The sequence below is a fragment of the Thamnophis sirtalis genome, unplaced genomic scaffold (genome assembly GCF_051295495.1).
Source record: "Thamnophis sirtalis isolate CommonGarterSnake01/CBP01778 unplaced genomic scaffold, rThaSir2_p1.2 scaffold_1, whole genome shotgun sequence".
In the NCBI taxonomy this organism is placed as follows: Eukaryota; Metazoa; Chordata; class Lepidosauria; order Squamata; family Natricidae; genus Thamnophis; species Thamnophis sirtalis.
Window position 1 is genome coordinate 123710984 of NW_028261381.1, and position 72089 is coordinate 123783072.

Here is a 72089-nt window from a genome sequence, read left to right on the forward strand (position 1 = left end):
TCCTCTGGGGTCTCATCACTGTTCTCTTTGGCACTTCTCATTAAATGTTTCTTCATTCTTCAGAAAGGGATTACAAGAGAGTAAGCAGGCACAGTGGGAAATATATATTGACAGGAATGCAGTGGTGCTAGCAGTTCCAAGCCCACTGGCAAACAATTGATTGTTCTCCATTGTGTGCCTACTTAGTCTCTGTAATTCCTTACTCTCTAAACTGTCTAGTCTTTTAAGAGGGTGAGAAATGGGCCAGTCACAGAATAACATGTAGTTCAAATCTCACCAGGCTCAAGGTTGACTCAGCCTTCCATTCTTCTGAGGTGGGTAAAAGGAGGACCCAAATTGTTGGGTGCAATATGCTGACTCTTTAAACCACTTAGGGAGGGCCGTAAAGCACTGTGAAGTGGTATATAAATCTAAGTGCTATTGCTATTTAGAAATAATAAATTGCCCATCACAGTAGTTCAAATCCACCTTTCCTGAAATCTTAGAAGTCTTGACACTGTAATGTTCCATATAGAAGAAAAATAGACCACAATAAAATCCACAACTTAAGTTTATTGAGTCCTGCAAGATTTTATTTCATTCTACATTCTTTTTAAATAACACAAACACAAATGTGGATAGGATGGCAACATTCCACAATATAGATCAGTATCCAGCTCACCTGCCAGCAACAATGACCAGCATGTAGCCTGGCAAAAGGTTTGCCCTCCTGAGAGACAGTTAGGGAGCCAGTCACAAAATAAGATTAAAAATGGGCGGCAAATTAATGCACTTTCCAAAAGCAAGCAGTAGTAGAAACAGTTACACCAAAAAGCAATCATGCAGGAATAGAACACAGTATTATTATTACTTTTTCAAAAATGACATTTCTGAATTTGTTGTTTTTCCACAAGTTCTAACCTTATCGAAAATACAGGCAACACAGAAGAAATAAAATATTTTTCATTGTGTTATTTCTAAAATGTGTGTTAGGTTTAAAAATACAAATGGACTCTTCATATTAAGGTGAAATTGATCATTTTGGACTGTTTCCCCCAAATTTTTTCTATAGTAAATAGTTTTTTTTTAAATGACTTTGTACAGGACTCAGTCTGGTGTGATAATTGTTGGATTGCATTTAAATTGACTATTAAACTAATCCTAGAAAGCTGTAATCCTGACAACTTAACAATGGGTGCAATGTGACGGCTTTTTGTTGTCACAAAAAGGATTCTCTTGCCACTCCATGAAATGTAGAATTGAACAGTAGCCCTCGATGTGACTCCAAACTGTATAGTCATCGTAGTTTATTTATTTATAAATGAAATGAAATGATTTCACTCTTCACTTTTGCCCAAACACACTTTTCAAGCCCAATGGCTAAGAGGTGCTTTGAGTCATGACAAGAAAAAGGCAATAAAAGTACCTTTGGCCCTTAAACTATAAATAGCCAAATCAACATTTTTTCCTGATGATCCAATAACTTCATTGGAACTGCGCTATGACAATTCCTTAACAGTCTACTTATTGAAAATGCACTCAGAACCATTAAAATAAATGTTTTTGCAATAATCTGGAAGTTAATCATTCTGCATAAATACAACAATGAAACATTGTAATAAAACAGGTAATAACATTTCACTACCACACTATAATCACAGCCAATTGATGATCACACTAGCTTTTCAAGTTCTAAACTGCTTAGGCAGTTGAAGGGTTCAGCTATCATTGATAGACTTTCCCCCCCAACTATTAAAAAAAACCTGATACCTTTTATAAAGGATGTTACACAGAAACTGTCACCCAATTTCTTCTCTTTCAAGAGATAAGCAGTCACTATGAAGGAATCCTCCATTATACATGTCTACAGCAAATTGAGAACAATACTAAAAATATTTTTTTTAAAAAAATTAGGTGAATGAGAAAATAGTCCTGATTGCAATAATCTTGTGGGGAAATCAGAAATGGGTTTATTTTGTCACATGCAAACACCTATTTCTTGAAAGAGAATGTGGAGTTATGAGGTGTGTGGGTTTCTTTCCTTTGAAGAAGCTACTGTGGATCAAAGAGTTTTTTTCCAAATGAAAGGAAACTGAAGAATGCTATGCAAGTTTCCTGACCTAGGCAAACAGATCTTTGTTTTTTCAGACATAGTAGTCTGCATTCCTACTTATTTCTAGTAACAAAGTACTAAATTCCCAGAATTCCTATATATTTTACTATATCTCTTCAAGGATGCATCATTGAGACAATGATGGATTCCTTTAAGGCAGTGGTTCCCAAACTTGGCAATCATGAACTGGCTGGAAAATTCTGGGAGTTGAAGTCCACAAGTCTTAAAGTTGCCAAGTTTGGGAACCACTGCTTTAAGGTTATGGTTGAATAGACTTAGCAACTGGCAAGGCAGGCATCACCCATTTCCTGACCAGGAATTTTCTCTGATTGCCTTCCACTTCATGATTCAACTGTTCCCTTCCCAATAAGATGTACTGAGTAGCTGTGGAGCAAACATCTTTTTCTGTTCTTGAGACTTGAGACTTGAATGCTGTGACATAGAGTAGAAATAAGCACGCTTGGGCTGCTACTCTTTCAGGTGATTTCTAGAAGGTTGGGTATCGTAGTCTGCGGTAGCCAAAAAGGAACAAAAATATATTATAGTCAACTGTCGTCAAGCTATAATCCCTATCAATTTTTAAGATGCTACCAGACGCTTTCCATGTTTTTTTTAAATAAATACTATCGTCTTTTGATTTGTAAAATCTCACTTGGATGCCTATAAAATTGTGTATATAGCCACAATTTTCCTTCCAATGATGAGCTCTTTACACAAAAAAGGGGAGGGGGAAAATCACTCCCTAGCACAAATGAAAGCAATTAGTTTTTAAGTCTATTTTGCACAAGTCAAATTTAAGCTGACCGTTTTTTTCCTGAAATATTTTATACAAGAAAAACACATCATAAAGTCTCCATGTATAAAACTATGTGATCAAAGACGAACATTCAAGGGAATATTTAAGAAGAAAAGGAATCATCATAGAGTGCCTTAAAATTCAGACATCAAATGCAGACAGGAGAGCTTTGTTTCCTGAAGTAAACAATTGCTATTTTGTTAGATATTGTATTGCTTTATACATACTGTGTTGTTGAAAAAATACTCTCAGTTGGATTTGGGCTTAGTCTGCAATATTCGTGAATATATTAGCCTTATTCTGTAGCTCTTATTTTGGGGAAATGACTTCCATGTCTCCAGAAAATACAAGGAAATATTGTGTCAGACATCCTTTTTAAAGCCATAATAGCCAAAACCGAACCAAAAAGTTTTATTTGGAATGAAAAGGAAGTATCAAAATGGAATCCGGAGGAAAGTATGGACACATGGAAGAACAAATGCAGTCTCCATATTCAAAACATTGCTAGAGACTACAGAGAAATGAGCAATTAACTTCAAAGGACTGAATTGCATTCATTCATTGCATATTTTGATGAAAACAATGTTTTTTGTCTAAGTGCATTTTCTACTAAGTTTATTCATTAGAGGTTCTTTTCTTTGAAAAAGTGACATTCGAAGAAAGTGTGTGCTTCATAATCTCTCTCTGTAAAACCCATAGCTTCAATGCAGGAATTTATCTCTAGCAAAGTGACATTTGGGACCACATTTTATATCTGTATTTGTAATCTCAATACAGTACATCATGATAGCAACCTATGTCCTGACCTCGTGCTGACAATACAGATCTATGAATCTTATCTTAAATATTTTCATAGTGCATCCAAGATTCATGCTATATGACACTGCATATGTATAGCAACTGGAGTATCCCATCTAACACATTATTTATTTTGCTGGCATTTCAAATCTCAAGACTGAGTTGTAAGTTTACAGTTCAAAGCACACTTTCTTATGAGTTCCAAAACAACAGTGATTAGGTCTAAAATTCAGTTGTACAATCTTAGCCCCCATTTATATAACAGATGTGAAATTTTCACCACAACCAAATGCCCGTTTACATGTCATTTTCAGTGGCCACTGAAAATGCTTCCCGTGTAACAGTTAAGAGCCAGTTGGACATGGCTTTCTATGTCTCTTCAACAGCTAGTTAGTCATCAAGCCCATCTTAACAATCGCCAGAATTCAGTTTTTGTCACATGCAATATGTGACTAGTGGAAGATCAGTTGAAAAATATTAAAATGAAAATGAAATTTGATTAGATGATTTCTTGGCATACTTGCTCTTAGCTTGCCATCAACATTTCCCAAAGTTTGTAACGGGCAGGAGCTGGTGAGGCTGGTTGGCTATTTTGCAAAACAGTTTTAAGTGATAATAAAAATAATTCCCAGAGCTACCTCACGCAGGAACTATGTTTTAAGAACACTACAGGTAGGTGCACAACGGCTACCACTTCTGTTTGGGAGCTCTAAAAAGGCAAAGTGATAGAACTGCTGTTGCTTGGCTTGAACAATGTGGATAAAATCCAGGCAATTTTATGGCAAGTGGGAGACTTCGATTTGGCAATGAGCCAGGCCAAAGAAGCCAATAATAGTCTGTAAGCAAAATGATGAGGCACACCATCAAATGCTCTGCACTGACACAATGAATTTGGCTCCTGACAAGTGTGCAGTTCTGGTTTGCATCTTGGCTTGCTTGTGTTGCTCATCTGCAACCTGCCAGTGAGGATCCTTCGTAAACTTCCTTTCCACCGAACCAGAAAATGTAACTAAAGTGCAAATAGACTCAGGTTCCTCAATTGTTTCAAATGTTTAGTATTTTTATTACTAGTATTGCCATCTTCAACTTGATATTATATGAGACTTGGTGATATTCTTCATTCGGGTGGTATTCTTCAATTCAAAGGCAAGAAGAGAAGTGGGATGCTTATGCCAAATAGAAGAGATTGGAAGCTGTCATGAGTACCATCGTGGTAATATGCAAACATTAGGTAATGTCAAAAATAGTGCATTGAAGAATATCCGATAATCATAAAAAAACAGACCATGTAATCTTTGGATCTTATTGCTTGCAAATAGTCTGAAAATTATCATTATACAAAAATTGTATCAAGTCATTTGTTATTCAGTCTTCACCGAGAACTGCTTCTGTCTTTCCTGCATCTGTAATGAATAATTGAAGAGATGGTTAAATAGCCACGCAACAATGAAATAAACAAATTCATGCACAACCCCTGCACAAAGTTAATCAGCATGAACATTTCATATGCTCTTTGATCATTTTTCTATTTTTTGTTGTGGAATAGTACACATAAAATTATAAAAACAATATAGTGGAAACATGAAACTTTAACACACACAAAAAAAAACCTTCTATCAGGAAAAATAAATCTAACTGTAAGTAAAGCTTAGAATGTGCATTTAATTCCACTTCCAAATTTTCTTCAGAATGCTTGAGCAAAGAGAATTTTTAATTTAAGACTGAAAAGAGTCAGTTCTATCATCTTTGAGAAGATACCCTTCTGTTCAGTGACATCACAGAAAGGATTTATTTTTGTACACATGTAGCATTTCTCTGAACAAAGATACGTAGAGAAGAATTTCCTGTGAAGTTCTTAGTAAAGGAAGAATGGTATGAAAGGCATTCTCTGAGATATTGAATTGATTGTTGTCACCAGGGGCCTGGGGTTATTACTATTTATTATTTTTATACTGGTTTTTTAAAATCTTTGTAAGCCACCAGGAATCACTGAGCTGGGTAGCTACATACATTTTCTTAAATAAAATAAATAAATATTTGAGTCCCAGTCATTTAGGCCTGACACAGGCATAGAACAGCCTACAGAAACTTGTTTCCACGTGTAGCTTGAATTTCTGGACTGGGCAAGGTGTTTTCTATGTAAGTAATTCTGTGACATCAGAACACAGTAGAATGTGTTCTTGGAATTCACGAGAGTTAAAAATAAATTCTCATACCAACTAAATTCCTGAATTTCTTTTTGGCTTCTGCTCTTTCCTCTGCATCGAAATACCATACAGTCATTGCATACCTACAAAGAGAGAAAAATCCATGGTCCATTACATTGAGGTTTCTTTATATCTTTGGAAACTCGCAGAGCATACAATTTATTATGTTGCAATAGTTTCAAATATGAAGACAGTCAGATAGTTACTAAATTATTTTCTTCATTTTGGCACCTTCAGCTGTGCTGGAAAGGCAACTTCCGTTAGTTCCAACCAGTAATGCAAGCCTAACCAAACTAGAGGGCATTAGTTTGGGAGAAACTGTTGTGAAATTTGTACATTCTCCTAAAATTCCATGTCTTGCTTATGGTACATGTTTATTATGAAAAGGGACATCAGCAGAAAGAAGCACATGGGCAAAGATCTTAATACATTCTCTTCCCAGGGTATGAACAATGACTGAGAAAACATCAGCAGTTCAGATGCAGTAATGCTGGAGGTTGTGGGTGCTTGTGACAAAGAGAAAAAATGTCTGAATTCCAAGAAAGGCATTACTTGCAATTTGCTAATATGGATCAAAACATACCTATCAAAAATTTTACCAAGTTTATCTGAATTGATGGGGGAAATAATCTCTCAAATGGTTTGTGTGTACCTGCACATGTGTATAGGTAGGTCCTTTAAACGAGGCTGAATATCTGGCACACAGAACTAGAGGGCAGAAACGCCTATTGAGCCAAGAAATTAACATTAATTTGCATAACTGCATACTTCTTTCTTTCTGTTCAGTCATGTCTGATTCTTGGAAATTGCCTGGGCAAGTCCCTGCAGCTTTCATGGCAAGGTTTTTTGGAAGTGGTTTGCCATTGCCTTCTTCCTAGGGCTGAGAGAAAGTGCCTGGCTCAAATTCACACAATTTGGCTTTGTGCCGAAAGCTGGATTAGAACTGTGAATTCCTGGGCTGAAGCTTTAATCACTATATCATACTGGCTCTTAACTGCATACTATGTATATATACATAGTAAATACCATTCAGTAGATATTTAATACAGAGTTAAAAATGAAAAAGGTGATTAATTCCTTTTAAATGAAGTGATTAGAAAAATGCAAGAATAAAAGAGCACACTTCCATATCAAAAGTGTTACTACATAATAGATGATTTTCTCCAATATAATTCCCAAAATTATATGACTTAACCAGAATATTGTTCCTTTCATCCAGCAAGTTTAAGAATTCGTATTTCAGAAGTCTACTGGATTCACAGATCCTTCCTGAATCTGCTACCAGAAATCATTTTATTGACAATGCTGGAATTGTACATCTAGCTATATATGCAATCTCTCACTGAGCAAGAGTCTGCTGTCCTGTGTAATTATCTTTAAAACCCACACCTACGGTCTTTACCTTGTTGCATAGGAAGGCTGCACTTCATGTGGGTTTCTTCGGTCTGACCAGAAAAAAAGTAATCTGTCAAAGATGGGCTCAACATCAGCTACATAGGACCTGCCTTCGGGGAATATTCGTAGGATCCCCCCATGCAGCTTAAACAGAAAAAAAAAAAAAGAAAAACATTTTTGATTAGACAGGATAAGCAGATCTTAAAACAGCTTATTTTGTATATACGTGCATTAAAAAAAATAAGCCAGAGATTTACTGAGGACCCCACTGGACATGAATGGGGAAGATGAAGAACTCATCTGCTGATGGCAATAACAATAGCACTTAAGACTTATATGTACCGCTTCACAGTGCTTTACAACCCTATCTAAGTGGTTTTCAGCATATTGCCCCCAACAATCTGGGTCCTCATTTTACTGACCTCAGAAGGATGGAAGGCTGAGTCAACCTTGAGATGCTCAGAATCGAAATTCTGGTATGAGCACTGAGCTAGTCTGCAACCACTGCGCCACCATGGTTCATGATTAAAAATTTGCCACAACCATAGAGGCTCCTTCCTCTCATCTTCGTTCAATGGAAGAACATAATTAACCCATAATCCCAGGGCTGACCTAAGTATGTACCATTTGGGTTGCAGTTCCTGAAGGGTCTTTGGATATAATAGTTTAAACTCCTGCCACATTCTCTTTGTTCTACTATAAAGGTGGACATTTTGACTGATGTGCCTGGAGACATCTAGCACCAATTTAGGTGTACCTCTGCCAGCTGAGAAGCACAGCTTCCTAAACTCATCCTTCCGGAAAGGGGGCAGTTTCATCATTTGTGAAATATTAATGGGAATATTAATGGGTAATAAATGGGTTAGCTTGAAGCGCTGATCACGTCTTTCCGCTGATACTTATATTTATTGGAATCCCAATAAATATAAGTAAATGAATGTACTTTAAAAAAAAAAGGGAAATCATGTTTAAGGGCATGATCGCTGTTAAACATAAAGCAAGTAAAAAGTAATATAGAGATAATACAATTCTTTAAAACTGCTTTTTTATTTAGCCAAATTAATTTGTTCTTTGTGTTTATTGAACAAATCTGAAAATGAATCAAGTATTAATGAGGTGGGTGGGGGAAAACAATACTCCTTTTCTCAAGGCTTTCTGGCCCTGATTTTGTCTGGTTTTCCACAACAGACCTTGGTCTCTTGTGACAAGCCGATGGACAGAGAATGGAAGTAGTGAACTTCCTCCCATATTTGGGCATACCAGGGGTTGTGATTTTAAATATATATGTGTGTGTGTGTGTGTGTGTGTGTGTTTTATTTGTGCTGATAAATAAATAAAGGGAGACTAGTATAGATCTATTTCAAGCTAGTATAGATCTATTTCAAGCTAGCTTGAAATAGATCTATACTAGTCTCCCTTTATTTATTTATCAGCGCAAATAAAACACAAATATAACAAAGGCAACACTAAAAATATTGGGTTTCTGTCGTGATGGACTCTTGTCACGAGCCGATTGACAGATGATGGAAGCAGTTAGCTTCCTCCCATAATTGGGGCTTACCAGGGGTTGTGACACTAAACATATATATATATATATATATATATATATATATATATATATATATATGTATGTATGTATGTATGTATGTATGTATGTATGTATGTATGTATGTATGTATGTATGTATGTATGTGTATATATATATATATATATATGTATATATGTATATATGTATATATGTATATGTATATGTATATGTATATGTATATGTATATGTATATGTATACGTACATACGTACATACGTACATACGTACATACAGTATATGCAAAATATTTAAAGAAATAGAAAAAGAAAGTTGTACTTTCTGCTGGGATGGACTTCAAACCCTTATCTGATTTCTTAATCGCATGGTAATAACACCAAAGAGGGATCTGGGAATTAGTATTTTGTTCTGTCTTTTCAGAAGTAGGCACCATATCTGACTTCATATAAAACTGTGTGTTCCAATTTATTTAAATGTAAACATTTAATTTGTTACAGCAATTAAAAATGTGCAGAATCCCTTGACAATTCTTCAGAGAACACTTTACTTAGCCATTTATCTTCTTTTTAAATAAAAAGCTCTAAGATTCCTGATACCTTTTAGTGTTGGTGGAAAGCAGTATCCAAGGATGCTGCACAATCAACAAGTAATCATTGTTATTATCTTGTCTGTAATGTTGACTGAGAGAGAATGTCATATTTCAAGTCATAGTTTCAGTGGTTGAGGGGAATCTTAAACCTGGTATCGTTACCATGTTTATTTCAGATTATGCCAAAATTATTTTTGGCAAAATAACAAAATTTCAAATTTAACTGTCTCCCTTTTCTATTTAAAACTTTATCAGATCAAAATCTTGTTAAGTTTTGAGATGCCGATATTATGTTTGCTGCTATGATCAAACTCCTAGACTATTATTTTGCTCCTTTCTTTTTCTTAATCCAGAATGAAGGATGCCTCACTGAGTGTTTCTTTTTTTCTCCTGCTGTTCCAAAAATGTTTCTTTAACTTTCACATCATTTTATCCAAATGTATTTAAGAAAGTGGGGTTTCGGTCAAACCCAGGATCCTTAAAGGCTCCACTGTGGCTATGAGCTAGATTACTCTCTCCCAGCGGTTCCACCACAAACCACGGTCGACTAAAGTGCGCTCGATGAAACCGCGTACCTGACGTCATCACAGCGCGATGAAAAAAGCACGCTGTGAGCGGTAAAGCTAAAACCCTAACCCTAACCCTAACCCTAACCCTAACCCTAACCCCCCCAAACCTAACCCTAACCCTAAACCTAACCCTTAACCTAACCCTAAACCTAACCCTTAACCTAACCCTAACCCTTAACCCTAAACCTAACCCTTACCTTAACGTGAATCGGCTTGCTTTAAAAGCGCTTTTTAAAGCGCCCTTTTTTCTCCGCAGTCGTTGTTGTCGCGCTGCTGATGACGTCAGCGACGCGCTTTAATCGGGTGTGCTTTAGTGGACCGTGGTTTTGTCGTGCCACACTCCCAGCCGCTCAACTCATGAGTTGACCACAAGGATCTTAAAATCCTATGGACTTCTCCAGAGAAGTGCATGTGGACAATCTCTAGGTCATTCCTTATCTGGAGAGGCTCCATTAGCCTGGACTAGTTAACTGGCCACAGGCAGCACTGTAACAGAGTCTTCACTCCCTTGGAGATGTCTAGTGTGCCATAGCCTTCACCCAGAAGTCCAGATCTAATAGAACACTACTGTAACAGAACTCTATGCATGCCATGTTGACAGTGAGGTTTGCAGCTAGATTATTATTATAATCAATTTTACATCTTTCTTATCCAGGTGGCATCTGTGGTCTTTTATGACAAGTAAGCATTGGCTTACCATCAAATACATATTCATCAGAGGGCTGCAGTTAAAGAGTTCTTCCAGCATAGTTATTACATTGGCATTAATGTACAGAGTTTTAAAACATATAAATAATTTTCTTTACTATTTGGATGCCTCCATATGATAAGAATTGTTCCTATGTTGTCTATTCATTTTGGGGTATTTTTAGAGGAAAGAATTGTTTTTATTTTCCACTCTGAGAAAAGTCTACGGATCTCAGTGTCATAATGAAAAATAATGCTCAAGTGTTCCTAGGCATCCACAAGAATTGGACATGGTTTGAAGTGGGCAATCTTCTAGATTCAGGGCTTTGAGTAGCTGAAAACCGAAGCTTTTGACAGTTAGCAAACCTTAAGGCAGAATGTCAACTTGCTTTTCTTTAAATATATCACAGCAAACAGCCTCTAAGCTCCCCCACACATGTGTTAGCAAACACAAGGCATTTTATGAGGCCAAGGCATGGCAAACAGACAGAGAAGTTTTCATGATCTTATACTGTACGTAGGGCAAAATCAAACAAATATCCTTTTTCAAAGGCAGCTTTACATGGGACAAAAACAAATGACGGCCACAGCTGAACCTGCCAATCTTCAGTTCAACTACCTCAGTTGTCAGAATCCATTCATTCCTTTACAGGCACCCATTTGTTTTCATCAAACTAAATCCTTTGTTACCTGTATCTTTAAATAGTGACAGTCACGCCAACGGCTCAAAAATCCTAAGCTGCTCCCATCTTCAATAAGCTGTCTATCCAATTGAAATTAAAAAATAATGCAACCATGAAATGGATTTATCTTCACATCTCAGCTACCCAGAAGCAATGGCGCTATTGTATTCAGAAATTTCATGGTAGTTCATAAAAAATGGAAGAGCAAGAAAACAGCTATGTGGAGAAGCACTGTTTCTGGAGTAGGTTCCTTTTGAGTCTGCATCTCAACAACATGTGAGGAGTTACATACCTTTGAATCCCAGTTCTTGTTCAGGTAATAAATGCAGGTGATACATCGACCATCTCCATTGGGATTGTCCACATGACGCACATAGCCAGTTCCATTCCCAGGATAGCAAGCTACCATAGCCTGGAAGGTGATATAAAAATAGAAAGAAAGATGCTTAGTATTTTTTTCCTACTAGTTTGGCAATTTTAAATTTTTCTGTGTTAGCTTTTCAGATGCAAATCAAAATACAATTTTAAACTGTCTGTCTTAGAACTGAACAGTTGTAGGTGCTGTTAAGTTTAGTCAGACATATTATATTCTTCAAAGTAATTCTTCTCCTACAGAACAGCTTTTAACAGTGCTTTTTTTTTCTCCTAGGGAAGACATGATAGCAGTGTTCCAATATCTCAGGGATTGCCACAAAGAAGAGGGAGTCAAACTATTCTCCAAGGTACCTGAGGGTAGAACAAGAAGCAATGGGTGGAAACTAATCAAGGAAAGAAGCAACTTAGAATTGAGGAGAAATTTCCTGACAGTTAGAACAATTAATCAGTGGAACAGCTTGCCTCCAGAAGTCGTGAATGCCCCAACACTGGAAGTCTTTAAGCAGATGTTGGATAGCCATTTGTCTGAAACAGTATAGGGTTTACTGCCTAGGCAGGGGTTTGGACTAGAAGACCTCGAAGGTCCTGTCCAACTCTGCTATTGTCTTATTATTGTATTAAGGAGGAATGCTCCAATGAAGAGGATATTAAATTTTCTTTGATCTGATTCCTTAGCAAATGCAGATTGGAAGTTAGAAGCTGATATTAACAATCAGTAAAGAAATTGTGGAGGCTCTGAATAATTTTTAAAATGCAGCTTTATTTTTGCTTTATTTTACTAACTTATTTGATCAATGTACATGGCTGCTCACCTGGCAGCTTAGCAACTATTTAAGAATAGTTGTCCACCACAAGTCTGAAATGAAACAATTAAGATATGACATAAGGGCACATGTTGGAACATGATCTTAAGGTTCATTCCATTCCTACTGGACATAACTGAGAAATATATGTAGTATATCTTCCCTCTACCACAAAACATGAGCATCTTTACAAATGTGGTTTTGAATCTGAATGGAATAGCCTTTGCTACACTAGTTATCTTTCCTGGACATTTTTACATTTATTTCAGATTTAAATTATTTTGCAGAAAAGATTGTATCTCACTAAAGTGCCCTGCCTCAACTGGGTACCTTTGAAATGTCTTGGTATTACAAATCCTGTAATTGTAACCCTAGTCAGTTCCTACACTTTTGGAAATGAGTTGAACAGGGAAGCCAGTACTAGGAAACTTTGCTGATCAAGCTTAGTCAAAATGAATGGTAAACAGCAAGCAATAAAGCTTTCATTTCACTGAACCAGTACAGGAAAACACATGCTTTAAAGAAGTATGCTTAAGTTTGTAGAAAAGTGTGAATACCACTTTTTTCAGGTACCGTAATTCAGGCTTTCTCCTCTATATTCCAGTGGTGGGTTGCCAATTTTTTTACTACCCGTTCAGGTGCACTCCTTTATGCGCTCCCACTTGCGCCACTTCTGCGCATGCACAGAAGCATCTGTCCAGGTGGGCGGAGCCTCCCGCTGTGGCTACTACCGGTTTGCCAGATCCGGGATGAACAGGCAACAACCCACCTCTGCTATATTTCCATTAAATTAATAAAATCCATTTTCCACCTCTCAGGATGTTTGTATCTAATGCCTTGATGAAAGTGAAACTTAAATATTGTGCACAGATGTTTCATTTCTTGTCAATGCTATGGACAAGAGGACCCCCCCTGTCAAGGCTTGAATCCCAGAATTAGCCATCCATGTTTCAGAAGTAATTTCTTCTTTTAATATTTTTATGCCTGCTCATAAAACCATCCTCATTTCGTGGAATTAATCAGAAGACAAAGATGAAGCTACCCTCCTTAAGAATCATAAGGGACTGCTACAGATTTGAGCGAAAGCATATTTAGTACTGGTTATGGAGGAAACGGGCTCTTCGCAGTACATACTCATTTATTCTGGTTTTTTTAAGACAACTAGAACCATGTCAGAGGCCTAAGGCTGCCATTCCTGATTATAGTAATCACAACCATTACCATTTAATGGAACCCAAAGCTCTATGGCCTGAGGAGGCAGATTTTAGTAGTCACAGCAGCATATTCCTCAACTCATTTTTCTTTTAGAGACAAATGGCATTACAGCATAAAACCACAGTCTGATGACAAGGCTATGAAAAAAATATATATTTGGTGGGACAGTAAAAGAAATCATCACTCACAATGGCTCGGAATTACTAAAACTGAACTGCTACATCGCTGTAGGGCAACAAACTAGGGAAGATCTCGTTCTTCCTTCCCCCTTCCAAAGAAAATCCTAACAGAGTACTAGTTAGGTGTTTTAAAAAATATTTTGTTAATTACCACCAAAGACCATTTTACATCGCAAAGAAAGACAAAACAAAAAATTACTTCAGCAAATCATCTGTCATACCCATTTCAGAAACCTAGACTTAAAATTAAAGAGTGCCCTTTTTCATGGAAAGCAGAGAGAATTAACAGCTCTTAGAAGTTAAAAATGGAAAGAAAGATTACAAATCCAATTGTTCATCTGCTTCACATCTTTTTTTTCCTCACAAGAACTCCAATCCACCATTTACCACATGCCCTTGTGCATTTTCCCAAATTAATAAATATTTGGCTCTGTAAATTTTTACTGATCAAAATATTTATTGAAGGACAAGGCTTCAAGTCATTTTTCTTCTATCCTCACCACCAACTGTAAACATGTGTGCGGGTTAAGATTTGGATGCAATATGCAACTTGGGCAAATGTTAAATCAGAAAGGTAACCTATAAATAAGAGCTACCTGTTTTAAGGCAGGGATTGGCCCTCCTAGAATATGTGAACTTTTGTTCTTTCGGAAAATGATGCATGCAATCTATCTGCAGCTTAGAAGGCTGAATGGAGCTGGTGTAGTATAATTATTAAAGCAGGAATAAGAAATCTAAAATCCTTCAGTGATCATTAGAATGAAGAAGCAGTGGGTGCAGCCGTCGGTGTTCCCCAATCCAGGGAGTAACGACCGTCATTTCTATAATATAGATCAGGCCTTTGCACAGGCTCTTCAGGTCCCCACTGTGGATGCGCCTGTGGTGGCACTGGCAACCTCCTCGACCATAGTGTTGGGCGATGCTGCTGATAAGCTTAAGCCTGAGAGTAGGCGGGCAGAGCTTACCTTACGTAAGAATTTCCAAGCCTCTGCGTGGGCCATTAAGTGGGCAGCAGCGACTTCCTATTTCAATCGTGCCACGGTCCTATGGTTGCGCCAATTACTGGACCGTATCCCGGCGTCTGATGAACCCCTTCTGCAGGATATCACTAAGATCATGTCCGCAACCCAGTTCTCTGCTGATGCTATGCTTGACTCTGTCAAGTATGCATCTCGAGCCCTGTCACCATCAACAGCCAGTTTTCTACATGGAGGCTAGCCTCATCTGTGCTGGAATTATTCCAGCTCTAAGTTTGATAATCTTCTTTCTATAAGTCCTAGCAGATCCAGAAAAATTCTCTTCTTTAAACCTCCATCCAAATTTAAGGAGGTTTAAGGAAATTAATATTATTTCAGTACTCCTTTTTGCTCTCATTTTTACACTGAACTATACTTGGTGAAAGTATACATTTCATGTGTAGAACATTTTTATGTTCAGATGGGAAGTTTTTCTTCAAAGATTAGGAAACAGAGCATGAGTAAAGTCCTTAAGTAGCTCTTCAGGCTTTCAGATGCTTCAAATTTTCCCACTTCATAATGTCTGGGACTAAATTTCAGACTTAGAAAGGAATGTTGGTCCTTACCTGAACGATAGTTTTCTCTGTGTGATATGGGAGGGGCTACTCGTGGGTATTGGGAAGCACCAAGTTGGGAAACACCAAGTCCTGAGAGCAATGAAAGATGGAGTTCACCTTAGGTGCGAATGCTGGATCCACCCTGAGAATCACTCTGTCCGCATGGAAGGTGCACAGATCCTGTCACATGGAAAGACCTGCTAACTGTGAGATCTGGTGGGCTGAAGTAATTGCCACCAAAAATAAGACTTTCTGCAACATGAAGAGTAGGGAGGTGGCTCGCAGTGGCTCGAACGGAGCCTGGGTGAGTGCCTGAAGAACAAGAGGCAGGTCCCAAGAAGGGTAGCAATGCACAGTGAGTGGATGCAGGTTAGTAGTGCCTTTCAGAAACTGTCGAATGACCGGTTCGGAGGTCAGAGACCTGTCAAGGCGACCTGGCAACTGAGGGTGTTGGGCGCCAACCCGGCTGCCAACCTGTTCTGCAGAAATTGAAGAATGTGGCACGTCTGAGCTTAGAGGGGAGTTATCTTCTTGGGCTGGCACCAAGTACAAAAAGCCTTCCAAGTGTAGTCATAGATACGAATGGTAGCCGGTCTCCTGGCTGCTTGGATCGTCCGAATGACATCTGGTGACAAGCCCTTAGTCATCATTGAATGCCACTCAACCTCCATGCAGTCAACTTGATCCACTGTGGGTCCGGATGTGACATGGCCCCTTGGAAGAGAGACATGTTGGAGAGGGGATCCTCCATGGGCGAGCGGCAGGAGACAGGACAGAGACAGGAGATCCGCGAACCGTAGGTGACACAGCCAGTGAGGCACTAGGAGGATTAACTCCACCCTCTCCTCCAACAGTTTCCTAATGACCTGCAGGATCAGGGGAAACGGAGGGAAGGCATAAAGAAGGCCCTGCGGCCAGCAACATCTCAAGGCATCCCTCTCAACCCCGAGGTTGACAACGGGGACTCCGAACCATCTGGTCAGCTCTCTGAAGTGGGTTGCATGGAGTTCCCACTCGGCCTCATCTACCTGTGATCAGCTCAGCCAATCTGCCATGATGTTGTCTGTGCCCGCGATGTGCTCTGCTCGCATGGAAAGGTGAGTCTCAGCCCAGGACAGCAGCTGTTGAGCCTCCTTCATAAGCCGCTTGGACCAGGTTCCGCCCTGCTGGTTGACGAAGGCCTTCACTATCATGTTGTCCATCAGGATTAACATGTGCTGTCCATCCACTGACTGCTGGAAACACAGAAGCCCCAGGAGAATTGCTTTCAGCTCCAGAAAATTGATTGTTCATTGTTTTTCCATGTGTCCACTGACCCTGTGCCACTTCTGTGTCGGAATGGGCCCCCCATCCCAGCAAGCTGGCGTCGGTGGTGATGGTCACCCAGCATGGTTCTCGGAACAAGCAACCCTTTGTTATGGCCAAGGCTAGCTCCCGGATGCTCTGCTGGCGGTCCCCTGACAGCAAGACCTGACAGGTGTCTATGAGGGTGCCCAGGTGAAGTAGGCATTTGGTTGGGACTAGGTGGCTTTTGGATAAGTTAATTGAGAAGCCGTGGTTTTCCAGAACCTCTACGGTTTCCTGCAGATCCTGTGGGCCTGGTCCTTGGACCAGGAAAACAAGAGAAGGTTGTCTAGGTAGCACATAATCCATATGGGGCAGGTCCATAGGTGGGCCACCAAGGCTGCCAGCAGCTTGGTGAACAACCTGGGCGTGGACGAGAGTCCGAATGGGAGAGTCTGATATTGGTAGTGGCACCCCCGACAGTAAAAGCGTAGGAACCACTGGTGTTCTAGATGGACCGAGACATGGAGATAGGCCTCCGTCAGATCTCTCGAGGTCTGGAAGTCATCCCTGTGGACGCCCTCCAAGATGATCATCTGTTGTGGCCCAGCAGGATCCGGTTGAGTTGCTTATGGACTCGGATAGTGAGGAACCATATGAGTCTGCTAGGGAAGATGTGGAGGACCCTGGGCAGGGTTCAGACTCAGAGCAGGGACCAGAGAGGCTGGTTGGCCACCAGGAGGCGCCTAAGGCATGGAGCAGTGGGGAGGATCAAAGGCAGTTTGTCCCTGATGCAAGATTAAGAAGGGCGAGAAAGGGAAGCAGCAGCTCCGGTGGCAGACTCATAGACGATGATTAAGCCCAGGTGGTTGTGGCTTGGCCCCTCCCAAGAGAGTATGTAAATGGAGAAGTTGGGACGGGGCATTTGCAGGAAACAACCGTTTGAAAAAGTATTGGAAAACTCTGTCTGTCTTGTATTCCGTATCTGTTGGATTTGGGTTGCTGCCAACTATTCTTGCATATGAGTTTTGTTTGGGCCTTCAGCCAAAGGAGTTGATAACTCCGTGATTGTGTGGCAAACAGCCAAGCCTGTGTCTGGGTGATTCGCAGGCCAGAGGGTCAGAACAGTCATCAATGAATGCATCTTGAACAGCCGGTAGACAATATGGCAGTTTAAGGCCTTGAGGTCGAGGATCGCCCTCCAACCCCCGAAGCCTTTGGGACGATGAACAAAAGGAAGTAATACCCCTGTCCCTGTTGTTCCTCCAGCATCGGCCGAATGCCCTGGATGTCTAAGAGGTGCCGAATTGCCTGATCTACCAGGCTTCTCTTTTCCTGGTCCTGGGATACAGGAAAGAGGAGGAAACACTTCGGGGGGTAGAAGATAAATTCTAGGGAAAGGCCAGTTTTCACCATCTCCCTGACCCAGGTGTCCGTCATGACTTCCTCCCATCGGTCGGCAAAGAAGGCAAATCGACTGCTGATGGGAAGGTTCCTGTCTTAGACACTTACGTCTGTCGAAGGAACGGGAAGTTCCTGAACCTCGGAAGGGTTTCCTGGAAGGGGGGAATCGCTGTTATCCTCTACCTGTCCTGTCCTGCTGCTGTTGGGGACCCTGACATTCTGAGTACTGTCTGGCCAGACGGGAGAAACAATATCCCCCATCCAGGATCTGAAAGGACGACTTGCAGCGATAAGGAGCAGCCCGATTTTCAGTCCTGCAGAAGATGGAGGGGATCATTTTTCTCTTATCCTTAGAGTTGACAAGACTGAGCTCAAGGGCCCCCCCCAAACAGTTTATCCCCCACAAAAGGTTCACCTATGTGTAAGACAGATGACTTAAAAGACTTCTTGACGGCAACCTGTCTAATATTTTAAATTAGTAGCAGCTATTTATAATATGTTGACCCTGGTTCTTGGTATTCATTCTTAGCTTACAATTTAATAGTGATTTTTAGTCTTTTCAAACAATATAATATATTCAGTTATCCAGAAGTAACAAATGATATATAGGGAGTCCTCAACTTATAACCATTAATTTAGTTACCATTCAAAGTTACAACAGCACTGAAAAAAGTGATTACAGCCAGTACTCACACTTATGTGAGAACCGGGGCCTTGAGGCTGTTAAAGACTGGATGAGAGCTAACAAACTGATACTCAACCCGGAAAAGACCGAGTGGCTGTTGTGTTTTCCTCCCAAAAATTTGGTTAACGTTCCATCAATCAGGCTGGGGGGGCAAAATTTATACCCCTCAGACAGGGTCCGCAACTTGGGAGTCCTCCTGGATCCACAGCTGAGTTTTGACCACCACTTGTCGGCTGTGACCAGGGGGGCATTTGCCCAGGTTCGCCTGGTGCGCCAGTTGCGGCCCTACCTGAACCGGGAGGCTCTCACAACAGTCACTCGAGCCCTTGTGATCTCTAGGCTGGAATACTGCAATGTGCTCTACATGGGGCTGCCCTTGAAGAGCATCCGGCGACTTCAGCTAGTTCAGAACGCGGCCGCGCGAGTGATTATGGGCGCACCACGGTTCGCCCATATAACACCAATCCTCCGTGAGCTGCGCTGGCTACCTGTTGATCGCCTCCTGCCAATTAGCTCCCTGCGTCCCATCAGATCGCACAGAGTAGGCCTCCTCCGAATTCCATCCGCCAGTCAGTGCCGACTGGCGACTACGCGGAGGAGAGCCTTCTCAGTTGCAGCTCCGACATTATGGAACAACCTCCCCGTGGAGATTCGTACCCTCACCACAGTCCAGGCCTTCCGCACAGCCCTCAAGATCTGGCTATCCCGTCAGGCCTGGGGATAGGATTACTCTCACCCCGCCCGAATGTTGAGTGAATGTTGTGTTTTTATGGATAATTTTCTTTTATTCACGATTCTTTTTCTTTTAAGTCTTGTCTTGCACTCCCTTCCCCTCATTGTTGTAAGCCGCCCTGAGTCCCCTCAGGGAAAAGGGCGGCATATAAATCCTCAATAAAATCCTAAAATCCTTATGACTGTGGCAGCATCCCCATGGCCATGTGATCAAAATTGAGATGCTTAGCAACAGGCATGCATTTAAAATGACTGTGGCATCCTAGGGTCAAGTGATTTCCATCTGCGACTTACCTAGCTAGCTTTCAACAAGCAAAGTGCACAAGGAAAGCCAGATTCGTTTAATGACTGCACGATTCATAATGACTACAGTGATTTGTTTAACAACTGTAGCAAGAAAAGGTCATAAAATTGGGTGTGACTCATTTAACAACCACCTTGCTTAGCAACAGAAATTCTGGTCCCGTTTGTGGTCATAAATCAAAGACCTACAGGAAAATGACCTCTGTGACATTTTAAAAATCCCTTGTCTATTCATCTGTATTTTGCCTTTTCAGTCCCTTGTTTTTTATAATTGTTTATGTAATTTATTTAATAACTAATATTTTTTAAAAAAATAACCACTAGTGTTATGAATGAACAGACCAATTAGTCAATTTCTGTTTCATTTCCCATCAATCTGGCTATCACACTCAAAGTGGATCCCTATTATAGGTAGTCCTCAACTTACAACAGTTCATTTAGTGACCATTCAAAGTTAGAACGGCACTGAAAAAATTGACTTGTGATTGTTTTTTCACACTAACAACTAGTGCAGCGTCCCCATGGTCACATGACCAAAATTCAGATGCTTGGCAACTGGTTCATATATATCATAGAAAGGCAAATTCTGCCTGTCTTTTTCTGCTACCTATTAAAAAATGTTTTCAGTCTTGTGTTAGTTCTAGCAGTGGGGTCTAGTTTACCATTGTACTTCATTTCATTATAGGCCTACACTGTCACATTACTTGGCTTTTAACCAATGAAATTGATGGGAGTTCTGCCATTTTCCTCTTTTATCATAAAATAAAGAACAAAACTGTGCTGCATTTTTTTTTCTGATTCAGGAAGGGTGAAGAAGAATGTCAGGAACTATGTTGAACCTAGTTCAAAGAAAACTATGGGTCATCACCTGGCCAAAGTATAGGAAGCTACTGAAATACAGAAAGGATTTTTGAAAACCAACTTCATTTCCAGTTGATTTACTTGTAGGAGTCCAGCAGTTGAAGGATGCAGTGTGGAAAATTCATTAGAATGAATTTCGACAGTGGATTTCGGCTGATGGAATTTATATTTTAAAAAACAGGAGCCTTTGAAATAAAAGGTTTAGCACCTCTAAGAAAAACAGTCTACTTGTAATTCTGTATTACTTAACATTACCTATAACAGCTCTATAACAAATGATTATAGCTATTCACCCTTTTTCTGTCTTCAACCATATTGCTCAAACAGGAATTTTAATAAACTCTAAAGCATGCAACTATTCTAAAAAATTAAATTGGTCTAAATAAAGATATCACCACTACGTATATTTCATTCTGATTCTTGTCATACATATAGGTAAGACTAGAAATCTGGTTCAGAATGAGTTGGCACAACGTTTTATTTGGTTCACCAGTCATGGGATCAGATATTTTAATGGTTGTTCCAGGTGGCCTCCAGGAAATACAAAAGGTCTTGAGAAAGACACATTTACAACTGGTGAATTATTAACGCTGATCACAGTATATAAATCTCTACAGGAATTTTCTCATACCCCACAATGTGTACCAGATTAACTTATGATTTGGGGTGGGGGTAATGAATGGGGAGGACATTGGTCATACTAGTTTGGAAGCAAAGGTACCCTTGATCACAAGGGCCAGATCAAAATCAAATTAAATTTTACATTATGAAAGAGGAGGGAGGAAGTCACATGCAAAATTTGCCTATCAACCACTCTATCCTCTTGGTTTGGCAGAATTATACTGCAAGACTGAGGGTTAATTTTGAAGGTATAAATTAATGAAATACATAAATAAAAGCCTGCAATCCCCATTGTAAAACATTCTGTCAAAACAGGCTGCATTTTGTCACATTGCATTTTTAGGACAAAGCAAAACGCTAAAGGCTATGACAACAACACTGAGGCTGAAGGGAATTCACTAGATAGAGAATCATAATTCTGCTTGCAATGAACACCCTCGTCTCTTCCCATTATCAAAACAATTAATCTTTCTTTTATAAGGAGGGTGTTGCCTTGCTCTTTAGCCCACATACTTCAGTATATACCGTGATGAATATTTATCTGTAAGCATCGTATTGCTCATATGCTTTCATTTTAGCTTTCCTGCAGTCCTGGCTCTTACACTTTTTTCTTTCCTTTTATAAAGTTAAAATTGCTGCCAGCGGATGTTCTCTTTTATGTCTACAGAAGCGCATGTAATTTCAAGAACCATCTAGACCAAAGCACTGCCTGCTGAGAGCAGCCATGCCAGCGCTACTTCAAATGCAAAAGGCTAGGTTTTTTTTTTTTTAAGTAAGGACAACCCACGTTAGCTTCCAATTAGGAGAAATAAACATTCTTCTTGCATTGATGTACACACACATATATCAACTCTTTCAGTTTAGGAAGACTTCCTCAGAACTGCTGTGTGATCTGGCTCCTGGCCAGCCATATGATGGCTTAATGACAGTGCTACGTGCAGTGCGTGAGGCTATCAGCAATCAAACACTAACTTCGCTCCTGAGTACACTTCACAGAGAAACGGCTGAAGAAAGGAAAAGCATATACAAAACATACAGAAATGATTCTTGCTGAATTCTTTCAGAAATCAGGGGGGAACGAGGATGGAGCTTGTTTGTCTTCCCACTCCTTTTCATGACACATATTCAGAACTTTTCTACTTGTTTTTGTGTTGTTTGTCTCTCATACATTCTTTGAAACCTCAGCTCAGGAGAGTGGGCCAAGAGGGAAAAGCATAGCAATTTGCTATTGTTTTTCTTTTTTTTCTTTGAAAAAAACCCTCAAAATTCTAAAGCCCTGTTTTGACAATTTCTAACTTTAATGTTCTTTTACACCTTCAAAAAATTGCTGCCAGTTTTATTTCTTCTGTGCATTAAAGACTGTGAGATACATTTTGTAAGAGAGACAACATTCACTATTGCTGGGGTTCACAGCAAGGGTTGGGGGGAGAGAGAAACACCAGCTCCTCCTGAATGTCTTCCTTGTGAAGGAACTAAAATAAATTTTGAAAGACAGTAGTTGGAAACTATTTAGTTGAACATAAAATGCTACTTTCCCCATCAGGGAGAAAGCAGCAGAGTTGAAGATGAGCTATTTTATTTATGTTTTTCCAATGTCCTTTTAATGTTACTGATCTTAGGATCATTTCATCTTTTTAAAGTAAGTCAACAGAATTAAAACAACACATGTATAACTTAAAATTGCATTTAAAAATGAGTGGAATTTTTAAAAAATGAGTCCATCTGTTTCACAAGGGAAGGCGTACCTCTGATCTGATAAAAACACAGTGGCCACTGCAGATAAGGTCCTGCACTACTGGTAGATAACAAATAGTGAAGGGTTTATGGCAGAATTTGTTCTATGCATCCTAGAATTAAGGAGCAGATGTAAAGAAAATGTAAAGATCATCTAATATAATCCTTCCTGCAATGTCAATTCAGGATCTGCTACATAGGATAAGATTCTATAATAGGTGCTGTTTAAATATTTCTAGCATAAGAGAGCCAACTATCCTTTGAGACAATCTGTTCTATTGTCAGTTTCTCTAATGTTTAGCAGAAATCTATTCCTCAGCTATTTCCACATAAAGGTTCTACCTTTTTCTCTAAATCAACAAATAAATCTGTTCATCTTCCACTAGGCAGCCTTAGATATCTGAAAGGCTGTTATGTTTCTTCTTAATCTTTTCTCCCCAAGCTAAAGATATTCAGCTCTTTCAATCATTCCTTCTAAGATGTGGTTTTCAGACATCTCCACATCCTGCCTGCCCTCCTTTGGATATATTTTAGTTGGTAAGATCCTTCTTAGAAAAAAATAAACTGTCAGAAACTTCAGTAATCAGCAAAAGATTACCCAAAATACTGATGAAAAAACTATGAAGGATAATGAATAACAGAAGAACTCGACACAAAATAAACAAATACTCAAAGATAATTGGGGAAAAAACTAAGACAACAGGGTGGGCTGCATTGTGTACTTCTTTTGGTTTAAATGCATATGAGCCATGGTTGCACAGTGGTTAGAGTGCAGTACTGCAGGCTTCCTCTGTTGTCTGCCGGCTGCCTGTGATTTGGCAGTTCAAATCTCACCAGGCTCAAGGTTGACTCAGCCTTCCAAGGTGGGTAAAATGAGGACCCAAAATTGTTGGGAGCAATATGCTGACTGTAAACCGCTTAAAGAGGGCTGTTAACCACTGTAAAGTGGAATATAAGTCTAAGTACTATTGCTATATATTACTAATGAAGGTGAATATACTGTATGTGTTCCAGGATAATGTTACAGGATCCAATATGGGTCGGTCACCTGAAGGTGTGTGGATGATGTGACCATGGTGTTTGAGGGTTGGGTCAGGAAGCTTAAGCATTGTGCCAGCCATTGAGCCAGATTATACGTAGGGGTGTCTGTCCTGAGGATGAGCTCCAGCACAAGTCTGAAAGCTGGGAAAACTAAACCTCTGGTGTCAGTGACCAACTCAGATTGGATCCTGAATGCATTGATGCTTTAAAGCAATATACATTATGAGTAATGGGACATCCTAGTCTTCCAACTCATTCTGGGGCCAAACTTCAGGCTAACAAGAATATCCATAAAGTTACAGATGTCAGAATGTCCAATATATACATACACATATATGTATATACCTCTCTCTCTCTCCCTCTCTCTCTCTCTCTCGTATGTATGTATGTATGTATGTATGTATGTATGTATGTATGTATGTATGCATGCTGCGATATAGGCTGTGATATAAGCAGTAATGGACAGTTAGCAATAGCAGTTAGACTTATATACCACTTCATAGGGCTTTCAGCCCTCTCTAAGCGGTTTACAGAGTCAGCATATTGCCCCCAACAATCCGGGTCCTCATTTTACCCACCTCGGAAGGATGGAAGGCTGAGTCAACCCTGAGCCGGTGAGATTTGAACAGCCGAACTGTAGAACTGCAGTCAGCTGAAGTAGCCTGCAGTGCTGCATTTAACCACTGCGCCACCTCGTTAGTGGCTAGTGTTGTTAGTGGCAACACTAGCAGGTAATAGCAACAGGAACATGTGTGGACCAAAGCAACATTTATCCAAAGACATCATTGTAAACTGGCAAACAATGTTGCAGTTTATAAGCAACCACCAAGCAAGCTTCAAAGCATAGTTTGGAACAGTGGTATTTGCATATATTGTGATCCAAAAGTTCTCTGTACTTGCAGCTCCTACTACATTAGTAGGTGGAAACCATGATCAAGTCTAAACTCAGGTCAAGATCCATCAAACAGTGCCCAATGTAGTCAGTGTTAATGCTCAGCATGAACAGAGAAAATGTTCTGTCATAACACAAGGGATACTCAGCCTTGCAGGAATCTAAAAATACATTCTCATTATAGTCATATGAAACATCTTCCTCTTTTTCAGCATCAGACTGAAATTCAGACATGATTAACTTAAAATAACCCAAGGAGCTTCATTTCAAGTTACTCTAGATAAAAACTATGAAATAGTTTATGAAACTAACCCTTGAGTTTTGTTTGTGTCCTTTTTCCTCCTGTGCATGCACATCCCAAAAATTAACTCCTGGTTTCTGGCACGCATGCAAATCTTCCAGTTACTGCTGTGCATGCGGACACACCAATCAGGTGGCCGACGCACAAGCTCATGCCAGGAAATGGAAAACCAGCTCTTCCAGTTTCCAGCACTGATGCGCGCACAAAGGCCAGCTGATCGGCACATGCACATGCGTGCCATAAACCCAGAAGAGAAACAGCCAATGCTACGCGTGCCAGGCGAAATGGCTCTGCATGTACACATACTATAGGTTCACCATCACAGGTCTAGACATTTCAATTCTTGCAGTAACAACCCTTTATCTCCCTCTATGTAAATGAATTATTGTCGATCATTTGTAGGATAAAAATTAAAGTGTTGCACTTCAGATCTTCACCCTGATATTAGGTGGCTTGGCCCTTCCCAATGGGATCAGGAAAAAGCATTTCTCAGAGCTATATAAGGTTTTCCACCACACACACACACACACACACACATCATAACGATGGGCACATTGATAGTTAATAATCAACTTCTACTTCAATTACAAACTGTACTAAACCTGTGCTATAAAAGCAGACTCTAGACCAGCAGACAGAGCAGATAGGGGGGTCAGGTCTGTTGCTAATGCAATGAGATTTATATCAATGGCTCATTGGTGTTACCCAAGTAATCAATGAGAAATAAATGCCTTAAGATATATAACCTACCATGGAGGAACCCTGATTATTTCCTAGTTCATCGATCATGCTGGAAACTGCTACACGGAGAAAGCAAGAGTATTAATCTCCTAACCCAAGAAGCAATGACCCCCTCCCTCCCCACACCTTTTTTTTTCTTCAACAGATACAGCTTTTTTGCTCAAATGGAGATATATAAATATATATGGTTTGTCCTTTGGATATGGAACCTAGAGAGATGCTGCCACCATCTGACAATAAGAATTGTGTTTTAGATACTTAAGCTACAGTTACCCTCAGTTTAGGTTAAAAACAGAAAGCATTAGAAGAGGCAGTCAACCACAGAATTTTTATATTAAACTGTCTATGAAGACTTTCTTACATTCTGTTTAAATATCAAGGTGACACTATAGCAAAAAAAAGGGGAAAAAACACTGATTCCACCCTCAATGTTGAAAATATTCCTGTGACTACATAATAAGACAACACAAATGACTCCTCCTGGTTGCTGACTACATATGAGGGCCAAACTTTACAGAAAATAAACAACTAATATATTGTAGTGTAGTGTAATTGTACTGTACTGTTTGCTTCTTTGTTTTAAAACTAGATTTTCATAATTGCATTAAAAGCACAAGAGGATCCAAGCTATGCACAGCCTGTCACCATTTAGAGAAGGACAAAACACACATGTAAGATGTTCTCCTTGTTTCCTAGAGTTACTTAAGCCCTCACTTCACAGAATAGCTCCTTGAAAGCCTAAAGGGGACTTTTCAAAAAGCTCCAATTTTTGACAGGCAGAAGTTTTCCCAAGGGCAGAAGTGCTTACCAAATCAAGGCCTTGCTCTGTAATATAGGAATCTGACAATTGTTGATATGCTTCCAGAATCAGTCAGCAAACACAAAGCATTTCTATGTCTCTTTGTGCTGTGCTTTCTACAATATAGATCCCAAACTATACTACCTCCTAGATACAATATTCCCCAAAACCAAACCAAGCCTCTGTTTGGAGCTATAAAATTGTGCCTAATCTAAACTTAATGCTGCCAAACACCCTGTTGTAGCTAAACATTGTAATTAGTGAAACAACCACCGTATTTCAATGACCGTATTAACTGCTGTAAATGCAATTGATTTTTATTGTCAAAAAATTTCCTTTGTTGCAACACATTATTACTCTGATTCTGTGCAGGTTTGCAGGAATTTACTCCCAGTCTTCCAGAAAGAAGCAAGTGGTAATTTTTTTCCCAGTGAAACCTATTAGGGAACAATGCCTGTGACATCTAAAAGGAGGGATGGCCAACTACAAAGGAGATATTGACTTGGATCTCTAAACTACAGCAACTTTGTTCTTATTGCCCATTAAATTCTGCATGCTGATGCTTTTGAGAAAACAAAAGGTAAAAGTAATGGGGAATTCAAATGTCATGATTTTCTGGATCAGTCAACCAGTTAAGATCATTACTGCGTCCAATTATTAAAGCAGATGGACCAGAAATTTGTGCAAAGGCAACAGACATCTGCCCTGGGCGATGAATGTGACCGTTGGCAAAGTTTCTAATTTAGATTGCCAAAAGTTCAAGAATTCAACATCAGTTGCCTATACTTCATATGATATCATAAAGATAAGGTAGGAATGTTAGCAATAAATATGTGATATGAAATAGAAACATGTGTAAATTAATATGTGTAAGTCCAGTGAAGATTAACGGGAAAAGTAGCAACATGTCTTAAACCTTAAATTGCTATAAACCAGAGAAGAAATAACTCCTAATGATGTAAGGGAGACAAGCAGCAGCCAAAGCTGGCTGTTATTTGGAAGTCATATACTGAGGAAGGTTGCCTAGGGGAAATAAAATTATGAAGCTGAAGCAGAGTGTGTTGATGTCAAAATAAATGATTGATTAAAAATAAAAAAGAACAGACCCTATCTGGTTGTTGTTGGTAAGGGAGGAATGGAGTGGAAGAAAGCATTGCTCTGCCCCTCCGAATGGGGAGTGTCTCTCAGACAGAAGAATATGGAATAAGTGTCCTACACAAACAAACAGAAGAAAGGCTGGAATGGAGGCTTAGCAGTCTTTGGAACTTGAGTCAACCCTGACCTTTCCTTTGTGGGCTTTCTGAATTTAGGATTTCTTCCAGATGTTAGAAAGAATCTCCCTCTCCAAGGTCACAGCCCTACTCTCCAGCTTCAGAGAGTGGGAGAGAGACACTATGTTCCGTGACTTAGTCTACATATATTCTTCAAAAATGAAAAACAAAATGAACTTACATACACCTGCAAGCACAATGGATTGACTGGATGATGACTAATGTAACTCAATACCACAGACTACAAATCATAGGGATGGGTGACTTTGCAAATTTTCCTCTGCCTTTTCATGTGAAAACTATTTGTAGTATTATCACAGGGTTGACACAAGACATTTCAATCTTCACAGATGAAAAGCAAATAGCAAACTCCCCATAAACCAAGGTACAAAGTATCTAAGATTTGGCACTTGAAGCAGAATTCCAGTAATGGTCAATCCATAACACTAATTAAATAATGACAAAGCCACTTTCCTTACCCCTACAGTCGGGTGATTGAGGTGAGCACCTCACTTTTCCTACGATAGCCTCCTTAATCTGGTAGTGTGGAGTTTCTCAGAGATGACCTTGGAGAAATTGCACAGCAACAAAAAGCATGTTTTCAGCCCCAGAAATGAATATATTAGAAAGACACTTAAACTGGCTTTGCCTTAACTCCCTAGGATATAAGAGGGAGATAAATAAAAACACAGACAGCTTTCAAGAGCCGATTACTAAAGCTTATCTCAATAAAGTTTACTTTCAACCATTCTCGAAGAATCAGTTTCTTGACCTGGTCTACCTGTAAGATATTTTCCTGAGGGTTAGCTGCATACACGTATGCAGCTAACTAATACTGCAGTTCCAATGCATCTGGAGGCCTTATTTTGCTATACATATAGAAAATATTATAAGCCAAGGTTTACAATTCAGGATATTTCTTACAAATCCTCAGATATTTACTTCTTGAAGACAGTTTTTTTTAAATAATAAATTTAATAAATCCATACAGCATTAAATCTAGTAAAATGAGACTTTACTGGTTTTATCATGTATTTTTATGATAACCCCACTGCTATTTATGACAGTGAAAGCAATAGGTTAAAACAAAATATTCATTTTTATATATTATCCCAAATAAATAGTCCAAGAACATATCATATTTTTAAAACAATTTGCATAAAGTCCATTCAGTGCAGCTGAACCTTTTCTCTTAATTTTCAGCATTGACTTAAAAATTATTATGATATTCTGACTATCATACAAGAGATGCATTGGTGCACTGGTGCAGTGATAGAATGCAGTATTGCAAGCTAATTCTGCCCACTGCCGGGAGTTCGATCCTGACCGGCTGAAGGTTGATCCATCCTTTCAAGGTTAGTAAAATGAATACCAGATTATTGGGGGCAATATGCTGACTGTATGTAAAGCAGGCTGTAAGGCACAGTGAAGCAGTATATAAGTCTAAGTGCTAGTGCTATTATGCTATTATGAAAAAACAGTAACTTTCCTTAGGGTCAGGCCTAGAGGTTTATATTAAAATATATTGTTTTATCCCAAAAATATAAAAGTAAAGAATGAATAGATTTTTATTTTACCTTATTCAGGTAGCATAGACAGCATGCAATAAAATAGCTTTTTAGTTGTTTTATTTTTAACATATGCAGAATACCTTGCATTTCATAAAAACTGCTTTAAAAATGAGATGACACAAAACTGTTCAATCACTATTACATCTGCCACAAATGCTCAGTGACTTCAAGATGCACGTCTCATATGAAACCTACGCTGAGACATTTTTTTTCATATACTACAACTCTGTGGCTATCTTGGATCGTAAGTTGAAATCTCAAATTCATGAAAACCAGGGATTACTTGCTAGACTGTAACCAAATGATAACTATTTTCACCACTCAAATATCACAGGCAGAACAGTTCACATTTAATTAAGATGCCCAACAAAGACATGTGGTAGGGGAAAAAACACAGCGGCATCTATGTAAAGAGATGGAAAGTTATTCCATCTTTTATTCAGTATATAACACATGCCTAAAACAACCAGAATGTAAAACAACAGAACTATTAATTTTCACTTGCTACTAAGACACAATTAACTGCTGTCTGACCTAAGATGAAAGATCTCCGCATAAACTGTTTCCCCTTAGCACATTCCAGATTTTTTCATTTACTTATGCCCATAAGCTTATGAAAGAAGAATGACATTTATTATAGCAGCTGATTCAAGAAGGAAATAAAGATACCAACGAAATTTGTAAACTCAATTAGACACCTGGAATTCCTTTTCCAACCAAACAGGTTTGCCTTTCAGCAGATACACTTGTTCACATCAATCAGCATAATGAACATCCATGTCTTTCCATTCATTAGGGATACTTTTCATGCATTATTCATTTTGAAAGCATTTCTGGGGGTGAAAAGAATTATAATAAAACATGTAAGCAGAAGTAGATTATCCCATACTTAAGACAACCAATGTCCATCTATATTCTCCAGATGTATGGAGACTGTAAGTCCCAGAATTCCCAGGTAATAAGTGTGCAGCACGTTGATGAGGAATTCTAGGCACCAGAGCAGAGGTGAGCTCCAGCTTCTGTTACACATGGTTCATTCAGGGATGCACTTTGCGTGCATGTGCTTAATGCGTGTTATGCATGTGCTTGATGCGCGCTATGCATGTGCTTGATGTGTAGTAAAAAAATTGCTTCTGCGCGTGTGTAGAAGCAAAAAACAAGATGGTGGCATCTATGGTGCCGCCAATAGAACTGGTTTGGGGGCATGGCCGGCCGAGTTACTACCTATTCAGCAAACCGGTCTGAACAAGTAGGAACCCACCTGCATCAGAGTATCAGACACCACAAGGCATTGGGCAAGAAAAGACTCTCCTGTGAACTGTGTGGGTTCAAACAAAACTAAACCATAAAATGATTTGTCTGGGTTTAGAGAATTTTAAGGCTCAGAGGAATACATTATATGAACACAGACTTTTGACAAACCATGCTTGGTTATGCCTCTGCTAAGCTGTAAACATCATTTGCTTCTTTTTGTATTTTGTGCATGCCCAATAATTTATCCAATAACCATAGTTAAGCAAAAATGGGTTATTATGAAATGTTCATTATGCTCAATATTACTACACTTCAATTATGGTATACAGTCTTTCAGCCAGTATATCCTACATAGTTTCCTTTATGGAATGGAGAGAAATCACTTCAGAAGGAAATGACATCCAGACAGAATTTCATCAATTTCATTCCAGTTTAATATAAATACTGTAAACCCAATTATATGGATCTTTTTCATGAATCCATTGTGTCAAAAATGACACTAATCCTATGCATATTTAGTTGGATGTAAGGTCTTCTGAATACAATATGATATTTTCCAAATAATCTTTATTTTTTTCATTTTAAAGCAGACATCCTCATGAGTCAAAAGGTACTGGATGCAAATTCTGTATGCTGAAGGTGGCAGACAGACTGATCACAGACAAGAAGCCACTTGCTATCTGGGAAGCAAACATCTAAGCATTGCAAAGAAAAATAAGAGATAAGGACGGTATGAAAAAGATGCCATACGAGATAAACCCATTTCCATCAAAGTGCAAAAAAAATCACTGGAAACCCAAAAATGGGAGAAGAAAAGCCCCAAATCTACCCAAGAAAAATCTGGAATGATACAGAGTCTTATGGAGGAGAATGTTACATAAACACTCCATGCTGTAAAATTTTATTACTGTTAATGTAAGATTTTTTTAAAATCACAAGTGCTATAGAAAATATTTTGAAGACTGGGCAGTTTTCTTCCATTTGTGATACCAAATAAGATTCCATTCCAATACACTAATTGCATATGTGTAGGGTTATTTCCAAAATAATTGGTTAACTTTTAAACTGTTAATTACATTATTAATTTTTTGAATGAAATCAGTAAACCATTCTCATATTCATAGATGATAGATAGATAGATAGATAGATAGATAGATAGATAGATAGATAGATAGATAGATAGAATTTTTGCTGATAAATAAATGAAGGGAGACTAGTATAGATCCATTTCGAGCTATTTAGCCCCCATCAGCTAGCCATACCCTTATCACCTGAGCCAAGGGAATCATTAGAAATTTTGTCAAGACACTTAGTAAGCCCAAATATGGGAGGGAGCATACTGCTTCCCTTTGCCCTTCAGCTCCACCCTAGGAGCCTTCCAGGCCAATATTCAATACAAAATGATTTCGGCCTGGAAGGCTCCTAGGGTGGAGCTGAAAGGCAAAGGGAAGCAATATGCTCCCTCCCATATTTGGGCTTATCAAGTGCTTTGACAAAACATCATATATATAAATAGACACACACACACACACACACACACCAATCAAGACCATGTTAGAAGTCCATGTCCTCCAGATGTTTTAGGACTACATTTCCCAGAATTCCCTGATAGCAAGAGCATATTAATGAGGAATTCTAGGCGCTGGAGTATCAGACATCGAAAGACAAGAAAGGACTGTTCTATGCATCATGGTTCACACAACACTAAACCATAAAATACTTCGTTTAGGTTAGAGAATTTAAGGCTCAAAAGAATGCAGTAAAATAAAAATAAAATATAAAAATTAAGAATGGTTCATCAAAATTTCAAAAACATATGTATTTCAATGTTCTTTTAATGCTTCCTAACTATTTCCTCCTTTTCTTCTAAAAGTATATGATGATGGATATCACTGTTTTAAACTCCACAGTAGGCTAATTTGCTTCTACTGAATTCACAGGAAATGTTGCTTACAGAGTCAAAAATGTTGATTCTATTTTATAGGAATAAGAGCAGAATAATAACCAGCGGCACTACTGATTTACAATCTGATTAAAACTAACCTGCTGCTATATTTTGATTCCAGGGAAACAAAATAAAAGGCCTGGTATACCAAGAATCCAGATAAAAACATAGGGCATTTAAGTGGCATGACAGATAAAGAATCATTTATGTAGCAGAAAGATGACGAACATGTAGAATGTGGGGTTTGTTAGATAATTAGTTCTCCTCAAATGACATCCACAAAATATGGATTCTCAGTCTTCATAAGAGATTATTCTATTTCCCAGTCAGAAGATTCACCCTCTCAGAAATGTGTACTCTATCATAGTTCAGGCCAAGACTTCTATATAGACTGCCGATCTATATTGATCAGTAATTTCTACAGCAAATGTCACTCTACAGTAACATTACATTTTAAACTCTGCCTTTTGCAAGAACATTATGACTAAAAATATAACAAAGAGCAGTTGAAAAATCATATCATTATATTGATCTTCCTGCATCCAAATTAAATATTCTAACTTTTTCATGACAGAATGGGATGTTGCTTTTGCCACACAACTGAGTACAAGTATTTTCAAAAAAGTGTTCTTATTTTTCCACAGAATTCTAGAGCTAGGTCGCCTTGTTCACACTGCTTAAATGAAGTTAAATTAGATTTTTTATTAGATGAGATAATATTTTTCATAATCTATTTCTTTTGAAGACTCCCTGTGATAAAACGGATGCCATAATTATTAAATATCACATCACTGTGATATTTAAACTATAACCACTGGCAATACATGGACAATGCATGATACACAGACACAATGAACTAAAAAAATCACCTACGTTGTGTTTCACTTTTTAAAAATACTGTTAGAAAGATAATGGGAAAAGCATGTTTCCCATAAAGAAAACAGAAAACATAGAAGCAGGAAAACAAAAGCACATCAAACTGGAAAATTATAACACCTTGTTTTTTAGGGGGGAAAGGGAAAAACAAGAAGCAAGAAATAAAACCACTAAAAACCTATACTTGAAAATAATATCAACTAATCTTCCTTGACAAATACAATATAAAAATTAGTTTTGATACAAAGCCACAGCAACTGCTCCGGGATCTCTGCCAAAGCTGAATTCATCTGATATTACAAAATGATTTTTGTGTTCTATTTACAATTCTAGTGATTTGGGTCCAGTTTGATGAACACGGGTCAATAAAATGTGTCCTTGGTTAGAAAAAGAAAGACAAACTGTGAATATTTCTCCAGGATCATGTACTGTAAACTACTTGCAATGCTGCTTTCCAAATATGAAACCCTTTTGGGACTTATAATAAACAACAGCAGCTTCAAAGGTGTTAAGTTTTCAGCAATGCAATAGTGAATCTTGTTCATATTGCCGCTAAATTTTAAGCCCAGAAGAGAAACACATTCACACTTCTGAAGCTTACAGATCTTTGGGATTTAACAGTCACTGTAATTCTTCAAGATATGGACAGCTACCAATGAGGAGAAACAGTCATTATGAGTTGGATCCAAAACAAGTTTTCTAAAAATTGATATATTGAAGTTGAGATGAGAATTATGACCATCTTACATTCATTTGATTCAGTGCAATTTAGTTGCCTTAAAATCTTGCTTACGTCAGACCTTATCTATACTTACTACAGATGGTCCTCAATCTACAACCATGTGTTTAGTATCATTTCAAAGTGACAACAGCACTGAGAAAAGTGACTTATGACCATTTTTCACTTACGACATGGCAGCATCCCATGGTCACATGATCAAAATTTGGATGCTTGGTAAATGGTTCATATTTATGACAGTCCCGGGGTCATGTGATCATCTTTTGCAAATTTCTGACAAGCAAAGTCAATGGTGAAGCCAGATTCACTTAACAAACATGTTACTAACTTAACTGCAGGGATTCACTTAACAACTGTGGCAAGAAAGTCATAAAACGGGGCAAAAGAAAAAAAGACCCTGTCTTATTTTTGGGAAAACATGGTATCTATTATGTGAGACATTAGAATTTGGCAATTCTTTTGATGAGAATTAAAAAGGTTTTGCATTTGCATCCTTCTGCACTCCAGGCATCATTTTGAAAACATTTTGTAGCTTTCTAAAATACAATTAGATTTCTTTAGAAATCCATGCAAGCAGGCCTTAATGTTCTCCTACGATATGTTAACATGCCAACATTATTTCAGTTAATGCCAATGGAGAACTAACCAAAAGCATTTGATCCACTTTTGATTGTCATAGGATATAAATGCAATAAAAAATAAAATATACCTGCCCAGCATTTTAAGCTAGTGTATAGCAATATGTAAAAATGATTGAGCTATAAATTTAAGATTAGGTGATCAGGACACAATTATTTTGTTTTTATTAGTTACCTTAATAAGAAATGTTGACTTCTGTGCCTGTATAAAATGTTATCTTAGTCTGTTTAAAACTAAGAACAATGTGACACTTTTGCTTTCAACTATGCTTCTTAGTAACAAATATTATACCTGCCTATGCTTGACTTTTTTGAAATGGAAAACATTAAGATAATTACTACTTGCTAGTACTGGTTTTACATAAACACTCCAGGTTGGTTTTATAACTATGCAATGTCAGGCGTACCTAGATAGAACTAAATCTTACCAAGAACAAAGGCACTTGTTCCCAAGATCATAGCTCATTTAAAATAATTATTTTCAATTTGCAAAATTTTGTAATTAAATACTTCTAGTGCAAGTGTAATAATTTTTTAATATAAATATATAACAACTTTTGGTTGCAATGTACATTTGATTCTTCTTAAAAATTCCAACTCCTGGGAATAGCTTTAAGCAAAACTTAGATACGTCTTTCAAATGTTGTTCATTAAAAATTCTTGGATTAAAATAAAGTCACACCCCCTTACATTTTATAGGTGAGATTCTTTTTAATATCTTTAGATACAGCCTGAGACTTCTAGTTGTCATCCCAACACAATAAGAAGGAACCAGATGATAGAAACTGTACTACTGTGACCAGAGGATATGACATTTCTTCAGCATACTCAGGAAATCAGGAACACCCTGTGGTAATGTGCATTATTTACATCATGGATGACGTTCCCTTCCCTTCCATTTTTAGGGCTAGCCAGCATGACAGGCTCTGCACTGTCCTTAGGCTATAATTAGGTCAATTGGATAGATGAAGTTTGAATTTACTATCATGAAACATTAATGTTTAGTTCCTACAATGCAAATATTAACTATATACTATGACAGCTATATTTAATTTTGAAAGTGATTGGAAGAACATGAAATTGAGGGTCTTTTCTGCATTAGGTATTATAATATTATGGCAGGTGAGTGAGGTTTTTACATTTTTAATTATTTGCACCTTGTCATTTGGGCAGAATACAAGTTTAATATATTATTATTACTGGTTTGTCCCACAACCAGCCAGATGTTTAAAATGGATTTGTAATTATTATATTTATCCATGTTCATCAATTTAAACACTGTGATCTGAGGAGGATGTGTGCATGCCTGTGATACAGCACCTTTTAAAATAATGAAGAGTTACTGAATCTCCTCCTCTCATCAGCAACGTGTTGTGACAGATGGGTGAATTGTTGCAAATAACCAAATCAATTAAACTGAAAACCAAATGACAAGAACTTGGCTTTCCAGACATTCAATCAACATTTTTTTCAAGGCAAGTAATTTTCTCAAGGTTCCCTGTGGGAATTAACTATAAGCAAGCTGACTTTTTTGAGGGGTTGGTTGGTTAGGAAGCCTTCACACTGTAAATAATAGGTTGGGTAACCAGACACATACTGTCCACAATACTTCTAGGCACACTTTCATACTGAATTCAATGGGATCTAGTTCACAGTAAGTGTGCTTACACCTGTCATTTTGGAACTTTAATTGTCACGAAGAAGAAAAAACATGTCTAGATAAAATTCTGATCAAGAATTCCACTTGTGACCCTAAATAATGAAGCTTTAGAAAAGTTTAATTTTATATTCTGTAGACTAAAACATTAACAGAAAAAGAGCTTTAAAAATTCTGATTCATTCAGTCACTAGCAGAAAGAGACAGCTTTTGAGTATGATTTTGTTCAAACATTTAAATAACACAATTCACTTTTCTACTTTTTTGCTTTGAAAAATCTTTATGAATAAAGTTTGATACAACGGGGAAAATACTAGTATAGCTACTATGGCAGGCCTTTTTGTTACACCGCTGTGATCCTTGTAATAAATTTAATAAATTATTATTAACCTTTCTAAGCACCACTGAATGTTTTATGTCAGTAATCCTAAATACATTTACTAAGCGGTACTTATTCTGAGTAAACACCCATTGGTTCAGGTTAATAAAAATTTGAAGATGTATAAGAGTTACATTACAACAAACTTCAAACACCAAGAAGAATGAACTCTTGTGCACAAACATTCTGCAGTATCAATTAATTTATTAATTACTATAGATTTTGTCCATGTAGTCAGTTGTGCAGTGGACTGTATTGGAATATATATGCATAAATTAGAAATGTAAGAAAGTTAATCCCTCAAGACAAGTTAAAGTAGTTTGCTAAACACTTGATATCTGAGCACAATGAGCAAACTCAAGTTTAGTTCAAGCAGACTTTTGCAAATGTTAACAAAGTGAGGGTGTTGCCTAAAGCAGCACCAGAAAACTTTTACAGATTTATTCTTTTAACTTCTCCCCCCTCAAAAAAAGAAATACTCTGCATATAGGCAGATTTGTCATTCAGACTAACATAATCTTATTAAACTTAACTTCATACATTGTACATTCATTCATTAGCTATGCAATACATAAATACGCAAAGTTGTTAAACTTACTTAGACATCACAATGGAACTTATTTATATGAAAAAGTTAATTCCAAGATTTTTTAAAAATGAGAAAGACTGAAATGGCCCCTCTATGTGGCACTTTAAGATCACCAATTAATTCCAGGAGCAATAATGGAATGAATGAAATAAAACCAGAAAGTCAAACATCCAACATCTTATTTTTAAAGCTCTTACCTTAGACCTTTCCTTGACATAGTATTTACCCAATCTACTGCCACAAAACATCACCAGCCTATCTACCAGCGACAAGAGAAAGTTGATGGCCTCGCATCCTTCCTCGGTGCCTGCGATCCATTTTATCTGGTCTCCTCGCAAGTGTCTCTTGGAGATGCCCTGGCGCTGGCCGGCCAGTTGACCGTCGTGCAACTCCCCTCTATAATGCATTTGTTTCACACATTCCAAGACGCAGTCCCCTATTATCTCGCCCAAGAAATTGTCCAAGTAGCAAAAGCCAATATCGCGCAAACAAGGTACAATGTAGTCCAGGGCGATTTTCTCCAAGTCTAATCTCATAATATCGCCCAATAGCATTTCAGTAATGCGATTGATTTCTCTCCTTTAAATAATATCCAAAAGAGCAATCGAGCATTTGGTCACAGAGGCTGCTCGGGTGTCGGGTTATTCTAACAAAAGGAATCGGCCGCTCGCTTAAAAGAATATCTAACCCCCTTAGATGTCGGGGTGGGGAACCGCAGCCAGGCAGGAGTTGATCTGTCAGGGAAGCAACGAAGCGGAGCGCTCAAAAAGTTTTGCTGAAGTAACACTCGGTGTTCCGTGCAACCAGCGGTCACCGTCTCCGCTCCTCGCCACTCCTGGCGACCCAAGCAAGACTGAAAAATGGAATGGAAGGCGATTCCACCACTTCCCCGGGGGCCCCGGGGGCTGCCTTCCACCTACTGCAAGAGGAACACCTTGGTCGACAGACAATTGCTGAAGCTCTTTGCTATCGGTGTAGATCAGTGTGAGACGTGAACACCCCCCCTCTTTTTTTGGGCTGATAGGATCACTCCCCCTTTTTGGGGAGCCACGTCCGGCAAAACTGCTTTCCAATTTATTCACCAAGGCAAGCAGATGGGCCCCCTCTCTGATTTAATACGTCTGCTACGTGCAGGATGTGTTCCCAACTTCTACAGCCAGCGGCACGTGGGTGGAGCCCCGGCCCAGAAACAATCTCTGCCGCGCGCGCTCCCACACATCAACCAAGGGGAGCGTGGACGCAGCCAATCAACGAAGAGACGAGGTGTGGCTTCGGGCAGCGCTTCCAGCCACCCTTCTCCTCCCGCCTCCCGCGCCCCCCCCCTCCAATTGCCGCGTGGGGAGGAGGGAAGTCGAAGAGCCGCGTGGCTGTAAGGAGGCGTGATTTGGGGCTTGCCAGGCCTGGGGACCACACTCCGAGGGGGGCGTGGCCTCCGCCATTGAGGAATTCTACCCCAGCATGTACGCTTCTCGTGCGGGTCACATACTACAGGTCAATGTAAACAAACGGAAGGCAAAGGGTGTAAAGCGCGCAAGTGACAGGAGAGTTTCTTTTGGCAAATGAACCTAAACGAAAGGGGTTGAGTTTACAAGTGCTCAGCATTTTTCCCCCGGAAGGCGTCTTCCCATTTTTTCCCCACACCTGACTTTCTGCAGACAAAGCCTTTCAGACGCACAATTGTTTTATAAGCGACGTTAGTCGTATTTTAACGTTTTAAGTGCAGATGCTGCATCCAAAAGGCTCCTACGATTTTAACCGAATGGATACCGCATCTCGTATATGCCATCTAAAAATAATAATAATCATACCCGATTCTTGCTGCGTAACAATATTTAAAAAGATCAACAGGATGAAACTTCTGAATAAAAATCTTCGAGTTGGACTTCCGATGAAGTGTATTTGTATGTTTCTGAAAAAGTGAAATGAAAGAAAAAGAAAGACAGAGGAATTGCTCTTGATGTTGCGATAATACCCCTTCTTGTCCGATTCGGAAATCAATCGCGTGTAACTCGTATTATCTTGTGTGAATCCGACCCTGAAACTTGTATTTTACTAAGCGAACGGATCAAGGTATTTAAAAGAGAAAAATAATGCCAAGACAAACAAACATACAAGAGGGACCAGAACGGCACAGCTAAGAGTTCAGACTCCAAGTGGCAGCGAGATTAGAAACTTTGGGAAAGTTGTGAAGAACAAAGTCCTGGATACTGAAACTACTAACCTTGTGTCTTCCTCTAATTTTGTAATGCCCCAGCTTCCCATCTGCGTACATGATGAGCTTATCCATTTTTTTCAGGAGGTAGCCTATGTTCTCACATCCTGGTTCACTGCCCTCTACCCATAAGATCTTGTCCCCGCGGATGGCTTTGTTGCTGCCCAGTTTCTGACTCGCCAGGGCTCCGTCCTGGAATTTGTCACTCAGGTGCAAAGCCAGGACTTCTTGGAAGATTTTCTCGGCTATCCGGGATCCCAGGAAATGGTCTACAACGCACAAGCCATAGGCGTTCATGCAAGGCACTATATAGTGTAAGACTAGCCTCTGAGCATCTCGGCGGTGCTCTCGGACGGGCGCCCGCTTAGAAGGCGAAGGGCCGGGGGGCAAGGCGCCCTCGGCTACTCGCACTTCGCCCGAGTTGCCGGGGGAGAGGAGAGCTCCCAGAGAGCCCTTCGCCGGCGCATCCGGCTGCTCCTTTCGCCCGGCTCGGTCCCCATCCTCGCCGCTTTCGGGGTGACCGATGAAAATCTTCCTCATGCTTTCTACTGAGTCGCCACTTAGCTCGGTCGGAGGCTGCACGGCTGCTTCCCTGCCCGAGGCCATTTGCGGGCAAGTCAGATCCGCCTGACGGCCGGCATCGCCTTACCAGGGCGACTGCATGCCGCTGCTGTTGCGTGTGGCCCTGCCCGAGCCGGCCCCGTGCGGGAAATGCCATGTTCGCCGCACACTACCGGATACCAGAGGACAAGCCGCTCGGGAGCGTGCACACGTACCAATGAGAGCGAGCGGCACGTTGGCCTCCCGCCCCCCCCCCGCCTCCCTCGATCCCGCCTCCTTCCCGTGCCGCCGCCTCCCCCGCCATCCCTCGGGGACACGGGCTGGGAACACGCGAGATCCAACGAAGCGCACGGAAAACTCCCGGTCAGTGCTGGACGTGCAAGGGAGAGAAGGGAGTCTGGGATTGGTACGTGCCTTCTCTTGTTGGGAACGGCCGACGTGAGTCACCCCCAAAAAATGGAAAGCGCGCGGGAGCTATCTTTTTTCCGTTCACCTGGATGGACCCGGTCTTTCTCCGAAATAAATATTTATATTTATACATTCCCCCAGACCCTCACTCCTTTCATCTTGTCCCAAGCCGGAGATCGTGAAAATGGTGGCTGCTCGCGAGGAGTTCCATCTACTTGTTGGATGGAGCAATAATGCCGGGTTTATAGCGGCGCAAACATTTCGAGCAGTAAATATTTTTCATAATCCCCTCTTGAAGAAATCTGCTGAAACCCAAGCGCAAGAATATGCAGTCCCAGAAAGGCCTTAGGACAGGGGTGTGAAAGACCAGGTTTGGTGTAGCAGTTAAGACAGCAAATTAGAAATAGGAAGTCTTGACTTCTAATCCTGATTTAGGGTGAAACTAGCTGGGTGATTTTGGACCAGTAATTTCCTCTCAGACCTAGGAAGCAGACAATGGCAAACCAGTTTGGAAAAACTTGAAAAACTACAGAGACTTGTCCAGGCAGTCACCAGGAGTCAACACTAGCTTGAAGACACACACAAAACCACCAAGTTTAGTTTGCATCCAGTACACTCCCATTCAGTCCCTGTATCCAGATCAGAGCAAGTACGCATGCCATTCAGTTCACTTAACCAAAAAAAAACAACAACCAGTTTGGAGTTCAGTTTGGAAATATTTGCAAACATTAAAAATTGAACTGGGAAAACGGGATTAAATATTAGTGGGATTCCTGTATTAGATCTTTGAAATCTTAATACTAACTCTGGCTCTGGTTCTAATAGTTCCTTCTGAACCTAACTCTGTATCATATTCTTCAGACTCATTTTCAGAAACTTGACTGCACACCACTCTGAATTAATTGTCAAGTTCAACCTCAGAATTATTTCAGACATCAGCAGTCTTCTTTTCCATCCAGTCATCTTGGCTTGGCTTTCAACACTTTGTGCTAAGGCGGCTCAATTAGGATGTTTTAAGCCCTAATGAATATCCATTTTGTACAATCCCTAAGTGCTGGTTCAGCTGTCTGCTTAACAATGAATTTGAGAATACATGAAAATGGTTTTGTGAATGTGAAGCTTTGGGATGCTCTGGGTGCCCCGGGGTTGGTTCTGGTTTCTTGGTGAGCCCATATTTATTTACTAGCTTTTTAAGTATCTTTAGCATTCATCTAACATTCATCAAGAACAAAGAAGGTGCTGCTGCTTGCACTTCAGAAAAGAAGTTATTTCTTTATCTAATAATAGTTGGTGAAACTTACAAATGCAACTGTTCTGAAATAAGCCTCAACAACAGACCTCACTCTTTTATGCCATTTGGTTTTTTTAATAAATAGCAATAGCACTTAGACTTTTATACTGCTTCACAGTGCTTTACAGCCTTTCTAAGTGGTTTATAGAGTCAGCATATTGTGCCCCACTACCAACAATCTGGATCCAAATATATCACCTTTTGGGTGTTCAGGCAGAGGTGAAACAACTATTTGTTGGGATACCTTAATTTTAATTTTTGCATTGAACTAATAGTTGATCAGAAAGGTCTGCAGTTCAGTGGTTCGAACCCCTAGTGCCGCATGATGGAGTGAGCTCCCGTTACTTGTCCCAGCTTCTGCCAACCTAGCAATTTGAAAGCATGTAAAAATGCAAGTAGAAAAATAGGAACCACCTTTGGTGTGAAGGGAACAGCATTCCATGCACCTTTGGTGGTTAGTCATGCTAGCCACATGACCACAGAGACATCTTCGGACAGGGCTGGCTCTTTGGCTTTGAAACGGAGATGAGCACCACCCCGTAGAGTTGGTAAGGACTAACACATACATGCAAGGGAAACTTTTACCTTTATCTTATATGACTGCACCATGAGCGCATCCCAAAACATTTGTACCATACTTCTTAATCTTGGAATGTTGCTTTAATTATCAAGATAGTACCTGAGTTAGTAGTATTAAAGTATATTAATATAGTCAGGAGTCCCTTATAAATTTAGCTTGTTTACTCTTCCAGTGCTGGCTCTTCGGCTTTGAAACAGAGATGGGCACTGCCCCTTAGAGTCAGGAACGACTAGCACATATGTGCGAGGGGAACCTTTACCCTTTAATAGCATAAATAAATATTTCCAATCATTAATGTGGATACAAGAGAGGTACAAAAGTAATGTGGGTAACAAAAGAGGTACTTTCTAAAGAGTCTTCCTCATTGATAGCATTGTAGAAAATATATCAGACCAAAGAAGGCAAAAAACTGCTTTCTGTCATCCTAGAAATCAGGAGGCACAGTAATTAAATTAGCTTTCAGGAAGCCAGATAAACCAGATGAATCTGCTTTTATGGAACTTAAATCAAGTGGATATCTTTAAGCAGAGGCTGGACAGCCAAGTTCTGGGGAAGCTTTAGTTTGGATCCCAGTGTTGGATGTCTGCAAGGGGCAGGACTTTTAATATCCCTGTCTACTGTCATAATTTTCTATGAAAATAGTCATACTTTAAGATGTTATTTTAGTTAGTCTGAGTAAAAGGATAAAAGATGGGGAATAGAGGATGTGGAATAACCAAAACAAAGGAAGGCTGGTTCCCATGATTCCTGCAATGAATGGTTGGCTTGCGGTTCAAGAGCAGGTTTAAGACTCAAGTGATCCCCTCTGATCCAAGGTGGCGCAGTGGAAGAGCCGAGGTGGCGCAGTGGTTAAATGCAGCACTGCAGGCTACTGCTAGATCAGCAGTTCAGCGGTTCAAATCTCACCGGCGCAGGGTTGACTCAGCCTTCCATCCTTCCGAGGTGGGTAAAATGAGGACCCAGATTGTTGGGGGCAATATGCTGACTCTCTGTAAACCGCTTAGAGAGGGCTGAAAGCCCTATGAAGCGGTATATAAGTCTACTGCTATTGATCACATCACCCCTGATTACATCAACTGATCACTTGTTTCCTGTCTGGATTGCTCTACCTACTTGTGTAATCTCTCCCTTAATCATGTAGAAGAAGCTAGTGAGATGAAGCTGACCTTTCCTTAGAAAGAGGAAAATATAGCCTTTGGTTGCTCACTTGAGCTCTTGGAGTATAGAGAATTATTGCCTCCACCAACACACCATTCAATTGGAGGGCAAAAAGTAGCTAACACAAAGGACTATTATTTTTCATTTCCAAGCATTCTTCACGGCCCAGGAAGTTGAGTACAGGTTGCACTTTCTGCATAGCAGCATTAGGGGCCCAATCTCCTTTTCTATGATATCCATGGTTTGTGAACCAGAAACAAAAAGGAGAAACTAGAGTTGTGTCCTCTTGTTTGCACATTCCTGCTCATCTTCAAAAGCTATGAAATTAAAAGGACCATTATATATGAGATCTACTTTGGTGCTTACCAGGCTAGAACCCGGGAGACCCATGAGTTATACTCCCACCTTAAACACAAAGCCAGCTCGGTTATTTTGGACCAGTCACTCTCTCTCACCCTGGGAAGCAGGCATCTGCAAAGCACTGCCAAAGTCTTCCCTAGAAAATTGCAGGGACTTAGTCATAAGGAGTCAACACTGATTACAGAGCACCCAAACAATATAAACAACAACAGTCCACCTGTTATAGCTAAAGGAATAATCAAAGTGATTATTGAATAGCTGGAGTGCAAATGTTTATTCAAATTAGAACCTAATGTGGAACAAATTGCACACTCATTTTCTTAACTACACAATTTACAGTAAAAAGTGGGAGTACGGCTCTATAGTTCTACTACCTTCTCTGTAGATTTTGATGTAGCACTGCAGTGAAACTGCTAGTTCCAAAACCTTTAGTCTAAAATCTGTTAAAGGTAAATCTTTTTATTGTACATGGAGCCACAAGGCTCAAATTTTTAGAAAGACTTATTTATTTAACAGGGTTACTTTTCAAATACCTTTTAGATTATCTATCCTGCTTACATTACAGGATCCTATTGTTCTAAATGTTGCTTAAACTAACTCCCAACATGTGACAGACATATCTCAAAACACTTTGATTAAATAGCCATTCTTATGTATAATACAGTAGTATATTCAAAACATGAAAAGTTTCAGCATTTAATAAGAAAGCTCTACAATTAATAACTCATGTCTTTTATGTAAATTGTGTCAATTTGGAATCTGAGCAACTGTAGCACAGTAAGTATATTTCTTTGTCTCTAAAGGAGCTTGCTGTCCTTTTGAATTTATAGTAGCAACTTGAAGAACAGCTCCCAGCATTGGCACTTAAATTTGAGAAAAGAGATATAGAGATTTGCTATAAATCACTTTTGATTGTATTAAGATTGAGGTATCTTTTTAAATATGTTATTGTTCAGTGTTATCCCCCCCCCCATTGTGCATTTTATAGGAATTGAACTGAATACTGTTAGATGTATAGCGTGGCATATAAACTCTTTGTTGTGAGATATTCCTACCTCGCCAATGAAATCTAGGTAAATGTCTTAGATAGCATATTGAAGTCAAAACTTATTAATATAAAGGTTGTTTCATATCATTACTGGGTACTTTGGATTTCTTTTTTTCTTTAAAATTCCATGTCTAATCAGGTAACTTATGTATGAGAGAGATTCTCCAGTTACTTTTTGGGAGAGTAAACAAGCTAAATTTATATGGGCCTCCTGACTATATTAATATACTTTAGTGCTACTAACTCAGGTGATATCTTGATAATTAAAGCAACATTCCAAGATTAGCAAGTATGGTACAAATGTTTTGGAATGCTCATGGTGCAGTCATATAAGATAAAGGTAAAGGTTCCCCTAGCATGTATGTGCTAGTCGTTTCCAACTCTAGAGGACGGTGCTGATCTCCTTTTCAAAGCTGAAGAGCCAGCACTATCCGTCTCCGTGGTCATGTGACCGGCATGACTAAAGGCTCACGGAATGCTGTTTCCCTCCCACCAAAGGTGGTTCCTATTTTTCTACTTGCATTTTTTACATGCTTTCAAACTGCTAGGTTGGCAGAAGCTGGGACAAGTAACGGGAGCTCACTCCATTACACGGCACTAGGGATTTGAACCGCCAAACTGCCGACCTTTCTGATCAAGAAGCTCAGCGTCTTAGCAACTGAGCCACCGCGTCCCTTCATAAAAGATATATAAGGCAATAGATGTTGTTTTAACACACGTTCCCTACATTCCAGTGCCTTCCCCCCCACCACTGAAAAGAATGTATGTTGAAACCACTTCCTCTATACATAGAACATTGCTCTGTTTTCACATTTGGAATGACTGAAGTGGGAAAGCTGCAAATGTAATCCACCCCAGTATTGGAGAAGTATTTACCTGAAAAGGATATGGCGAGAAGGGGGAGGGAAGGGGGAGGGGAAGAAGAAGAAGGAGGAGGAGGAGGAGGAGGAGGAGGAGGAGGAGGAGGAGGAAGAGGAGGAGGAGGAGGAGGAGGAGGAAGAAAGAAAGAAAGAAAGAAAGAAAGAAAGAAAGAAAGAAAGAAAGAAAGAAAGAAAGGAAGGAAGGAATTGTCAACTCCAATTGAAACCAAACCTGGAAATATCCCACCCCCCATTTCAAGAGGAATGTTTCCCCCCCCCCAGAAAAGGAGGAGGAGCAGGAGGTACTGATAGTCATTGTGATGCAGAACACAGATAATTGGACACTGAAGGAAAGTTACTGTCCAAAGTTGCTCTATGAGAAGATGGATAATCCCTATATATGATGAATAAATACTATAAATATAATTAAACCATTCCTTTGGGCATTGAAATAGGAGTATGGTGAAAAGTAAGTAAGTATGCATTGTTAACCATCAAATTTTCAGCTTCTGAGGCAAGGAGTGAATCATAGCCTCCCTGAAGATTATAAGAATTGTGTGACTCTGTTTACTCTTCACACAGAGAGAGGATGCTAAGTCCAGAAGTGCATTTGAAATTCTCCAAGCAAGAGATAATAAGGCAAACATATTACTACTACTAAAAGTTGCAGCATTATAATCATTAATTAGGTGTCACATTGTAATAATATAAATATTGAGAAAAATCTACATGTTACAATGGGAGACCCATAATAAATTCCCATTTATTTCTTTGTTAACTAGAGTTTTTATTGATTAAATTAAGTAAATCCTCTGCTGATCGCACACCCTGATTGCCTTTATCACTGTTGTTTCCTTCTTAAAATGCCTACATCATACCTGAATCCCACTTCCCCAAATAAATAACAGCTGTCGGGATGATTAAAATCAGGAAAATGGTATTGAGAAACTTTAAACATCCTTTCTTTACTTCCATTTCTATAAACAGTTGCTAATATCCCAATATTTACTTTATTTAAAATGGAAAATCATAGAAAGTAAATTACCCTTTAGGGATTTCTTAAGAGCCTGTAAGAGTAGGGTTTGGCAAGCCCCAATTAATGTAAGATAGTCCTGAACTCAACAACCATTTGTTTAACACCAAAATTCAGAATCATAGGTCAATATTTTTGGAGATGTTGGTCAGTGCTTTGCAGCACTGGCTAGGACGCGTTATGTGCAGAAACCAACCCACAATGCAACAAAGAGTTTTGAGTCTGGCCAAATGGCAGTGTCTCTCTCGATTTCTTTTTCAAAAAATTACATATCTTTGTATTTCAGGAGAAAAAAAGAAACCCCTAGTAAATACTTTTATAAGAACTAACCCAAACAGTTAGTTCTTATAAAAAGAACTCATTGTTTGGGTTAGTTCTTATAAAAGTTTTTTTTTAGTTCCTATTTTTTTTAGTTCTTATAAAAGTTCTTTCTGAGTTCTTCCTGAGAGTAATGCTGTCCAAATTTTATACTGAGAAAAGTTTGGTGAAACCCCACTATGACAGATTCTGCAGTGGCCTGAGGTTGACTTTGTAATCCCAGTGTGCCCAATGGATCTGCTACATGTTTAATCATTATAATTAAAGGCACGGTGTGACCAGTTGAATACGTGCTTCTCTGCACACATAAAGTTCTGAGAAAGGGAAAAATGTGTTGTAAATACTTCCTCCACCGTTGGTTTAAAAAAATTCTGTGGTTTCTTCACTTTTTTTTTTCAAGAATGGAGTCAGAACTGCTAGCAAAAAGGTCATAAAAAGTTAAGAGCTTCTCCTTTTCTCTTGGGACAATTGCAGAGCTCATAAAATATTCTTTCAGACAGGGTGAAATTTATTATCACAGGATTGTTGTGATATTGGACAGAATATATTGTTATCTTTTAAGTGATGTAAATATTTTTGTGGATAGATCTAAGCATCAATAAAGTTATGGTTTATCGTTTACATTAAAATCCTACCTTTATTGTGTATTCATGATTATTCCCTCCACATTTTACTCCCCTAACAAGTATGTAAGTAAGATTAAAGATACTGATTAGTAACCCAAAGTCATCTGTGGTTTGATGCTGAGAGCTGATCTGAACTGAGATCTCCCAGTCCTAAATTAACATTGTAAGCCAATTAGGTGTCCTCTAGATATATTAACTGTATCTCCCATCTTTCGGTCCTATAATTACTGGAGCTGATGGCAGTAGAAATTCAAATCATATGAAGTTGGTGTACTATCATGGCTAATATTTAATCATGAATCTTTTTGAGCAAAGAGCTGGCTTGTCTTCAAGATGAATCTATATTTGTGAAACCAATTAACAAAACAATTCTGTAAATATCTAGTCATATATCCTCAGATACATATATAGGATTGCCACTTAAGGTGTTAAAAAAGATGTAAATAGAGGGAGATAGGGGGATACTATTTGATTTGGAAGACTTCGATTTATTTATTTCCCATTGTATGGCTGTTTGTTTTGTACAAACAGCTCTGGGTGGGGTGCAGAATTTAAAATTAAAACAGAGGTGAAAATAAATATAAACAGGTGACAGAAAAATAAAAAGGCAGCTGAGAATACCTACATCCAGAGACATAAAAAGCTCTCTACAAACAGAAAACTGCCAAATCAAGAATAAAAGTTCAAAAGTGGTTTTTTTGCTTGCTCATTTTTTATTGCCTGATTTATTGGCCAATTTTATTCATGCATTTGTTTAAACCCAAGAGAACATTACCAATCAAATGCATGGGCATACCTTCTGTTTGAAGCAATGCAGTCTATTTTCTTACCTCAGCATGCAATCCCTTCATTCTGATAGATGGGAGACCAGATTTCAGACAGTTGCCTGCACATTGGGCTGTTATATTTCCCCCCATCTATTGTAAATGGGGCATCAATGTGGTTTTTAATATGAGCAGCTAACCTTACTAATCACATAAAAGGAATTCACTGACAAATGACAAAAGTGTTGGTTTTGAAATTAAGCAGCATCGAATCTACTTAATGAAAAGTCTGATGCCCTCACATAATACTTAGTTCTCTGTGATATGGCCAAAATTCATAGCTTGGAAGAAAGATATCATTTCTGCACTTCAGAAAATTCTGCTGTTGGCCACCCTACTGTTCATAAATGTGATCTCTGAATAGCCATGGGGCTCATTCCCTTTTCTTTAATCTTTTCTTGTCTCAAGAGTCTTAACAAATTGCCCTATTAGCAATTGAAATCAATTGGTTATTAGATAATTACCATAAGTAAAAAGCAGCATGCACTCATGATGAGTATCACGCATATGCAGCTTTCAACTCCTGCTGGGCAAATATTACTTTAAAAAAAAAAACAAAGCAACAAAGAAGCCTTCTAAGTTCTTATCCTAATGTTTAAACAGTTTGGAAACAGCATTAGAGGGTCTAATATTTGGTTCACAGGCTGTTGATTTTCAAGATGATGTCATCTTTCAGCATTCAGGCTATGGTTACTTTGAGAAATAATATGCTTTGAAGGTATTTAAAATGTAAATAAGGTATTTCCTAATTGGACCCAAAAAGAAAATTCATTTATTTAATACTTATTTGTCTGAACATGTGAATAATATGGTATTGTAGTACATGTGAGGAAGTAAGCTTAAATGATATTCCATAATACTAAATATTATTGTCTCTTGCAGTTTCAACATTTGGTGAATAAGAAAATAGAATAATTTTTTAAATTGATCTGAACATTCCTCACATTACTCATTTGTGAACAAAAATTGAATATTTCGAACTTTTTAGTTTTGAGAAATAGATGTCTACGGAGATTCTCAGTCATCCAGTTCATAGTTCTCCCAAAAGTGTTTTTTCTAAAGGCAACTGGACTTTGTTTTTCCTTGAAGACTTTTCACTTCTAATCTAAGAAGCTTCAGTTCTGACTGAATGGTAGAGGATGGAAAGATTTATATTCCTTGCAATCATATAGTTGTTAGCTCTCTTGAAAAATAGGCAGGTAGGGGAGAGACACAACAAAGATTGATAAAATTATGCATGGCATAAAGACAATAGAAGGTGGAATTATTTATTTATTTTATTTATTTATATGCTGCCTTTATTATTTTTATAAGTCAATGAACACATACAATACTCAGCAACTCTGTAGGGTGAATTGGACTGAGAGAGAATGACTGGCCCAAAATCATCCAGCTGATTTTCTTGCCTAAGGCTGGATTAGAAATTATCTACAGAATTTTGCTATAGGTGATCATAATTTCAAACATAATAGCTTTAAAAGGCTAATTCAGACAATATATAGCTATTAATAGTCAAATGTCCACTTCCAGGAGCAAAAGCAACACAACTGCTACTAAGCAACAGTTTGGGAAATGGTTTTGTCCATTTGTCCTGCTCATGGCATTCCAATAGACACCTGCACAGCAACTTAAAGAAAAGGCACTTGGACTACATACAGTAGATGTTTCTTCTGAATTGGCACTCGTCTGCCTTATTTTTTTAAGTGTGAAGACTTATTTACAGCTTTAATCAGTAGCACTTCTTTTCATTAAAAAAATCATGCTTCTGTTAACAAAAGATATGCATACATTCTGTGGAAAGACTTATGTGCCATGGCCATTAACCTTCCTTTTCCATCCTTTTCCCTTTTTACAGCCATAGCAAAGGCATTTAGGCTTATATACTGCCCCATCGTGTTTTGTGGCATGATGTGGGTGGTTTAAGTGCATTTGCCTATTGCTCCCAACAATCTGGGTTCTCATTTTACCAACCTTGGAAGGATGAAAGGATGATTCAATTTGGATCCCTCTCAGGATTGAATTCTAGGCTGTGGGCAGAGTTTGCCTGCAATACTGTATTCGAGTCACTGTGCTATTAGGGCTCATTTTTATCTTTTAGGAGACCTGCCATTGAAGATTGGATGGATCAACTATGACAGAATAGAAAGAAGGGAGAAAAAAGGAGGAGGAGGAAAAGAGCTGAAAAAAGATGCACTGACAAAACTGTGAAAGTTAAAATGGGGCAACCTGAGCTGGAGGAAATGCTGAATGGCCAAGAACTGGGTGGTTGTTAATATGATTTATTGGGTTAGGGATTTTCTATCTTCACTGTGAGTTGTATTATGTTGGGGGGCGGGGTACACTGAGGGAGCTCAACCAATTTCATTGTACATATGTTGTGCACTGACAATAGAGGGCCGAAGTGTACAGTTTATTGATATCACTGTTCCTGGAGATGCCATAGTCGAAGAAAAAGAACTAGAAAAAATAATAAAATATCGCGACCTGGCCATCGAAACTACACAGCTATGGATGAAGCACGTAACAGTGATACCCATTGACATTGGGGCACTTGGCACCATGTCCAAGAATTTTATAATACATCCACAAATTGCAGCTTCCTGCACTAACACCAGTGGAACTACAAAAAACTGCACTACTCGGAACATCTTATATTTTAAAAAGGTACTTGGTTGATTCCTAGGAAGCTGGCAGCAAACTCTATCAACCATTAGCGTAAGTCAATGGTATTTGTAATGCATTTTTGAATGTTCAGTTGGCTAAGTTTCATGTTCAATGAATAAAGTAAATTATCATTATTATGTGGTTAATCTTTGGTGAGATTCAGAGCCTTTGGGGCTGGTTGGTAGCTCAACAGCTCGAGTCCTAACCAAGGACCTAGAAACTGTTAAGGTAGAAAGTCAAGATCTTGTGGGACTTCAGAATTCAGACTGACAGGCACTTGGTCCACAACACACCTGACATAACAATAGTTGAAAAGAAAAAAGTATGGTTCATTGACATTGCAATACCTGGAGATGCATGAATTGAAGATAAACAGCAAGAAAAAATCACAAAGTACCGGGACTTGCAAATTGAAGTTGAGCGACTGTGGAAAAAGAAATTGTGTGTTGTCCTGATTGTAAGCAATACCTAAAGGGCTACCTCGCTATTTGGAAATTTTAAATTTATCAGACTTGAACATTCTGATTCTACAAAAAACCACCCTACTTGGAACAGCTTATATCCTTCGACATTACCTTAACAGTTCATAGGTCCTTAGTTAGGACTCAAGCTGTTGATCTTCCAACCAGCCCCAAAGGCTGTGAATCTCACCAAAGATTAACATAATAATAATAATAATAATAATAATAATAATAATAATAATAATAATAATAATAATAATAATAAATATTCACCCATGTAAAGAAAAAAAACTTTGAACTTTTGGAAAGAACTGTGGGAAAACCCAGTGGAATACAACAACACTGCCTCCTGGATCAAAGATATTCACCAACAAACAACAAAAAACAAGATGGAAAATATTGTAATAAAAACTGACATGGTGGCAAAACAAGCAAAGAAGGTCAAGGACTGGAATGCACCTGGCCTGGATGAACTGCATGGTTACTGACTAAAACACCTGACGAACTTCCATCATCGCATGATCACTCAATTTGATCAAATGCTTCAAAATGCAACAAGCGAAGAATGGTTAACAGCTGGCCGAACATACTTGATAATGAAAGATCCAGAAAAAGGCACAGAACCAAGCAACTATCGCCCAATTACTTGTCTGCCAACAGCATTCAAACTTTTTACAAGGGTACTGACAAATTCAGTATTCAATCATCTGATGGAAAACAGTAGAACAAAAAGGAAATTATAAAAAATCAAGAGGAACGAAAGATCAGCTGCTCATAGACAAAATGGTGCTAAAAAATGCAAAACAAAGAAAAACAAATTTAAATATGGCATGGATTGATTACAAGAAGGCATTTGACTCATTACCCCACAGCTGGATTAACACGTCTGGAAAACTTTGTAATCAGCAAAAGTATTTGTACATTTTTGAAAGCAAATATGCAAAAATGGAAAAGAGTTCTAACAACAAATGGGAAGAACATTGGTGAAGTTAACATCAGACGAGGAATCTTCCAAGGGGATTCACTTTCACCACTACTGTTCAACATTGCATTAATTCCACTGACAATAATCCTACGAAACACAAAACTGGGATACCAAATCTCAAGCCATCTACTACACATAGATGACTTTAAAATGTATGCAAAAAGCTCCACTGAACTTAAATCAATACTCAACACAGTTCAACTGTTCAGCAGTGACATCAAAATGAACTTTGGACTTGAAAAATGTGCTATATAAGCCATGCTGCGAGGAAAAATAGAAAAAACAGAAGGAATAGAACTGGGAAATGGAAATATAGTGAAAGCATTAGCAAAGATGATGGTTACATGTACCTAGGCATATTGGAAGCAGATAACATCTTGAATGGAAAAGTGAAAGAGTCAATGCAAAAGGAATATATCAGGAGGGTCCGCAAAATATTAAAATCAAAGCTGAATGCTGGAAGCATAATTAAAGCCATTAATACATGGGCAGTTCCAGTGATACACTACTCAGCTGGAATCATCAACTGGATTCTGGCGGAACTGGAAAACCTGGACCCAAAAACACACAAACTTTTGAATATGTACCACACTTTACATCCACAAAGTGACATCAACAGGTTGTACCTGCCAAGGGGACAGGGGGCTATTGCAAATTCATCAAACTGTAGAAGAAGAAAAACAAAGTGTGAATGATTATGTGAACCAAAGTACAGAAAAATTGCTGCAGGCTGTGAAAACAGAGGACAGCATAAAAACAACAGAAACAAAGGCAGAATATAAGGAAAAACAGATGGATGATAGATTAAATAGATGGAAAACAAAAGCTTTGCACGGGCAGCACTTGAAAAACATTGAAGGAAAATGTGATGACAACTTGACATGGACATGGCTTAAAATGGGAACTATCAAGAAAGAAACGGAAGGTTTAATACTGCCTGCTCAAGAACAAGCACTACAAACTAATGCCATGAAAGCGAAGATACAAAAATCTACTGACAAGCCAAATTGCCAACTTTGCAATAACAAAGTCAAAACTGTTTCACATTTAATATGTGAATGCAGCAAAATCTCACAAACTGATTACAAAGCTAGACACGATCGAGTTGCCAAATTAATCCACTGGTTATTATGTAAAAAATATGATTTACCTGTATCCAGAAAGTCATGGGAACATAAAGTGGAAAAAGTTATCGAAAATGAGAAGGTGAAGATCTTGTGGGATGTTTGAATACAAACGGATCGTCATTTGGAGCACAACACACCAGATATCACAGTTGTAGAGGGCCGAAGTGTACAGTTTATTGATATCGCTGTTCCTGGAGATGCCAGAGTCGAAGAAAAAGAACTAGAAAAAATAATGAAATATCACAACCTGGCCATCGAAACTACATGGCTATGGATGAAGCATGTAACAGTGATACACATTGTCATCGGGACACTTGGCACTATGTCCAAGTATTTTACAAGATAGATCAACAAATTGCAACTTCCTGCAATAACACCAGCGGAACTGGGAAAAGCTGTGCTACTCGGAACATCTTATATTTTAAGAAGGTACTTGGTTGATACCTAGGACGCTGGCAGCAACCCGTATCAACCATTAGCACCAGTCATTGGTATTTGTAATGCATTTTTAAATATTCAGTTGGCTGAGTTTCATGTTTAATGAATAAAGTATAGAATAATAATATTAATATGATGTTAATCTTTGGTGAGATTCAAAGCACTTGAGGATGGTTGGCAGCTCAACAGGTCGACTCCTAACCAAGGACCTAGAAACTGTTAAGGTAACATTAGAGGATATAAGCTGTTCCAAGTAGGGTGGTTTTTTTGTAGAATCAGAATGTTCAAGTCCATCATCATCATCATCATCATCATCATCATCATCATCATCATCATCATCATCATCATTATTATTATTATACAATTGTATCACAGCGACCAGTTGTTTCGCCGGATTTGGCATTGGTTACTAGTTGGGCCCCACCCAGGGGCCGAGGACGTCATAACGTATTTTCGTAATATGCGTGCAGATCCAAGCAGTGCGGCTTTTTGCATTTGACTGATGGTGATTTTGTCAATTTTTAACTGTTTTCAATGTAATTCCAGTGCTTTTGGAATAGCACCCAGTGTGCCAATTACCACTGGAATTACCACTGCTGGTTTGTGCCATAGTCGTTGAATTTCAATTTTTAAGTCCTGGTATTTTGCGATTTTTTCATGTTCCTTCTCAGCGACCCTGCTATCACCTGGTATTGCGATGTCTATGATTGTGACCTTATTTTTCTCAACCAATGTGATGTCTGGTGTATTATGCGCCAGTATTTTGTCTGTTTGTATGCAAAAATCCCACAAGATCTTGACCATCTGACCCTCGGTGACTTTTTCAGGCTGATGTTCCCACCAGTTTTTTGCTGTTTTAATATTATAATTTTTGCACAAATTCCAATGGATCATTTGTGCTACTGAATTGTGCCGCAATTTATAATCAGTCTGCGCAATTTTTTTACAGCAGCTGAGTATGTGATCAACAGTTTCATCAGCTTCTTTGCAAAGTCTGCATTTCGCATGATCAGAGGATTTTTCGATTTTGGCCTTAATGGCATTTGTGCGGATAGCTTGTTCTTGCGCAGCCAGGATTAGTGATTCTGTTTCTTTCTTCAATGTACCCATTGTTAACCATAACCAAGTTTGTTCACTGTCCACTTTATCTTTTATTTTTTCCAGACATTGGCCATGCAGTGCTTTGTTCTGCCAACTCTCCATTCTTGATTTTATCACATCTTTTCTGTATTCTTGTTTCGTCTGTTGGGATTTTTGTTCTTTACTTCAATTAATAGATGTTCTTGACTTTCTTTTAAATAATCAGCCAGTGCATGTTTTTCTTCTTCTTCAACTGTTTGCTTCACTTGTAATAATCCTCTGCCACCTGATTTTTGGGGCAGATATAGTCTATCAGTATCACCACGTGGATGTAAACTGTAGTACATTGTCATTAGTTTCCTGGTTTTTCGGTCCAAAACGTCCAAATCAGCTTGTGTCCAGTTAACTATACCAGCTGTGTATCTTATAACTGGTATTGCCCAGGTATTTATGGCCTTGATTGTATTTCCACCATTCAATTTAGATTTCAAAATTTTCCTAACTCTGTTGGTGTGTTCTCGCCTGACTAGTTTCTATTTCTCCATGCTTGATGTTATCCAACTGCAGAATGCCTAAGTATTTGTAGGCTTCATTTTCATTGCATTTAATTAGTTGGCCATTGGGCATTTCAATTCCCTCACATGCAGTGATTTTGCCTCTTTTTATGGATACAGTGGCGCATTTTTCCGTGCCAAACTGCATTGAAATATCGGTGCTGAATACTCGACTGTGTTTGTCAATGATTAGATTTCTATTTCTGACTTTCCGTAGAGTTTCAAATCATCTATATATAGTAAATGCGAAAATTTTTCAGCTTCTTTGGCTGTTTGGTAGCCTAATTTCATTTTTTAAAAGATTACTGATAGTGGGATCATTGCGATGATGAAGAGAAGAGGTGAAAGTGAATCACCCTGGAAAATTCCTCGCTTGATATTAACCATTCCGTAGATCTCATTCCCTACTGCCAACTCAGTTCTCCATTGTTTCATCGCCTTTTCAGTAAAGGATGTAATATTTTTGCTAATGCCAGTTGTTTCTAAGCATTTTATGATCCAACTATGTGGCAGTGAGTCAAATGCCTTTTTGTAATCAATCCAGACCATATTCAAGTTCATTTTTCTGTTCTTACAATTTTCTAATATCATTTTATCAATTAGGACCTGATCTTTTGTGCCCCTGCTCCTTCTTTTGTTGCCTTTTTGCTCTACTGGCAAGATGTTGTTTGTTTCCAAATAATCCATCATGTTATCTGCAATAATGCCTGTGAGTAATTTGAAGGTTGTTGGCAAGCATGTTATTGGTCTGTAGTTTTCAGGTGTTGTTCCTTTAGTTGCATCTTTCTGAATCAAGTATGTTTTTCCAGTTGTCAACCATTCATCAATTTGGCCCTTTTGTAAAATTTCATTCAGTTGCCTGGCCAATATTGCATGTAAACTGGTCAGATATTTGAGCCAGAAACCATGTAATTGGTCCTTTCCAGGTGATGTCCAATTCTTTACCTTTTTTATTCGATTTTTGACCATCTCAGTTGTTATTTCTAATACTTGCATTTGTTTGTTGCCAATGCTTTTCTCAAAGTCATGTATCCACTTTGCTTCCTTATTGTAGTCCTTTGCATTTTCCCACAATTCTTTCCAGAATTCAACTGTAGCCTGCTTTTCTGGTTTTTCACTTTTGGTGTTACCATTCACATTAAGACTTTGATAAAAACGCCGTTGGTTTGATCGAAATTGCTGATTTTGTTTATATTGGATGATTCGTGCCTCATATCTTTCAATTTTTCTAGCTGTTGCTGTTATCTGCTGTTTTACAATCTCTACAGCTTCATTGATGTTTCTTGTATCCAATCTATATCTTCTGATTAGCCGATCTATGATTTTGTTGTTTTTAAGCCGTTGCTCATGCATGTTCTTTAAGTTACTATCATCTGCCCTTAATTTTTTGACTTTTTGTTCTAATCGGATTTTCCACTTTGGCTTTGATGCTTTTTCTGTTGTGTGACTAGGTACTTTGATTTTAATGCCTAGTTCATTAGTGACTGTTACAGCTGTGCTGTACATTAACTGGTTCGTTTCCAAGATGGATCCCGATTCAATTGTTGAAAACACTGCATTAACCATTTTCATGATAGGGGCCAAAATTTTCTTAGGCACAGTTTTTAGTGATGGTAAACGTTGCCTTTCCTCATTAAGCAGAAAATGCTCCATGATCTTATCCTTCAATTCTTTTTGTTTTTGAGTTAGTTCATCAGTTGGTTCAGTGATAACTGGTTCTAGTGGTGGTGGTGTTATTTCCTCCCCGAGAGCTTCTTCTGGGAGTTCTACTATAATGTCTTTAGTTGTGTCTTGAATATCAGTTATTTCTGCTTGTGATAATTTTTTTTTTGGTTTTGCAATTTGCCTGAATTTCCTCTAGTTCAACTTCACTAAACACTTTATTCCGTATAATAAATTGCCTTTGATCTGCTAGTCGTTGTTCGCTAACATTTGAATCTGGATATTGTTGTTTCCATAATTCATACATTCACTTTAAATAGCCTCTTTTTTCTGGCTCTGAGTTGTAGTAACAGGCCATTATGGCACGGTTTTCATCTGCACTATATTTTTGTTGTTTTGTTGGCTGGTCCACTTGTAGCCCACTTGTCGACGGATGTCCAGGGACCCCAACATCCGCCGTGGCCCTTGTTAAGCCGCGCGACGACCGATGCTGTATGGAATTCTTATTCGTTTTTTTCACCATATTGTATGGGTTGGCGGGGTTTTTTTATGGGAATAGATGCCAACCTGACCCCAACCCTCCTCCTTTCTCATCCGGGCTTGGGACCGGCAACGGCGGAGTTTTTTTTATTTTTATTATACAATTGTATCACAGCGGCCAGTTGTTTCGCTGGATTTGGCATTGGTTACTAGTCGGGCCCCACCCAGGGGCCGAGGACGTCATAACGTATTTTTGTAATATGCGTGCAGATCCAAGCAGTGCGGCTTTTTGCATTTGACTGATGGTGATTTTGTCAATTTTTAACTGTTTTAAATGTAATTCCAGTGCTTTTGGAATAGCACCCAGTGTGCCAATTACCACTGGAATTACCACTGCTGGTTTGTGCCATAGTCGTTGAATTTCAATTTTTAAGTCCTGGTATTTTGTGATTTTTTCATGTTCCTTCTCAGCGACCCTGCTATCACCTGGTATTGCGATATCTATGATTGTGACCTTATTTTTCTCAACCAGTGTGATGTCTGGTGCATTATGCGCCAGTATTTTGTCCGTTTGTATGCGAAAATCCCACAAGATCTTGACCATCTGATTTTCGGTGACTTTTTCAGGCTGATGTTCCCACCAGTTTGTTGCTGTTTTAATATTATAATTTTTGCACAAATTCCAATGGATCATTTGTGCTACTGAATTGTGCCGCAATTTATAATCAGTCTGTGCGATTTTTTTACAGCAGCTGAGTATGTGATCAACAGTTTCATCAGCTTCTTTGCAAAGTCTGCATTTGGCATCATCAGAGGATTTTTTGATTTTGGCCTTAATGGCATTTGTGCGGATAGCTTGTTCTTGCGCAGCCAGGATTAGTGATTCTGTTTCTTTCTTCAATGTACCCGTTGTTAACCATAACCAAGTTTGTTCACTGTCCACTTTATCTTTTATTTTTTCCAGACATTGGCCATGCAGTGCTTTGTTCTGCCAACTCTCCATTCCTGATTTTATCACATGTTTTCTGTATTCTTGTTTCGTCTGTTGGGCCTTCAGTAGTTTTTTGTTCTTTACTTCAATTAATAGATGTTCTTGACTTTCTTTTAAATAATCAGCCAGTGCATGTTTTTCTTCTTCAACTGTTTGCTTCACTTGTAATAATCCTCTGCCACCTGATTTTCGGGGCAGATATAGTCTATCAGTATCACCACGTGGATGTAAACTGTAGTGCATTGTCATTAGTTTCCTGGTTTTTCGGTCCAAAATGTCCAAATCAGCTTGTGTCCAGTTAACTATACCAACTGTGTATCTTATAACTGGTATTGCCCAGGTATTTATGGCCTTGATTTTATTTCCACCATTCAATTTAGATTTCAAAATTTTCCTAACTCTGTTGGTGTATTCTCGCCTGACAATAGTTTCTATTTCTCCATGCTTGATGTTATCCAACTGCAGAATGCCTAAGTATTTGTAGGCTTCATTTTCATTGCATTTAATTAGTTGGCCATTGGGCATTTCAATTCCCTCACATGCAGTGATTTTGCCCCTTTTTTTGGATACAGTGGTACATTTTCCCATGCCAAACTGCATTGAAATATTGGTGCTGAATACTCGACTGTGTTTGTCAATGATTGGATTTCTAATCTGACTTTCCATAGAGTTTCAAATCATCCATATATAGTAAATGTGTCAGTTGCCAACCTGACCCCAACCCTCCTCCTTTCTCATCCAGGCTTGGGACCGGCAACGGCGGAGTTGTTGTTGTTGTTGTTGTTGTTGTTGTTATTATTATTATTTACTTTATTCATTAAACAAGAAACTCAGCCAACTGAACATTTAAAAATGCATCACAAATACCATTGGCTTTGTTGTTGTTGTTGTTGTTGTTGTTGTTGTTGTTAAGAACACTGGCAATTGAAAGAAACCTTGAACACCACTTTACAATTTGGGCACTGGCAGAGAAGAAGAGACTCTGGACATTAGCTGCCACTACCTCAGGACAGCCCAGGGCACTGATAACAGTCCATCAGACTGTTACCATGAGTTGGGCATCATAAACACCCAGAAAACTGACAGTGGAGCAGCCTGGAGCTGATGGAGAAGCCAAACTTGTTGACCTACCAGGGTGAACTTCAACAAAGCATTGAACATTGGTAACATGTTGAACACCTGAAGCATGAGCAGCCCAAGGGGCATTTGATAGGAGAAAAGGAACGGTTGCAATTCCCCCTTGATGTTCTGATTCTCCTGCACTGAGCTAGGCGTCAAGTGGCTTTGACCAGGATTGGCTGGGGGGAGCAGAAGTTGTATTGGAATAAAGAAAATACACACAAGAAGAATGTTAAATAGCTGGTTTGAATTAACAGTATAGGATACTGTTTATATGAGACACAGAAAATGTTATGTGTGATGCTAAAGATACATGAAAATAAGATACCATGTATGTTAAGCACTAAGTAAGATAGGAAGTTGTCTAAAATCAAATGAACCTGGCATCTCAAATTTAAGGTAAAATCTATATTTTATGTACTTTCTCTAATAGAGGACTTTCTTACATATGCATGTTAATTTCTTTAGCCAAATCTTCATGTTCCCAAATAATGTTTTTTAATATCTGAATCTTGAGAATACAGCTTTCAGAAAGGTCAGAGTGTAAAATCTACAATGCCAAATAAATAACTTTTTTTAAAAAAAAATCTGAACCAAGTCCCTCAGTTTCTGAGATATTTATTTATTTATTTATTTATTTATTTATTTATTTATTTATTTATTTATGGATGGATGGATGGATGGATGGATGGATGGATGGATGGATGGATGGATGGATGGACACTCACTCCCAAATGACTCTGGGCAGCTTATATGGTTAAAATAAGAAGAAAAATAATAAAATAAAATAAAAATATACAAAATATTCTGTTCATTCATTCTGCATAGGTTGATTTAACATGGATCAGTAGAGATCAAACAGTGGGGCAAAAGCTTGTATCATTCCTGATCATTTCACCAGCTAAATATATCCAACATTTAATGCCATGCTCCTAGGACAGATCTGATAGGTTTGCTTTTGACATTCACCTTTGCATTTCCAATTTCCTTGATGGTAGATGGAGAACTAGGGAAAAACCAGAAAAGTTTGGATCTTTCCTGAACTGTTCTAACTTGCATAAAACATCATCGTACCATCTATGTACTTTCAGAACAGAATGAAAATGCAAATAGAGCTCTCTGCCTTGGGGCTTGTAGTAAGGGAAGCCTGCCACCTTGCTTGTAGAAGGCACACATGTGGGCTTTGCATTCTCTTAGGCCATATTGTATGAAGAAACAAAATGTCTGAGGATCCAGGGAGGCGTTTTGGGGAAAGGAAGAAAGAACATGCATGTGTTATCTTAGCACATTCCCATCCAAGATTGAGCATGCAAAAGAGGGATTCGAGAACATTTTCTTCAGGCCAAACATTCCTGCATGTACTGCATTGAGGGTTTTCCCTCTCATAGTGTCGAAATACAGTAACAATGAAGTGCTCAAGAGTAAATCTGCTTCCTGGACTCTATTGTTGGCATACTTCATTTCTGATCCCATTTCCACTCTTTCTTCCCCTCCCAATATTCACAAGAGTTAACTGAAAGGCCAAAAAATCTGATCTATCAAAATACTATCCTGTTTCTCATATACAATAACATACATCGGAGGCAGGAAGAGGACTGAGTTATGATTCATCTGATCCAGAGGATTATTTTTCCTGAAATCAAGATGTTTCCTTATTCAGTAACCTCTTCATTTGGCATCCACGGCTAATAAGAAACTAATTGCATTTTTCCAATGATAACATTCAACGTTTTCTGTACGTTTCTAGTTTTGTCAGTAAATAATTTCAGATTTGTATTGAGCAACATTATCATTGAAACACATTTTAATTTCAAGAACAACCCAGACCAATTTACTTTTGCATCCCACTGGTTTTGATGATAAAACAGGTGTAAATTTATTTGTTTGTGTTAAGTTCTGGGCGATGAATGGAGACGAGGCCAGAGTGATTTCTAACAGTTCTTTATTCAATATTGCCTGTGAGGCAACAGAAACTCCCTGGCTGACGGAGCTCCTTTTATAGGAAACTGATGAGGCAAACAACCAATCAGGAGAGAGAATTTTCCCACTCCAACAGAGGACCAGAATGAGAACTTTAACTGACAACTATACACTATATACAATACTTAACAGTTTGTTTACTTGCTTGTTTGTTCAGTTTCTATAACTGCCCATCTCAGTCAACGACTCTGAGCAGCCAACAATTTAAAAAAATGACATAAGGAATTCTTTGCTTTTTAACCCTTGGTTAACTCTTAAAAGGCGAAAAATTCCTTATACAAAAGAGGCGCCTAGTTCTCTGGCCTCCTCCTATAGTTAACACTAAGCACTGTTCCAAGTCACTGTGACTTAGAATCTGGTAGCAACTATCTTGGCTTTAATTATTTTTTAAAAATTCTTTAAAATTCTTTCCTTTTCCTCATGACTGGTGAGGCCACGCCTCCCCTGCCTCTAGTGACTGCACGTCCCTGTCTCTCAGGTACTCTAGTCCCAAGCCATGTAGGACTTTAAAGGTACCTTGAATTGCACCTAGAACACGCTGGTAACCAAGGCAGCTCATGTAAATGTGCTATGTATCTGGCACTGATGGGTTCAGAAACCAGTCATAGGAGAGTTCATTCCAAAATGTCCGTCTGCTTTTGCAGAGTTTATTCTTTGATACAGTTTTAACAAGCAGCAAATAGGATATATAGCAACAGCATTGTAATTGATGTATTCTCCTTGTCAATCTCTAAAAACATCCCAGCCAGGGTAAGGTCTCACATATCTAGATGATTCCTGGTACTGCCTGGTGCTGTTAATTAGGCGAGCTCATCAGCATTTGAGCTAAACAGCTACTGAGATCATGGCAGTTTGCTGTGCATGCCTCTTCTCTATAAACTTTCCTCTATCCCTACATGGCACCATTTATGCAGCTGCATTTGCAATAGTTGAAGTCTCCAAATGATCTCCCCGTGTAGAGGGTGTTACAGAGAGGCTGTCTATACATTTTTTTTTAAAAAATGTTAATAAGTCACATAATTAATTCATCACTGCAACATGAATAAAATACGCCTCTTCTTGCAGGTAAAAATAGATTTGGAGCATACAATTCCTGTTCATTTGACATCTGACATTTTGTGCTATGTACTTTTTTATGTTAATACTTTAGATTTTCAAAATTCAAAAATATAATTATTTAGATCACATATGATATATTAACAATCTGTACCTGATAAATATTTGTTAAGGGATGTTTCTTTTTTAGGTAGAAGATCAGATCTGAGATATTAAATGTTGAATTAACCTCAAAAATACCGTACATATCTTTTAAAACTCAAAATGCATAATTCATTAGGTAATATTTCTAATATTCAGTGCTTAAATTTTCTGTTGTCTGTAGATCTTTGCATTTGTGTGCCTGTGCACATGTGTGTCTTAATTTGTAGCAGAATTATTCACGCAAGTTCTTTGCTTAGATAGAAAGCTAGTTTACCCAGGTATTCCTGATGGGAATAGAACTGATGAATTTAGAATTATGCAATATGTACCAAGACGGCATTCTAGGTTATTTCATTTGTAAGATTAATGTTTGAATTATAAATGAAAACAATTAAACTGAGGCTGTAGAATTTCATCAAATGGAAAGGGAAAGTTTTGGTTATCATATAGTGATCAAAGTCTTTTGTTTTCTGAAAAGTACAACTCTAAACCCAAATTACAGGGACTTTTGATTTCCAATGCACACTACTCTTCATAATTACTCCAGGTAAAAATGTGTGTGTGTATAGCTGGGACATGTGAGTTCAGTTTGACTTAATGCCTATTGATTTAGAAATATGTCTGAGATTCAGATTTGCCATTTCTATGAAAATATAAACAAGACTACTGTATAACCCATGATTTTACGGTACCTCAGAGAAGACGAATCAGGCCTTGGGCATTCAGTTAATTTAGATTAACGTATGTTATCAAATATTAAACTGGTTGCAATCCATTGCATAGCAATTTTAATTTGTATTATTCATAATACATCCTTATGAAAAAAAGTGCCATGCCTTTAAGCAGAGGTGGGCATCACATAATGTAACAATCAGTTCGCCCGGCACCGGAAGTGTGAGCTCACACTCACATTCAGATAGAAGCACTATCTGAATTTGATAATTGTGTTAACATGGGAGAAACTATCTAAATTAATTAATTATTTTAGAAGTCATGGCTCTCGCCATTTGAGTTTTCTTTTCATTTGCAAATCTTGTATGTCAGAGTGAGCAACTTCTCTTGACCAGATAGCCATACTAGAACTTCCTGGAATGAATGAATGAGGACAGGAACTGCCTTAATGCGTGAAATGGGTGCCGTCATTACTGTCTCAGTAAAGCTTACAGAATCCATATTATTTCTTAACCTCCACCCATCCACTAGTTTAAAAAATGGAAAAAAGGCACTTTGTTGACTTCATCCTTTCTAAGGGAGCTCAAAGCTCATAAAATTATGTTGGCAGGCCGAGTGCAGTTCCTGGAACACCTTTTCCTTCCTTTATTCTGTAGGTTCTATACCTTTTTCTGAAACAAGCTTCATTTTATTAAATCCAACATTACTTCTCCATATATTGATAATGTTGCAACTTTCCTATCTGTATGTTCTTTTGACATGTCACTCTAAACTACTTTTCTCCAAGTCTGGGGAAGACAGGCCCCAGTCCCTTGCAAAATAGTATCATGAGTGACACAGTCATACAGGTATACAGGTCTCACCTGTTGCCATTCTCCTGAGGTTATAATGAAAAATATGCTCATTTAATGAGAACTTGTTACCACACCTTTTAGGTTATCATTTGTTCCAGGAAAAACAAGCAGGTCCTGCCCTTTTCTAACAGCTGAGGTAGCAAAGTACATTTTCATACTATGTGGACGTGTGACACTGCCAGCAACATTTCTATGAATTGACTCATTGCAAATTTCTTCCGAATTTCAGTTTTCCATTCTAAAATGTGGTGGGTGTAAGTGAGAGAGAGATAAGGAAAGTGAGTTATGTCAAGGAAATAAGTTCTTGTTGGGTATCGATAAGTGGCTGTAGCTCTGCAGGATGCAGTATCTCCTAGAGACTTCTTCTTGCCATCGGGATAAGTAGAGGTTTTTTTCCAGACTTGGATTTGGTACAACTCATTTTTTTCTTTGGAATCAATATGAAGGAAAGTTTAAAAAGAAAATGCTTAAATAAAAAGAAAACATAAGCAAACTGTTAGGGCACTGTTAAAAATGTATCTGTCTTGATTCTTCTTCAGCTCTGGATGAAATGGTGGGAACAGAAGAATTTATACTCCTTGCAGATAACTGGTCATTTGCATTCTTTTACAGAGTCATTGAGGCAACCTGGAGGTTTATCTGTGTCACCTAAGCAGTGCAAGTGGATGTAGAGCCCTCTTGGAGCTGTTGAAAGAACTGTGTTGTAGACTGGAGATAGATGATATTGTATCTTTCCCCTTGTGTTGAAAGAGGACTGTTCAATTTTGACATAGATGGCCTCTTTGACCCTCTTTCAAACCAGTAGTACTCTCTGTCCAAAATGTGGACTTTGCTGTCTTCAAAAGAGTGGCCTTGTCTTTTAAAATGCAGATGGACTCTGAATCTTGTCCTGATGGATTTGTTCTCCTATGTTGTGCCCTGCATTTATGAAGTGGTTGTTTTGTTTCTCTAATGTACAGATCAGCACATAGCTCACTGCATTGTACTGCATACACTACGTTACTCAGTTTGTGTCTGGGTGTTTTATCTTTGGGGTGAACAAGCTTCTGCCTTAGTGTATTCTTGGGTTTGAAGTATACACATATGTTCTGTTGGCTGAATAACCTCCTGAGCTTTTCTGATATTCCTGCAACATATGGAATGACAATGTTGATTCGTTTATTGTTCTCTTCGTTATCTATTATGGAAGAGCTCCTGTAAGGTCTTTTTTCGAGACTTGATGAAGGACTGCTTGGGACAGCCACACATTCTGAGGGCTTCCTTGATGTGTTTCAGTTCTTTTTCTTTCCCATCTTTGCTGGTAGGGAGGCCTTCAGCTTGGTGGTGTAGGTTTCTGATGATTCCTATTTTGTGCTGCAGTGGGTGGTGAGAATCAAAATGTAAATATTGATCTGTATGTAGGGGTTTTCTGTAAACTTCAATATGTATGTAGGGGTTTTCTGTAAACTTAATGTGTACTGCACTGTTCAGGAAGGCTAGACTATTTTCCTTAACATCTTCCCATGTGACTTTAATGTATCTGTCCACAGAGTTGATATTTGGTGAACACTTCCAATTCCTGTGTTTTGATCTTGACCTAAGTATCATCCACATATCTATGTCAGTGAGTGGATAGAATTCCTGTGAAGGAATCTAGGGCTTTGGTTTCTACCTCTTCCATATAGAGATTGGCCACAATGGAGGATACAGGTGAACCCATGGTGCAGTTGTATTTTTGTCTGTACAAACCTTCATTGTATTTAAAATAAGTCATGGTCGGGCAGAGGTCCAGCATGGCACATATATGATCTGGGTTTAGGTTAGATTGATTCTGTCACCTAAGGTGCTATCTTGTAGCAGTTGTTTCTTCCTACTGTAACAAGCTTCAGTTGTTGGAATGCAGATGAAGAGGGAAGTCACATTATAGGAAACCATGGTCTCATCCAGATCCAGTTTTAGTTTCCAAACCTTGCTGGCAAAGTCCTGTGAATTGTTGATGTGATGGGTATTGCCAACCTGAGGAGCTAATAAGGTGGTTAGATGTTTTGCAATGTTGTAGGTGAGAGTTGATGCTGCTGACAATTAGTCTGAGTTGACTTTCTTCTTTGTGGATTTTGGGAGCCCATATATGAATGGGGTGGCTTCCCCAGGGTAAAGATGGTAATATTGTGGCTTGTTGATGGTATTGTATTTCAGTAGATGTTGCAAGAAATCAATGACCTTTTTCTTGTAATTGCTGATGAGGTCTCTCTTCAGAGTCTCATATGTACAGTGTCCTTCAAAAGACTGTTCACCTTGACCTTGTAGTCATCTGTGTTCAGGATGACTGTGCATCTTTCTTTATCATGACACTGGCAGGATGGTGATATTTGGGTCTCGGCATAGGGATGTCAATGCTCTCTTGAATCGTGATTTGGAAGGGGATGTTTTGGCACTGGCGAGGGTTTCAGGTACCTTCATTCTTAGTTGTTCTGCCTCTAGTTCTAGTTTATTGTTCTTGCTGGCAGACTCAGCAATAGTGAGGAGAGCTACAACTGGTAGCTGTTCTGATATGACTGCAAAATTCAGTCCTTTGGCCAAAACATTATTTTCTGTTTGGGTAAGCTCTCTGTCAGACAGATTTCTCACCCATCGATCAGTTTTCTGAGACTTGCCACTGTCCATCTGGATTGGTTTTTCTGTTTTGTATGTTTTTCCTTTTTAAACTGTAGGGTAGAACATTTACCTTTTTGTCATTCTTTGCTCTTGTTGTGTTGTGTTAGTTGTGCCTTCTTTATAAATCCTATGACCTGTTCCAATACTTCTGTTGGTAAAAGTGATTTAAGCTCTTGGAGTTTGTATTCCAATCTCTCTTTTAAAACTTCAATAATAAATTTAATCTATCTTATTCTTTCATTGAGAAGTTGGAGTTCTGCTTTCTGCAGAATGCTTTCGGTACTGTGTCCCTTTACTGTTCAGCACAGGCTATTGGGGATGAGTCTGTGTTGTCTCCATCTCAAAATGAAGTTCAAATGGTTCCTGTAGTCTGCAATTTTTCTGGAAATCCATTCATACTCCCATTCAAAGGGTGTTCATCCCTAAAGCACCTTTGGGACAATCATGGCCTGGATGATTGAGAATCCCCATAGACATTTAGCTATAGTGGAAATTATTAACCTATCAGTGGTATTGATGAAAGATTTAGCAAGCCAATGTGAATGGGGAAAAAGATAATGGACAACATCTTTTTAGCAACATGTCTGAAACATGTCTCTTGGATTGCTCTGACAAAATATGTAAAAGTTCAATATACAGCTATATGAATGTATAATGAAGAAAATTATGAATTGTGGTTCTTCTTCTAATCCAAGTCAACAATTGATCTGAAGCTTTTGCACAAATGCATTCTGTCCTATTTGATGATGAGTAAATGGTGCATGGATGCAGGGTCTTCAGGGAATAGCCAGAACAAATTGACATTGAGGAAAAGGCACTGGTGTGCCATAGGGGTTAATGTAAACTTCCACCCAAGACAGTTCATGAATTCACATGGGTTAAAGGATCTATGGTTCCAGTAGAAAGGCCACTGTCATTCAAACTGCATTTGAACTTTGGAATTGAAAGAGCACTGACAGGGTAAAAGTCATGAATGTTAAACAAGACTACTGCTTCCTTCAGCTACTATTTTATTTCACAGTATTGTCCACCAGTAGATTCTGGTTCTGCCTGAACTAAAGACTAAAAATATAGCTTATTCTCAGTGAGAAAAAGTAAGAAAAAACTAACCATTCAAAAGCTTGCCTTGGTTGTGTTAAGACAGAGAAATAGTACTAAGCATCTGGACAACTATTAAAGGGAAGCAATAAGGCACATACAAAATATATAAAAATAAGATTGTCTTAATTGTCTTAATTTTCAAGGATTAGCAAAAATTTAACCCATGTTATTCTCCATTCACAATAATTAAGGAGTTCGTTTCTCTCTTTTTTTAAAAAAAATAAAGGAACTTGGGTTCATTGCTTCAATAAGTGTGACTCAGCAATTGACATTGCTTCAATAAGTGTGACTTGTAGAAGGCCAAGGGCACTTTCTGCATGAATTCTTCCAAGTGTTACTTAAGCACCAAAAGCTGTGTGTAAAAGGTAAACTTTATGGATAATTGAGCTATATTATTTTTAATATTGTCAATGAAACTATCTTTCGCTGTGTTTCTTCCAGACCAATAGAAGGGTCTCAGTGACATTTAGATCTTGATTTATTAAAATCTGGACAATCTCTCTCCTCATTGGTTGCTTCCATGCTATTTGAGCAAAGTGAGAATAATAAAACTGGAGAGTTATATGCAAATAATGTCTTTGCAAAAACATACAAATAAGAGCACTTACTTTTTGGCAGACAGAAAAATAATGATTTCCTTCCTCATTCATCCTCACAATTCACAATTCATTTATCCTCATTCATCCTCACAATTCACAGTCCACAACACAAGACTTCTGAAATCCTAAAATCCTGGACAATAGGATTGCATACATTTTTGAACCTGGTTCAGTATTTAATAGCTGATCTTCAAAAAGGATAGGTTATGAGGCAGAGAATAATGATGTTGCTCTATCAGCATGGTAGATCAGCTCTGTGGATAGTGAGAATAAGGGCAAGCACTTAAACCTGTTATGCACTGGACATACAAACAAGGGAACAAGCAAACTGGCAGAGGTACTGTATGTCTAGTGGTAATCCGAGACAGAATAGGACATGGGGGGAAACTCCTTCATATTCTTCATCCAGGAAACACCATTTAGAATTAATGCAAGATACATGAAGGTGCCACTGTGTAGGAGTATAATGATACTGAAAATAAAAATATTATTTTTTCAGGGCAAGGGGGAAAAACAAGATGATGGCCTGTTTGACAGATTATTATATGGAGTTTGTATTTTATGGCTCATGTGCAAATCAGGATTACATAAAGCGCCCAAGTACAATGAGCCGCTAGAATGAAAACACTTAAAGATATGTTTAGTTCTTTGCAATAGTAAGTCCAACCTTCACCTTATCAAGAACTTTCTTTTTAAAGAAACTTAAAGGAACCAAACACTTTGTGAAACTTTGCATCAGCAAAACAAAAAACAAACAAAACAAAAGCCTATCAAGTATCATGATAACACTTACAGACATATTCGAAACTTGCAAGTTGTACCATATAGGTTTGGAATATATCAGAATACATAACCTATAGGAGTGTTTCTCAACTTTAACAACTTTAAGAGGCCTGGACTTCAACTTCCAGAATTCTCCAACCAGCATTGCATAGGTGGTTAGATTGATGTCAAGAGTCCACAGCAGGGGTGTCAAAGTGGTGGCCTGAGGGCTGGATGTGTCATGTGCAGGCCACATCCACCCTGGCTCTGCAAAGAGAAAAAACATCACAATATGTTATGATACATCATGTGAATTTGACACCCGTGGTCTACAGGGACTGCTGAAGGCCAATACACCTGTCAGTCACACCCAGTGAGTGGTGTCAAGCTGGCCACATCCACCCAGTTGGCATGCCCATCCAGTCCCCCAAGATCAACCACAGCCCTGATGCGGCCCTCAGTGAAATTGAGTTTGACACTCTGGTGTAGAGGTTAAGGCAGCAGACTAGAAACTGGGAGACAGTGTGTTCTAGTGCCACCTTAGGCTCAAAGCTAGTTGAAGTGATCTTGGACCACTTATTCAGTCTCAGCCCTAAGAATAACTTGCAATGACAAACCAGTTCTGAAAAACCTTGCCAAAAAAATTGCAGAGAATTGTCCAGGCACTCTCCTAGAATTGGGCATGATTGAACAACAAAAAAACACAAACAAAGCCGCTAATAATTTCAGATGGAATTATTAATAATAATACTACCCTTTGTATTACACTACAAAGCTACAGTATCATGCATAAGTTTTAAAGATTCTCAAACACAAATTCTAAAATAATCTAGTCCTCCAAAGAAAAATACTCATAAATTAAATCGGAGGGGGGTAGGATTTGCTTCTTTTATCTGAAAAGCAAGATCTGGTGAATTCTCCATATTAAAGTATCATACATTTTTAATTAAACTGTCCCCTTATCTCTTTTTTCTTCCTAGTCTAGTCTCTTCTTTTTTGCCACTTATTTCATGTTATCAGTTAAAAAGTACAGGATTTTTTTTTAAAGAGCATTGAGTAATGTAAAGAGAAATGGGAAATAAGTGTCACCACATGCCTATGTGAATATATGCACATACACACACTCAATCAGTTGGCTTTAATGTTCATTTAGTGATTCCTGCAATTATTTTAAATTGTATGACTAGCAATCTCTTAAAAAGTATAGCATTGAAACACACTGTTTCAAGTCTTGAAAGTGTTAGTTGTAATTGTTGAAACTACTAACAAATAACTAGTGTAGACACTATTTATACAGATGTCCTTGTCTTTTAAATGATTTTTATACATGGCTATATTCCAGGAAAAAAAATAAGCATGATTAAATCCAATGAAGATGATTCCTACATGGGTAAGCGCTTTTTACTATCATTTTGCAAAAGAGTAGGTATGATAATCTCTTACAGCAAAAACAACAAAGCCCTGTGGCACTTAAAAACAGAACAATATTAATGTAATAAATATTTTAATGGAACAGATTCTATTTTGCAACTCATAATATGGACTTTTAAATGTCTCCATAAAATTGTTTGCATTATCCCATGTTTCTTTCATGTTTAAGCTTCATGATTTTTTTCAGTTATAG

General features: G+C 38.5%; 1 protein-coding gene across 2 annotated transcripts; it reads right to left on the reverse strand.

Annotated features, from left to right (window-relative positions):
* Positions 1 to 2291: 2291 nt before the first annotated feature.
* On the reverse strand, positions 2292 to 40713 carry EGLN3 (egl-9 family hypoxia inducible factor 3). Of its 2 annotated transcripts, none has more exons than XM_014052330.2 (5): positions 40045 to 40713; positions 11654 to 11773; positions 7296 to 7432; positions 5903 to 5976; positions 2292 to 5089 (listed from the first exon to the last, which is right to left on the reverse strand). In XM_014052330.2, exons 1-5 carry the CDS (start codon positions 40639 to 40641, stop codon positions 5052 to 5054), a joined length of 966 nt encoding a protein of 321 aa, XP_013907805.2. In that variant the 5' UTR covers positions 40642 to 40713; the 3' UTR covers positions 2292 to 5051. The 2 variants fall into 2 exon arrangements, with proteins under 2 accessions (XP_013907805.2, XP_013907806.1); XM_014052331.2 differs by lacking the exon at positions 40045 to 40713 and adding an exon at positions 38021 to 38912.
* Between the last annotated feature and the right edge of the window lie 31376 nt (positions 40714 to 72089).

What these genes read in the sequence shown, in the direction of transcription:
- EGLN3 (XM_014052330.2), bottom strand. Translation starts at nt 40,641, where the DNA reads ATGGCCTCGGGCAGGGAAGCAGCCGTGCAGCCTCCGACCGAGCTAAGT. An exon ending in ACAAGAACTGGGATTCAAAG is followed by an intron (nt 7,433 to 11,653) that starts GTATGTAACTCC and finishes TTTCTGTTTAAG; the next exon opens with CTGCATGGGGGGATCCTACG. An exon ending in CAGCCTTCCTATGCAACAAG is followed by an intron (nt 5,977 to 7,295) that starts GTAAAGACCGTA and finishes CTCTCTTTGTAG; the next exon opens with GTATGCAATGACTGTATGGT.